This window comes from Rattus norvegicus, chromosome 8 (genome assembly GCF_036323735.1).
Source record: "Rattus norvegicus strain BN/NHsdMcwi chromosome 8, GRCr8, whole genome shotgun sequence".
Classification (NCBI taxonomy): domain Eukaryota; kingdom Metazoa; phylum Chordata; class Mammalia; order Rodentia; family Muridae; genus Rattus; species Rattus norvegicus.
The window spans coordinates 87,864,304-87,936,392 of NC_086026.1; the positions used below are offsets into that span (position 1 = coordinate 87,864,304).

A 72,089-nucleotide genomic window follows, 5' to 3' on the forward strand; every position below is an offset into this window, starting at 1 on the left:
ATGTGTGCAGCCGGAGAGTGGTAACAGCCAACGCAAATCACGTCGAACTACATATCCCACAATACAACGGGGGAAGGACGTGCCTTTCCAAGGCCTGAAACCCGACTCCAGAAGGGGACGACTCTACAAGGCACTCTGGGATCTGTAGTCGACTGTTCCACGTTCGGCCGGAACTTAACACCCACCCACCCCCAACCCGGTGCCACTTCTTACAGTCCAAACATCCGATTCCACGTCAATAGAAGACACTTGGGTTGCACATTTTAGAACTTTTTCACCTGCAGGCATATGCTAGCAAAACTTACGGGCTTCCCAGCCTCTGACATTTAGACAACATTTATTGAGTTTCTGTTAAGTGTTAGAATGTAACAACCAGGAAGCTACATTCACCCGACTAAACAGAATTTACAATTTTATTGTGCTACTTTATTCTGGAGCTCAGAAATGAAGTACGTCTTCGGCAAAGACATGGAGGTAAAAGGGAAGGGGTACAACTTGATTACAGTAAGAAATTGCAAATCCTGTGTATGTTGTTTATTTAGTTTGTAACCCACCGAGTTCAGTTAATGCTGGAATATTACCTCAACTTTTGGGCTTGATTTTGTAGAAATAATCATAATTGCAATGGTTTGATGAATACACCTGTCGCGACATGCCCAGAAGACAGCCTCTCAGAGCACTCTTTCCCACCCTTGGGCTCTTACATTCTCTCCACCCCGACTTCTTTAATGTTCCCGGAGCTAGGGACTGGGACGTGGATATAGATGTCCCATTTAGGGCTGAGCACTCAGGAACCTGTCCTCCGCTGGTTTTGTAAATAATGGACTCCACCGCTAGTGGAGACTGTGTTGTCTCCTCCCTTATAGATGAATCTAGTGTGGATAGATCAGGAACTTGGCTATGGGATCACCCTAGGAATCAGTTTATGATAATGTAATTTTCCTTCCCAGAATTTAGGGTGGCATTCCCTAGAAGCCACCATGATGTGTTCAGGCAGACCCAGGTAAATATTTTCTAGCTAGAGCCCAAGAATACTTTTACACTCCCTAACTAATGCTTTGAGCTTCTTTGTTCTCTGAAGTTACCCTTCTGGTCCTGTTCCATGCCTGCTCCTTTGCCTCTATCTTCTTCCTGGCAGTTTCCGGTTTTCCCACTCTCCAGTCCTAGAGTTTTCCTAGTTCTTGAGATTCCATTTGTGTCCAAGTTTAAATTCTTTTATTAATGAGACTTAGAACCCCAGGAGGAGGCTTGTGTTTCTTCAGAATCGTATGATGGCTCTACATAGACTCCCCGAGATTTCTTATCTGCCTTTTAATTCCTCTCCTTAAAAGACTTACGTTTATTTCTGTGTGTGTACACCTGTGTAAGTGTATGTGCCACCGTGAGTGCGAGTGTACCCAAAACGGCCAGAAGGCATTGGATCACCTGCAACCGGAGTCACAGGTGATTGTGAGCCATTTCACATAGATTCTGGGAACCTTACCTGGAACCCCTGCAAGAGCACTTAAGTGTTCTTGACAGCCAAGCCATCTCTCCAGCTCCCTGTGTCTTAATTCTTTAATCAGCCAAGAATAAGAACCCGTTCCTCCGCCCCTAGACACCATCCTTTTGACCAGTTATGACTCTACATGAACTGCTGCCCACTGTAGAGGAAGCTTCTCTGATGAAGGTTGAAAACAGCACTAATCTCCCGTATAAACAGAGACTTAGAAAGCAGTTTAACAACATCCTTAATAAAACGGCAGTCATGGGCTTCCTACATGGGGCCTATATCATATTTCCTCTATAGATAGGGTCATGGACTTTGGACAAGGTTAGAGCAGGTCTCAGAGCCAATCAGAAAGCAGTTGATTTTCCCTATAACTTTCATGCCACTTGAGTTACATGCAGTTAAACCACCAATGCACATAAAACAAAAATGAGTCGTAAACATCAGTTTTCAGATGAAGAATGATTTTACACAGTTTTAGAACTAGTCAATTTCATTGAAAGGGTTGAATGGTTAAGGACAATAGGCTGGCCAGTAAACACACGTTTTTCTATTAGTCTAACAAGTTAATGAAGTAGTAAAACTTAATAAAATAAATATTTGTGAAGATAAGATCAGTACCTACTTTATTGAAACCCTGTTTGCTTCATAGTGACAAGCCTGTTTAATTAAAGCACAGCTACAATTCACTGCTGCTTACTTGCACTCTAGATGGACTCCATCATAACCAATAGCCTTCATCACTGTTGTTTATCGTCTCAACCTGTATTTACTGGGTCATAATTTCCCAAGGGTCGGAACTAGTAATCTAAGCTACTTAGTAACCCAGTGGACTTCTGCCAAAAGTAGACAAAGACAGTCCCTCTGTTTGCAAGGCAGACTGGCTTGAACTGTTAAGTTTGACTAAAACATAATCATTTTAGTTACTTTAAAAGCTGCCTTTTTACCAGCATTGAATGACTTTTTAGGCTCCTTATCTCGTGTTCACTAGTGATGATTTGTGACTCCCATTTGTCATGTGGGCTAGCTGTCATCTAGGAAAACAAGGAGATGGGTGAGGGCTGGCAGAAGCCTAAGGGAACTTGACTATCTTGTACGTTTCTTCAACAGTGGAGCAAACAGAGAGACGGTGAGATCAGAGCTTTGGTAGATTCAGGGGCCGAGGAAAACGGCCTTCAGTCCTCAGGATTCAGAAGCAAATAGAGGAAGGGAAAACAATAGAGTGAGGAGCTGGGAATCGCTTGATCACCTTGGTAAGGCCGGCTCTCCTGAGCTGTTGGCCGAGTGTCCCTGGCTCTTCTGCTTCCGCTGTGGGGGCTGTAGGTGTGTACCACTGACTTTGCCAAGCGTGATTGTGGAGAGTTAAACTCCAAAATACCCAGTATAAAGAGTTACTGATTTATTGGCCAAAATAGTGTAATGTAGGAAGGTGTGAGTCTCCAAACCAGCAGCATCTGCCCCAGGAACTCCTGGTGTGGGGCAGTTTGTTTTTGCTAACCTTCTAGGGTACCACCCTGTGGGACCACAGAGTCCAGAGGCTTAGTGGTAATTTGGTTTTTTCAAAATGCTTCAGAGCTATTCCTTAAAAAGATTTAAGGTGAAGCCCACAATATGATTTATGTATTTATTTATTTACTTATTTAATTACTTACTTATTTTGAGGAGGTTTGAGACATGGTCTCATTACATAGTTCTGGGTATCCTAGAACTCTCTATGTAGACCAGGCTGTCCCAGACCTCATATCGATCCACCTGCCTCCGCTTCTCAAGTGCTGTGATTAAAGCCCTACTCAGGTTCTACAATATAATTTATGGTGTGAGTTTGCTCCAGTGGTTCTCTACCTTCCTAATACAGTTCCTCATGTTCTTGTAATCGCCAGCCTTAAAATTATTTTTGTTGCTACTTCGTAACTATAATTTTGCTCCTGTTATGAATCATAATGTAAATGTCTGTGTTTTCTGATGGTCTTAGGCCACGTTTAAATGCCCAGAGAGGGGTTGAGAACCTGTGCAAACAGTGTTAGATTTCCTACCACCGCATAGAAAGGAGTGTGCATGTTGCATCTCCTTGGTTTCCCACGTAGGAAGCTACCCAATCAGTCTTTCAAACCTAAAGTTGCAATAATGTTGAAATCGTTTTTCTACTGTGCTTAAATACAGACATCAAAATGTGCTCTCTTAAAGCATTGCGAATGTGCAATTCAATCGCATTGATTTACATTCAAGCAGGAAACGTTTTTTTAGCAGGGCTTCCCTTCTTTGGGTGTACTGGGGTCAACCATCCTGACAGTGGCAAGTCTGCAGCTCCGGAGTGGGCTCGGTGCAACCCAGGAGCTCAGCGCCGCCCTCTGCCGAGCATCCGGGAGATGGCCGTGGTGTAGGGCTGCGCGGGGCCAGCGAGGGGAGCTGCAGGGCAGCTTTTCCAGGGAAAGCGGCTGGTCGTCCCCACTAGGAGCCACTCCGCCTTTTGTTTGTTTTGCTGCCGGAGGCCGCGGAGCGGCGGGTTCCTGCTGGATGCCACGCGCTGCCGGGTGTGGACTTGCCGGGTTCGCCCGCTCGGATCCCACTGCCCTTGCCTGCCGGGCCCGCTCGGGTGCACGCGCCGCCCGGCTGTGATCGCCGCCAGTAAGTGGGGCTGGGGCTGGAGGGCTACAACGTGACCTGTCGCTGGGTGCTGGGCGGTACCGGCTGACCCGAGCGAACTCACGGCCAAGAAGGCTAGGGACTGCGGTTTCTCGGTGGACCCGCCGCGGTCCTGTGGGTCTTCTTTGCCGAGAGAACTCCCGAGCCTGAGGCTCTTGATGGGTGTGTTTACCTTTCAGTCTGAAGAAGCAGAGCACCCTGGCCGACTTGAAACCTCTTGTGGGTGGGTGGGTGCTGACGACTTGAGATTATCATTTGCCTAACTAGGCCCTTGTTAATCCCACCCCGGTCTGAGCAACACACTTGCTCGCAACCATTTTACCCCAGATTTCCTTTTACTCCGATTTCTTTCTTTTCACACCAACCAGATGCTGAAAGATTTTTTTTTTCAGAACAACGTTTATTTTTTTATTGTTAACCTTTTAAAAGTTTGACAGTAGCATTTATGGCTTGTACCGAAGGTAAAATTAATGCATCTTTCTGCAGAGGAATGTATTCGCTTCCACTTATTACTAAGGAATAGCTTTTACTAAGTCTGAGGAGATTCCACCCTGGATTTTGCCCACCTGATTGATCTGAGCTATCAACGCCGTTTTTTTGTTTGTTTGTTTTATAATTTTGAGCCCAGTTGTCTTTGTAATGAGAGGAGTTTGATAGCAGTTTTCATTTCACCCATTTCCTGGTGAGTCTGGGGCGTGTCTCAATAATGAATGGTGTCCTTGCTTCAGATGAAATTTTAAAGAGCTTTAAATCAGTATAGTCGACATATAAATTATTTGCAAGATGTGTGCCTTGACTGCATAACTGTTACAGTAGCTAATGTATGCATGAATATGCACATCTGAAATAGTTTCTGAACAATCTGGTAGATTCTCTAAGGCCCTCGAAGAACCTAGACTTGGAGAACACTGTAAGTCAGAGTAGAACCCAGGGCAGTGCTGGAAGTTTTTAATTTAAGATGACATCCGTGTAGCCCCTGCCTCCAAAATGCAGCCTCCCAGCAGCACGCCCCCCCCCCCCACTTTTCTGCTCTTTGCTTTCGGCTCTGCCTTATCCCTTTCTTCAGTCACACTGGTAACTGAGTGAGAAGAGGGCAGCTTCAATTCTTAATGAGACCAACCAGTTTCCCATAATGGAGGAGTGTACTGTAGGGTCCATGAAGCCCGCCTGAGTGGGCATCCACGCCAAGGGGACTGAGCATTTATACGAGTCACAAAGGAATCATTTCTCCTCCTGAAATTTCCTCCCTGTATGCCATGCATAATTGTTCTCAGGAGAAGTAAGGAGTTGGCCATCAGGAAAATGGAGTCTTACTTGCTGACCGTTCACTCGCTCTGTCAAAGCCCTTCTCACAGGCTCCCTGTTCTGTCCTGTTTTTCCCTCACAGCTTTTTTTTTAAGGTTCCTAATAAAGCTGGAGATTGTTTCAATTCTCAAGCATTTGAATTATCTTTAGTCATTTTCCCTTTGTCCTTTATATCAGTGAGTCACCAAGACCTTTGGAATGTGTTCGTATAGACTTCCTTTTGCATCTAATCTAGTTCTTGCCCTTCCCTTCCTACAGCCTGAAACATTTGGAACCACCTTGTCACCAGCCTCCTTAGTAAGCCCTCCCGGGATGTTTACCCTCTCTGTTCTCTTCGTCTGTAGCCTGTCTTAAGTTTTTCACACGGTCACTTTTTGCGGTACCTCCTGGCCATGTGGCCATGGCTCATCTATTATGTCAGTTCCACACTAATCCATCTGATTTTTCAAGGCCATTCCTAATGGACCTCATCCTTCACATCTAATTCTTTGCACTTAATGTCTTACCATGGGGGCCAGACTCCCCCAATTGTCTCGATCATCTTACTCTCTTTAGAACCTCTCTTTATCTTCCACATTCCCCTGTGCTAACAGTCCCTATCGCTGGGGGAGGAAGTCCTTTTGTGTATTTGTAAATACATACATGTGTGTATGTAGGTGCATGTGCTTGCATGTGTCCATGGGAATGGCCAGAGGTCAACACTGGTTGTCTTCCTCGGTGACTGCCTTACATTTGGAAACAGTGTCTCACTGGTTCCCTTAGGTTCCAGGTGAGACTGTGCCCGACTTTGGCTTGTGTGGGTGCTGGGGATATAACTCGGGTCCTTAGACTTGCACAGCTAATACTTTTTCAGTTCCCAAGACCTGCGAGTCTTTTTGTCATTGGCGTTACTCATCTCCCATCTTTTTCCTAAAAGTCTTGAAATATTTCTTCACCAGCCTGTTGTTATACTATTCCCTAATTGGCTTAGGTTATTTTAAGTCTCTTGAGGCCAAGAACCATATTTTATGGATGGCAATATGTCCTTGTGGTTTGAGAGTGAGGCAGAATTGTGGTTGGGCTTGACCGTTACGTTTCAGTCCCACGACTGTGTCGGATCCTTCCAGCAATTACTCTCCCCTTAAAGCCAGTTGTAGTGTGAATATGGTCTACAGTGCCTACTCAGTCATGGCCGACCACGGTATGCTTATCCCTTTACAGCTACGGGCAGAGTCCTAAGCAAGTGGCCTGCACTTGGTACGTTTGTAGTGGAGCCTGGAGGAGAACCAGGCTGACTACGCAGTGACTCTTGCCCTAACTGACAGTGCTGGAGCTCACAGTTTTCCTGGCTGCTGTTCTGCTTCTGGGATCCGTTACTGTTTTTCCTTCTGAACCTTGCCAGGAACATTTCTGCCTTAAAAAAAAAAATCAGCAACCTCTTCTACTTCATTTTGTGGGACCTTGTCAAGTTAAAGATATACCTACCCAATGCATTCAGATACTTATGAAAGATATATGACTATATATTTTTATCTATTTATATTTATTTGGTTTGGTTTTTGAGATTGGTAGTTTGAATGAAGATGCCCCTCATAGGCTCATAGGGAGTGACACTGTTAAGAAGTGTGGTCTTGTTGGAGTAGGTGTGACCTTGATGGAGGAAGTGTATCACTGGGCTTTGAGGTTTCAGAAGCTCAAGCCAGGCCCAGTGTCACTCTTTCTACTGTAGAACTCTGAGTTACCTCTCCAGCACCGTGTCTGCCTGCGTGCCACCATGATGATAACGGACTGAACCTCTGAACTGTAAGCCAGCCCCAATTAAACGTGTCCTTTAGAAGAGTTGCAGTGGTCACGGTATCTCTTCACAACAATGAAACCCTAACCAAGGGGGAGGCTTGCTCTGCAGCCCAGACTGGCTATAGGCTTGCAGTGATCTTCCTGCCTCAGCCTCCCACGTGTTGGGATTGAAACTGTGAACCATCACTCCTGGCATTGACTGTGTGCATCTATGCAAGACTACTTACCTGCCGTTGGCTTCTGGACAGAATTCGGGTATAATGACCGCTGTAGTCTCATCTCTGCTGCTGTGGTGGAGCACATTGACCAAAGGGAAGGTAGGGAAGGTTAGTTCTATCTTACATTTACTTTCCATCACAGACGGGAGCCAGGCAGAGAGTTTAAGCCAACCTTGCAGGAATGCTACTGGCTGGCTCCTAGCTCATGCTCAGTTACCTTTCTTACACATCACCTGCTCAGGGTGTGGTGTGAACCGCGGTGGACTGGGCCTTCCTACACCAACAATTCAGACAGTCTCCCACAGACCAATCTAGGCAATCCTTCAGTTGAAACTCCCTTCTAGGTGACTCTAGGCTACTGAGGGGCAGTATCTCACTAGACTGTCCACTCTTCATTAGCATTCTTTGAAGGCCATAGCACTTTTTACAATTAAGTATAGTTAGTTAGTTAGTTAGTTAGTTAATTTTTTTGAGGTATGGTCTCATTGTATAGCCCTGAAACTTGTTATGAGCCAGACTAGCCTTGAATTCACAGAGCTCTGCCTGCTGAGGACTGAGGTGAAAGGCATGCTCCCCCACACCTGGCTCTATGGCATTCTTTTTTAAAGTCGGGATCTTGGTGGTTCAGCTGCTCCAAGATAGCGTTGCCATAGCCTCTTGAGTGCGGGCATTTCAGATGTAAGATACCACACCTAGCCTAGGCATGGCATCCAGAAAGAGGCCTGTCACTAGTGTCAGACTCTGACCGTGGACTTCAGTGTTTATAGATGGTTTGATACCACGATAGTATGTGCTGGATGAATTAGACACATTCTTCTGAAATAATAGTGTGACTTGTCCTAACTTACACTAGTGCGCACCTTTGGACTACAGCTCTAACTTTCTTATCAAAATACACATGCTCTGGCCAGGTACGGTGACTCACACCTATAATATCAACACTCAGGAAGCTGAGGCATGGAGATCAGCATGTTTAGGATCAACCTAGAGTACATAAGAAGTTCCAGGCCAGCCTGGACTATAGAGTGACCAAAAACCCCCTAACAGAAACTCCCAAAAACCCATTTTGTAAAAAGACTTTGGCGAAGCAAATAATTTCTGGTGCAAAGTGCATTACCACCCTGGGGAAATGTTGTGGGAAGAAGAAAATGCAGCTGCCTTTCCTTGAAGCCCAGGAAGTAAACGAAGCAGGTCAGATTCTCAGAGATGGTAATTCTGGCACTTCTGCTTACCCTGAGAAGCCAGCCAATAAGAGGAACTCGGCCCTATTCGACAGTTCAGGGCAGTGTTCAGCCCAAGCTGAAGGCTTACATTCCTAATTTCCTTATGAAGTTACTGGAGTGTCTTCCACACTTGAAAAGATGAACTCTTCCTGGGAAGCGTAATTCGTGGACTCACTGTATCCATATTCTGGGTTGTTTTGTGAAGTTAACTGTGGGTTCAGGACTAGGGAAATACTCATAAGCCTTTACTGAGGTCTGTGGGAGCATTTGATGCACCTTCGGTAGACGAAAGGCTGTTTACATTTTCACGTTTAAAAGTGTGCCACTCTGAGGGTGATAAAGATTCGATGCTTGTTAATGGGGTCTTCTGACCTCTTGGTGTTGGATGGTCTTCAAGTTTACGTACAGAAAGAAGAATTCCCAGTTTCCTTGTGTTAATCCCAAAGATGGGAAGAGAAAGACCACCAACCCAAATTATCACAGACAAATTAATTTAATTAAAGCAAGTTTTCTTTATACATGAACTGCCTACCCCTGATGTGGGATTCGAGAGGTCGGCATTGGACACAACAAGGTACAGGTTTTTATAGCTAGCTCAACGGAGGGAGTTTTCCAAATGGAGGATGTGGCAAACAAATAGGTGGGGTTACAGAAGCAGCACATAGCAAGGTGGGCATAACAACCTCCTAAAACAAAGGCAGGGTGGCAAGGTGGGCGTAATAACTTTGAAATAAGGACCTGGTAGCTGATTCCTGGAACAGACAGCACAGGACGATTTGTAACTAAGGTTACAGTGGGGCATAGCACAATGTTGAGAAAAAGGTTTAATCATAAACAGGAAGGTGTCTAGTTTCTCTTTACTATACGATGGCTTTCGATCCCAAGATGGAGGCAGGTTGGTCCATCACTTGGAATTAAGATCCAACTGAACGTAGCATTTAAATCTATACTTGTTAGCTTCCAGGTATATATTTTCATACTTTCAGTATTTTCCTAGATTCCCAGCTTGTCACCCTCAGTTTGAAGATGGAATGGCCATGGTTGTGCCTCATACTTCATTCAGTCCTTTCCCCTGTGGTATGTGAGGAACACACCTTTAAAGTTTTTCTCTTTTATTTATTTATTTTGAGACAGCCTCATTCTTTATTCTATCCTGGTACTTGTCATGTCGCCTAGACCGAGCTCAAGCTCATAGTGATCCCCCTGCCTCTACCTCTTAAGTTCTGGGATTATCATACCCAGCGGAAACACACATTTTTTAAACGAATATTATCAAAAGTAGTTTTTATGTAACATGGGTATAGCATAAACCAGGGTAAAGTGCTGCGACTATGGTGGCCATAGAGGCCACACTAAAGTGTGACTCTCACCAGCACAAGGGATGGCTCTGCAGTCAGGAGCTCTTGTTTCTTTCAGAGGACCCAGGTTCAATTCCTAGCACCCATACAGTGGTTCAGAGTTATTCATAGCTAAAGTCCTAGGGTACCTGACGTTCTCTTCTGGCCTCCATGGGCACAGTACACACATGACACACAGGTCTATATGCAGGCAAAACACCCATACATATAAAATATGTTTTAATATGATCAAGAAATATATGATTCCTTGTGATCCACATGCAGTTGAAACAGTCATACGCATAAGGTAAATGAATCTAAAACTTAAAAAAGTACAGTAAACGTGTAATTTTCTGGAACTAAGATGAAGAGTTATACCTACTTACCATCTCTAACCGGAACAACAAAGTTTGAAATGTGAAACTTTTTAAGTTCCAACGTGACACCAACAGTCCCACAACCAGACATTCATGACTTTCACGCCTGATTCTGTAAGAGATTGTGGTTGAAATGCAGACATAATAAATATTCTCTGTGAAATTACCCTCTAACTCTGCCTGTGAGCTATTGTCTATGTTTAAAGTATATTCAAATACCACCTAGATACAGATATTCCAAAGTACCGTGCTTCTTCCTAGATTTGTAGTTCACAAAAATGATAGTTAATGCTTTTGTCCTCTTGGATTTTCTTTATATGTAAGTTTATCAGAGAATGATTTCAGATGAAACCAAAGGAAAAGAAAACAAGATCTGTGGAGATCTACCTGGGGCCAGGTCCTGGCCTCTGACTAAAGCTGTAGTGGCCGGTGGCCGGCTGTGTCATTTGTTTGTGTGATATCTGTGCCCCTTTCCTCTGCAGAGGTGAGCAATTGTTATGGAGATGTGTAACCCCTGGAGCCTTAAGTGGTTAACTGTTCCTTCTGCAGAAAACATTCAATGGTCCCTGCTCTATTTTTATTTCCATACTAAGCCACTATTTTATCCTTGGTGCATTTTAGGGAAGCATGGTAAACTGAGTTACCACCATCATAAGTTAAACCCGTTGTAATTCCAATCTGACATACCACTAGACGTGTCTGCATTTCCAGAAAAACTTACCGGGGAGACCACCCTGGATGTGGGTGGTACCATCCCAAGGCTGGGGCCCCAGACCCAGTGAACATGAAAAATGCTGAGAACTGGCACCCCTCTCTCCCTGCTTCCCACCGAGGTGCCACGTGACCAGCCTCCTTCCGTCATGACTGGCCTGCCTTGGTAATGCACCTTAAAACTGAGTCTAAAGGGACACTTCCTCCGCTAAGGATTGCTTACGTTGCTTTAGTGAGGTTTTATCAGCAATGAAAAAAATCACTGAGATCAGGGTTAAGATCATGAAACAGTTCCTGGAATGTAGAAGAAGGCCCAGCAGATAACATATTTAATGCACTCCTTTGTCGTGATACAGACAAACCAAGTTCTATGTAAAGAAGATAGCCACTGTTCCCCCATACACACTTTTTTTTAAGAATTATTTATTTCATGTATGTGAGTACACTGTAGCTGTCCTCAGACACCAGAAGAGGGCATCCAGATGATTGTGAGCCACCATGTGGTTGCTGGGAATTGAACTCAGGACCTCTGGAAGAGCAGCCAGTGCTCTTAACCTCTGAGCCATCACTGCAGCTCATAGCTGCTATTCCTAATTCAGGAACTAGTAGTCGTCTAAGAGACAAAATGCATATGAGATTTGTTTGCTAAAGTGTATACAGGGGAAGAATACCTGGAGAGGGACATATAAAAGACATTTGCTGTTTTTAGGTAGCTTATAAAGTTGCTCTCATAATGTTGTTACACATTTGAATAAGGATACAGAAAGTAATTAGAAACCTGTAATTTTCAGGAGTGGCATGAGAAGGGTGTCAGGAGGTTGTACATAAGCAGACTCCCATAAGCAAAAGGGTCTTGGAAAACCACCGAGGCCAAGAGTCAGAAGCTCTCCCTGGGCATCTGGAAAGTCTGAGTGGCTTTGTTTGGTTCAACCTCAGCAGAGAAATCCCCAGTTTGCGTGTGTGTGTGTGTGTGTACATATACATATACACATACACATACATATATATACACACACACCTACACAAACATACACATATACATACATACACCCATATACATATATGTTAATTGTGAACCATTAATGTTCCAAAATAAAGAATGGACTGCAATTCTGCTGTCCCTGGCCTGTTTTCTAGGCTGTGAATGAACAGGGTGTCTGATGGGAGAGCCTGGTCATGAGCGGATGTCCTATGAAGCTGAGGAGAGGGAACTGGGGCAGGGCACAGGAAGGTCTTCACCAGTTTCACCTCGCTATGAAAACGGTAACATTCATTTCAAACATTTGCTAGAATTCTTTGAAAGAAAGCCTTTCTCTGTTTAGATAGAGCATTGCCCAAACACAAAAGACTCCTGGAACAGCATGGAGGGGCCTAAGAGGCCTGAAGCTCCAACAGCTCTGTGGTGTCCACTCTTCCTCTGCCTCAGAACTTCAAACTGCTTCCGGAAAGCTCAAACGAGCCCCTGATCTTTGTCTTGTCCTAGAAGAGAGAGACGCACAGAGAGGTTTCTGTACCCAGGGAGGTACAGAAAATAAATAGCGAGGTCTAAACTTCACATTTGGGCCAGCCTTTGAGAACCTGCTGTGTGCAAAAAGAGTGTGCATCATGAAGGCACAAAGAACAGAGACGTGGGGGCTGCATCTCTGCAGAGAACCGTCCACTGGGTCACTCACCATGTAGCAGGGGCTGGTATAGGTGGGGACAGGCTGTGATGATATCATGAGCAGAGATCCTTAGCTGTGCCCATCCATGGGACAGGACAAAAGGTCTAAAACGGACGTGTGAGTTAACCTAGGAAAGAGGAGGCAGTTCTTAACTTGGAACCTTCCCCCACCAACTTGCTTTAGTCAGGTGCCTTGTAACAAGGCACGAGTAATCAATGTAATATCCATCTGTATTGTGTATCACAAATGTGAATGCACAAACATGGATAACCTCACAACTGTAGAAAAACATAATAGTTGGCCTTTTGACCAAATTGTAAGGAACTCAACAACTCTGCTGTTAGACTGCAGTCCCAGTGAATCATGGGTAAATGTGAGAGAGAGCGGACCAAGAATTGGAACCTGAACTCCATACAGTTAGATACTAAGTAGTTTTGTGGTTACCTTTCGTTGTTTTGAAACAGAGTCTCGTGTATTTCAGCCTAGTTTTAAACTCTTGTGGCCAAGGATGACCTTGGACTGTCAGATCCCCCTGCCTTACATTAGTAGTAACAGGATGACAGGCAAGTACCACGGCGCTCAGGTTAGGCCATCCTGAGGGCTGAACCCAGTTCAAGCTTGGAAAAGCACTCTACCAATGGAACTACATTCCTAGCCCCCATACAGGGATCTTAAAGGCCCAAGGGAAACTGCACATAAAAATACTCTGGGATGAAGAGGGGATGCCTCTGTTTTGGCCAGCTAGTGCTCCCGAGATTTCTGAGTGATACCACAGTAAATTCTGGTTAATTTTTATGGTGTATTTATACTGTATTTATAGCATGCATTCTTTCAAAATGGAGACACATGGTGGAAGCAAGCTGAGGCAAGTGCACAGTGCCCTCTTGTACATGACTGTGACTATAGCCTGCTCCGTCTTTATGGCCGTATGGCTTAGAAATAAAGCACTCATGGCTGAAGGCTTGGTTCCCAGCTGGTGGATACAACCATTGAGGGCTGGTTGGATCCTGAGGACTCTGACCTACCCAGTGGATTCCTGATTGGACAGCAGCATTGGATGGTGGCGGGAACCTCTGGGGGTTGGTCCGAGTTGGAGGGAGTAGATCACTGAGATCGTGCCCTCTACAACCTATCTTGTCCTAGGTCCACCATGTCTCTTTCTACTTCCTGTCAGCCATGAGCACTGCTTTGCTCTTAATGAGCGTGGTCACCCTTTGGCTAAAGGACACAGGCAGAGGAAAACGGCGAATACCTCCCAACACAAATCATAAACTTCAAACATTAGGAGACATTTTTACGTTTTGTTTTTTGGAACACGATCATGCATTTATTGGGTGTGAGCTTTCATAAACACTATTGTTTCACAGTGTCAGAGGTTGGACAAGCCTGATGACCCATCCTTTTGGTCACAGTGTTCTGCCTTCCCACAGGCCCCAAACAACCAAGCCAGGCAACCGTGGGTCGAAACATCTGAAACTATGAAGTAAAATATATAATTTCTCTTCTTAAGGTGTTTGTGCCAAATATTGTTCCCCAGTACCCGTGCTGATTATGAAAGGCAGTTTTTCGCCTTCCTGTCAGTATAACCTTCACCTGCTATAGCTGGACTGCTTTTAGCTCCTCTTGGTAGAATAGTGAGTTCAGTATCAAGGGCATTTACGACGTCATCCAGCCAGAAACCAAAGGCAGATACGTTCAGGGAGGATACGGCAGCCCTGCCGATGGCAAGCAGGGCTAGGCCTACATCTTTCTGTTTATCCTTAACAGATGAGACTCTCGTCTTTGCAGTTGATGTCCTCCGGATACAGAGGACTCCATGTGCTCCAGCTAGTACAGCTTTATACAACCAAGCTGAAGGCAGAAACTCAGACTACATCCCTGTCACCGGTCTTACTCCTCCTTACAGCCCTCCTCTGCCCTCACCCACTCACTTCCCTTTCGGTATCGTGTGCTGGTGCCACAGCCTCATCTCTAAATAGTTTTCAGTAGGAAGCGCTGTATCTCTGCTGGACTCTAATTTATGCCGAGGCTAGAGGGGGTGGCTTCAAGGCCTGAATCTGCTGGTCTGGAATCAGATCAGGGTCTGTAAGCAAATATTGCTGCTGCGTGGGCTCGACGGCCCCGGCAGAGTATCCTTTCTTCTTTGCATTGTCCATCACCCTGTGGTGTCCCAGAGCAATGGAGCATCCCTTCTCTGCTTTCAACTTAGGACGCGAGTCCATCATCTCTGGACCACAAAAATAATAAATAACCGAACAACACTGGTCTCAGACATACTTAACCTCTCCTTGCTTGAGTGTGCTCAGAGTTGACTTTACGTTGACTTCCTGCCTGGTGCTAACAGCTTTTGACTAACGGCTCCCTGAGCGGAGTGGTCCTAATGTCAGGAGTGACTAATCTTTTCTCTAATATCACTTTGCATACTCGGAAAAAAATCACATCCCCCCCCCCAGCCTCCTTCACCTCCAGCATTCTGTGTTCTCTTCGAGGGCCCTCACTATGTTCTTTAATGTCTCTTTAAAGTTTGGCATTTAGACATGAATAGCAGCTCGGCTTGGTTGAGGCCTCGTGTTGCCATGTTGCACAGTCCAGTGGACACCATTCCTGTTGTGTTTTCTGTGAATGACATGCCATGAAGTCTCGAAGCTCGTCCACTCGGTCTGAGCATTCTAAATCAGGCTCCGCTAACGCACTGCCTTCAGGAGGAAAGTGGGGCCTTTAGAGCTGTTTGTAACTGCCTAGTGCGCGTGTGCTGGGGGTTCAGGGATTGTTTTGTTTTAGAGATAGTCTGGTTGGTTGGCTGGCTGGCTGGCTGGTTGGTTTGCAATTCTTTAAAGATCAAGCCCAGGCCTTGAGCAAGTCGGCACATGCTGTAGCACTGAGCTACACCCTTAGATAAGACGTGTTCTGTATGGTTTTAATTCAGTACCCCAGGTAGTAAACTTGTAAAAAAAAAAAAAACATCCCCTTCCATTGCCCTTCCATTGCCCTTCCATTGTCCTTCCATTGCCCAGATAACGTAATCACGTGTTCCACATCCCAGCCTGTGTCTGCTCCCGTTTCTGATTAAGTCAGGTCAACTGCCTTTGTCTGGCCCTCCATCATTAGTCCCTTGGTCATGGCAGTGGCCCTGGCTAGTTTCTCTGCCTTTGCTTTTTCTGCTCTAACAACTATTCAATCTCCAGAGGATTCTCCCTCTTCTGTTTCTCTGCAAGACTCTGGAGGTTTCTCTCTGCAAGATTAAAACTCCTCTATGATATACAATTGGGCCCCATCTGAGGTGGTTTTTGCCTCCTCTGCCCTTGCCTTCTCTGTACCCCAGTCCTCCCTGGAGAGCTTTCAAAATGATCAAAGCTGATTCCCACTCAGCCTGTCCCTCAGGAGCGGCGGTGTATCAGGATGTTTGAGGCTCTCCGGGTAATTCTAAAGTTCAGCCAGTAGGTCCCTAGGCTTTCTTTCCTTCTAAACACAGCAAAGTATTATTCCTATCAAGCTTTCCCGTGTGTGTAGCTTTCTCTACATGCAATCCCTTTCTCCCCATCTGTGTAATAGTCCTGTCTTGTCAGCATCCTTGTACTGCCTTGTACACACATTTTCTGTATGTGTGTGTCAACTGTGGGTTATTTCAGAGGAAAGTACTTTCTTTACACTTAACGTATACCCCCAAAGCTTACATGTTTAACCTCTCAGCAAGATGACTAGAATTGACCATGGCATCGGCAGGTACAGAAGCACTAGTCCTACCTGCTGGGAAATCACTGAGAAATGACTTGACATACAGCACACAAGGCTGCTGCCGTGACACGGTGACAGTCAGATCTTGCCAAAATAGTTGGTTCTCATTTCCTGATAATAACAACAAATTGTAACAAGGGGGAATTGTTAGGGTAATTGTGTGTTAAATGATTCAGCGCGTCTTAATTTCATTAAAGTGCTTCATTCATAAGTAGTTTTCTTAATAATCCGGGAAAGCCTTGTCACAATTATCCACTTTAAGTGGAGAAGGAGACAGTGGTGTATTAGCTGCAAAGCAAAGACTTTTGTTGATAATTGCTAGGCTAAGGCCATAGCAAGAAGGGAAGCAAGCGCCCACACACACCCCACTGTAAGAGTCACTGCTAAGCTTTAGTCAACATGGTTCATCCAGGAGGGGGAAGGGTGTGAGGATCCTGACGCGAGTGCCGGAGATTATTACGGACGGAAACGGGGTCCTGGAGGAGCTGTGCAGTTAGGCTGCAGGGAGCTGAGTGGCACTCGATTATTAACTTTATGTGCATACACACTTGCATGGCATGTTTTCTTCAGAACACTAAACATGTCAAGATTAGCTTAAATAGAAATATGCAAGGTTGGCTAGACAGGAAGAAAAATACTTAATGAACTAGGAAAAAATGCAACCTGGTCATAACAGACCCCTAATATTAAAAGCAACAGCTTACCATTATTTAAGGAGAACAGATGTCAGGAGCAACACAAACAAATAAATGTATGTTTATGGTGATGGTCGATGGCTCATCAGCTCAAGGCACTTGCAGCATAAGCCTGGTGATCTGACTCTGATCCCCAGAACCTACATAAAGGTAAAAGAACTGACTCCACAAATTTGTCCTCTGACCTCCACACTCATGCCGTGACACACCTGCCCCCGACCCCGCCATCATGCCCTTCCATGTACATAACACACGCAAAGACACAAAATAAAAATAACATTTAAAAACAAATGATATAGTTCATTAGGTGATTCTTGACAAATCAGAGTTCCAGTCAGTTGTTTTGTTTGTCTGTTTGGTATCTGGAAGATAACATACAGCGGTGGCTTGGGACTCTCGATACACTACAAAAGAAATCGCATGTGCCATAGGACATATGCACACTGTAAACTCATGAGGGTAGATGTGGTGAAGAGGTCAGATGCAAGACTGCTGCCGTCTCTTGGGCAGTGGCCAGATGATCTTCGAGTCAGGTTGACACCTGGATGCAAACAGTCCATGGTAGGACGCTCATCCATGGGAGAACCCACTTGAATGACGGAGTTCTGGGACGGTCCCGTTAAGTGAATGTGTATTCGTATTTTTTAAATGAAGGCAAATTGTTCAGTGTGTTCTGTGCGCCTTTTAAAAAGATCCCCTCCTCCAACTGTTTTGAGTAGAAGCATTTAAACTTTCAAGCTGTAGTAATGTCAGATTTTCAGACAGACTGCAGGGGGAGTACCCCATCCTCTGACCAGTGCAGCAAGCTGTGGAGGGGTGGCCACCTTCTGCAGAGGATTTTTATTTCTCCCAGCTCTGGGATCAGGAAGCCTTAAGGCTGAGGTTCTAATGGATTTGGATTTCTGCAAGTGAGAGATCGCTTCCCAATCTGGAGATTGCTCACAGATGGCCTTCACATGGCAGAGGTGGGGCAAAGGGGACAAGACACTAAACTTGTCATATCAGGGCCCTACCCTTTGAATCTCATCTTTTACCCAGTCAACCTCTTTCCAGGCTTGATTTCCAAGTGCAATCACCTGGGGAGTTAGAACTTGTAGTTAGGAATGGGAGTGGGGTGAGGACACAGCTCAGAACACAGATCTGAACACAGCACACCCCTCACCCTGATTTTCCCCATCAATGTTTTATCCTATTTGCCTCAGACCCGCACATGCATGCACACACACAGAATCTTGACGATGGTCAGCTCTACAGTGGCTTAATTACAGTGTTTCAGCTTTAGGCTGCATTCCATAGGAACTATACTTTGAATTCTCAGTTTTGATCTTTTCCCAGCCTTGGGTGATGTGGGACCATACTCTCTTGATGTTGAGTAGCAGAGCAAGCCGCAGCTCCTCAGACCTGCCATCCCATCCGGGGGTGAACAGCTGAAGCCTACAGAGGCCATTGCTGTGATAACTGTATTTTGTGTTTCCACCCCATCGTGGCTACAGAAATGCACACCTGCGTGCGCAGACGCTATTTAATGCTGGGTAAAGTGCCAGCTGTGTGTTGAGCGTGGGGAAGGTGAGCTAGGCTGAGAGGTGGCATTTGGAATACCAAATACATTTTCGACTCAGAATATCTTCAACTTATAGTGGCTTTATCAGGACATAACCCCATATGCAGCTTAAATCACATTGTCCTGTCCTTATCACTAATCTTTCCGGGTGTGTGTTCCAGTAACACGAGTGCTACTCTTTTTTTTTTTTTTTCTTTTTTTCGGAGCTGGGGACCAAACTCAGGGCCTTGCGCATGCTAGGCAAGTGCTCTACCACTGAGCTAAATCCCCAACCCACGAGTGCTACTCTTGAGCTACAATATAGGCATCAACAAATTTAAGACAGATACAGTATTTATCTCATTTGCTTCCATTTATCTGATATCCATTGACTGGATGATGTCTTTTTATATAGCTCCCTTTCTTTCTTTCTTCCTTCCTTCCTTCCTTCCTTCCTTCCTTCCTTCCTTCCTTCCTTCCTTCCTTTCAGTGTAGAATCCAGTCAAAGCCTATATTTAGAAACATGGGATCTGGCAGCTGAGGAGATGTTGGCTCAGTGTAGTAGAGTGTTTGCTGTGCAAGCATGAAGACTTCAGTTTGGACCCATATAAAAAGCCTGGGTGTACATATAGCTGAATCCCAGAGCTGGGGAAGGGAGAGGTGCAGACGGATCGTGGGGACTCACTACATAGTCAGTCTAGACAAAACATTGGGCTGCAGGCTTAGTGAGAGACCCTGCCTCAAATAAGGCAGAGAGCCATAGAGGAAGAAAGCCCACGCTGACCTCTGGTCTTCACATGTGCACATGTGCATGCGTGGGTCAGTGCACTCACATGAACACACTACATATACACATACATGCACACACACAGACACAGACACACATGCACTCGCATGTACATGCACACACATGCACACATGTGCGCGCACACACACACACACACACATACACACACACACACACACCTGAGGTCCTCCAGAACAAAACTCTGTAATTATGCTTTAGGTTACCCACTTCCCTCCTCTATCCCCGATTAGACCCTCTGCTTTTATTGCTGTTCCTGTGTTGCCCCCATTCCTTTTTGTCATACAAGATGCCTGGCTTTCCTCTGTGACTCAGTTTCTTTAAAGACTTTTCCTCCTGAGCACAACTGGAATCGTCCCAACTGGAAGCCAAGCCAACTCACCCCACCCTCGTTCCCTCCAAACACCCGGTACCCTGCGCCCACTTGAAATACCACCACCCTCACTCATTCCTAACATGGCTAAGCCCTCCTTTGAAAGACGGGCCTATATCTATAAACATTTATTAATATTTATGTGCTTTATGAATATTTATCATTGCAGTAGAATACATCACTGTAGAGAAAGCACAAAGAAGCTGTGGGGAACCTGATCCTGAAGGTCAAGAAGAAACCAAATGTCGCCCCAGGGGGAAGGACGGAGCTGAGCCTGAGGGGGCTGAGCTAGGCCCTGCCGCTCTCTCTTCTGTGTGATAAAGAGCAGGGAAGTCAGGGTTGCTGCCACAGTTCTCAAGGATGGGCACAGCTTTTACAAGAACATGGCCTAGGCTTAATCTTTATTGTTGCCTTTCATTTGGAGTTTATCTCAGACACAGACGGTTTACAAGCATTAGTGTAGTACTGGAAACTGCACCTAGTCTCCATGTAAGTAACCATAGAGCTGAGATCAAGACCCGAGAATTACTGTGCGCGTGTGTAACATTGTCACCGACTAAACCACAGACTGTGGTTGCATTTCATCAAGTCTCCACTGCCATCATCCTTTTCTGAGGCTCCTGTCTTGGATCCCATGTCCAATGTAGTTGTCATAGCTCCTGAGTCGCCGCTAACCTGACGGTTTCTCTGTCTGCTCTTGTCTTTTATGATGCTCTTGGCACTTTTTACTACCCAGTTGTTCCTAGAAAATCCTGTACCCCTCACTTGGGTTCTGCGAGCCGTTTCCTCGTGGTTGCACTCCCTGCAGTTCTGCATGTTTAAGAGAACACACCGTAGTCTGCGTTTCAAGGCACTGGCTTGGTGTCGTGTCTTTCTTATTGCATCATACCTGGAATTTATAAATCACATCTCCTTGGTGAGGAGGTTGAACTCACCTTTTACAACAAAGATATTTGGAGGGTTCGTTTTGTTTTGTTTTGAGATTGGGTCTCATTGCATAGCCCTTGCTGGTCTGGAACTCCCTGTGTATACCAGGGAGTGTCCCGACAGAGCAGACGAACCAGGAATAGACTGGCCTCTAACTCACAGAGATCCATCTGGTTCTCACTCTTGACTGTGCCACTACCAGGGCATTTGGGTTTTGTTTTTTGTTGTCATTTTCCCTAGATTTCTTCCTGAATAGCTATCTCTTCCCAAGAAGTCAACCATTATACTTTGAGATTATACGAATGTCCTGTTTCACCCAGCCACCTCTTTTTCATGTCAGTGGGTCTTGCCTCCTGCAAGTCTTACTGTGGTATTCACCTAACAGCCCATTCCTTCTTTCCCTCTTTCATTTACATTTATTGACTGGAATTCATTTGGAGGGGGCAGCTGCATAGACGAAAGTTATGTGCAGGGGCTGGAGAGATGACTCAGCGGTTAAGAGCTCTTCCAGAGGTCCTGGGTTCAATTCCCAGCAACCACATGGTGGCTCACAACCATCTGTAATGGGATCCGATGCCCTCTTCTGGTGTGTCTGAAGACAGCGACAGCATACTCACACACATAAAATAAATAAATCTTAAAAAAAAAAAGAAAGTTATGTGCAGAAAAATCACATCCTTCAGTCGTTTTCTATCATTTGAACCTTTATTAGTTTAGCAGTCATAATACACCTTTATTCTTTTTGTTATGTTATGAATGTTTGCCTGAGAACATTGCAGTCACCTGAATGACAAAGCTTCTTTATTTTAGGCAGACTAAATGACTCTCAATTATTTAAATTTTTAAAATATCAAGGATTTATTAAAAAAATACATGGGTAGTTGCTACATAACATATATATACACATATATACATATATACACATATATATGTGTACACACACACACACACACACACAGGCCTTGGATGGTTCATTGTTTGTTTAGCTTCTGATCATCTAGAAAAAAAATATACTGTTGATGAACTACAAGTAGTTCATGATGCGCATGTCAGTTTTCTTTCTGCAGTGTGGTACGGCTTCCTCTGGATTGCGTATGTTTACACTAACTGTAGTTGATGTGCAGAGAACATACTTAGCACAGGTACCCCTAGTTCAGCAGCCCTCATACACCACAGTTATGCAGTTTTTCCAGACAAGCCCTGACCTGGAGATAACTCATCGCATTGCTTTCCAAGCATGCGACCTCTGGCTTCATAAAGACACTTATTTGCATTTGAAAGAGAACACGCAGGCCAGGCGTTGATGGCTTTTTCTGTGACTCTAGAGCATAAACTCTGTAGACTATACAGTACTCAGAAATACTTAGTTCTGTTGTTGTGGCTAGAGATAACCAGCAAGTGTAAACATGCTTTATCCCAATAAAACTTTATTTAAATGAGTAAGTGACAGTCTGGTGGTTACAGTTCCAAATTCGAAATGTTCATTACCATTTGTCCTAACCATCCATGCTTCCCCGCAGGCAGAAGACTGATCTTTGAAAATATGTATTTGGGAGATAATCACGTTCTGTTGAATACTTTGTGCTGGTGCTGCCATCGAAAAATCTGGTTACAGTCCGGGGAGGCCTGCTACCATTGCAGGACTGAACCGCCTCGGCCCTGAGATGAGTGTCCCGACAGAGCAGGCGCACCATGAATAGATACACAACGATCAAACAGCTTGGGGATGGGACCTATGGTTCTGTCCTGCTGGGGAGAAGCATTGAATCTGGAGAACTAATTGCCATTAAAAAGTAAGTTTATACTTGACTCTTGCCAATTCAGTCAGCTCTGCCTATCAAGGTGGTTCCAACTCTGTCCTGTCCATTCCATGTCTTTGAAACGTTTCTAAAGAAGAGGGGTTGGGGATTTAGCTCAGTGGTAGAGCGCTTGCCTAGCAAGCACAAGGCCCTGGGTTCGGTCCCCAGCTCTGAAAAAAAGAAAAAAAAAGAATTAGGCAAGATTCTAACGTTATAAAGGAGCCATAAGACTTCTGATGAGGGAGGGGTAAAGTTAATAAACTTCATTTTCCAGGAAATGTGTGGTTATTTGGTGTCTGCTGTTCTGTATCCCCTTGTGCTTGGTTCTTGTAGCCACAGTTCAGACCCGTGGCATTACTTCCCTGTGGCTATATAGCAGTTTCCTTCAGGCTTGTGAATTCGAACAACGTACCTATCTTATATCTCAATGTCTGTGGGCCAGCACACCTCAGCTGAGCTATCTGGTCCAGGGGCTCTTCTGAGGCTGCAGTCAAAGTGTGGCTCAAAACTACAGCATTATTAACAGCTGGACAGGGAAAGGGTCTACTTCTAACCATCATTGGTTAGGTTCAGAATAAAAAAGTTAATACTTTCTTTGTGTGTGTGTACCCACAGAGGCCAGAAAAGAACATTTGCATCCCCTGGAGCTGGAATTGCAGGCAGTTTGAGCTGCCTGATGGGGGTGCTGGCTATGCAGGTAGCCATACCACTGATTGAGGGTTCTCTGCAAGAGCATGCAACACTCCCTTAATGCTAAGCCACCTCTCCAGCCCTGAATAAAGACTTTTTTTTTTTTGGTTCTTTTTTTTGGAGCTGGGGACCGAACCCAGGGCCTTGCGCTTCCTAGGCAAGCGCTCTACCACTGAGCTAAATCCCCAACCCCGAATAAAGACTTTTTAAAGAAATGATGTTCTGCCTATCCCCTGGAATGACCATGCTAATTCTTTTTCTTCTCTTTCAGAATGAAAAGAAAGTTTTACTCCTGGGAAGAATGCATGAACCTTCGGGAGGTTAAGGTATTGATTAATTTATCAGAGAATGATTCTGTCTGGCTGATTAGAATAGCTGTTCGTATGGCTAGATTTACAGTTGCCGTTGGTCGTTCCATTCGCATTTTCTCACCACTGCTGTGAGAGCAGAGGAGTGATACCATACAGTTGGTGCCTGGCCGTGGAAGACTGGAAGTTACCTAGTGGACATATTGTTACTAGAATGCCTTGGTCATTAATGGATTCTTCAACCAGCATCTTTCAGTAACTGTTGATTTGCTGAAGCTTGGCCCCCACGGTGTCACTCCTGATTACTGGTGCAAAGGGCAATCTGCCTGAAGCTTGTTTTTTCCAGATATCAGTGCCTCTTGCACTTCCTTGCACCAACATGGACTCTGTTGAGTGCGATGGAATTCTTTGACCAACACTCAGCTTTGTCAGCGTTGCACGGATGTGTTTTCACTATTTTTGTTTGGTTAGTTAGGTTATTTTCCCTTTCCTTCCTTCCTTCTTCCCTCCTTCCCTCCCTCCCTTCCTCCCTCCCTCCCTTCCTTTCTTTTTTGTTTTGGGTTTTTTTTTTTTTCTTTTTGTTTCTTGTTTTTTCAGACAAGGTCTGCCTGTGTAGCACAGGTTGCCCTTGAGCTAGAAATCCTCTTTAGTCCTGCAGCTTCTCACTTGCAGTTCACAGGCTTCACCACGCCTGATAAAAAGAACCTCCCGATCTTCCCCACCCCCACCCCACTGATGGGCAAGCCCTGGATCTCACACCTACTCAGCTAGTGCTGTACCCCAGCCCTGACCTTCGCTTTTGTTCCCTTTTCTTTCTTTTCTCTTCTCTCCATACTGCCTCGCTCATCTCTTACGTCTTCCCTGGCAGACTGACCACTTGGGTTTTCCATAGGTAATTATTTTCCTGTGCACTGGAGTGCTTCATCCATTGTTGTCCCTCTCATTCAACCCTGTTTGAGAAGCCCAGGAGGATATGAAATCAGCCCATCTAGTACATGGAGTAGGGTTTGGGGTCTACAGCAGGGGCCTGTAAGCTTTGTTCATAAAGGGCAAAGCACTAACTCTTTCAGACGCCATACGCCTGAAGACTGCATACATTGTCAGTGTATGTATGTAACAAGTGAAAAATGTTATCAGGTGTGCTGGGGCATGACTGTAATCCCAGCACTTGGGAAGCCGAGACAGGGGGATCTCTGCATTCAGGGCCAACCTGGTCTACATATGGAGCTCTAGGCCAGCCAAGCCTACAGTGAGATCCTAACTCAAAAGAAGAAGAAAAAGAAAAAGAAAAGAAAAGAAAGGAAGGAAGGAAGAAAAGAAGAGGGGTTGAGCATGGTGCCACACACTTTTAATCTAGTACTCAAAAGGTAGGTGGATCTTTGTGAGTTTGAGGAAAACCTGGTCAACATAGCACATTCTAGGATGGCCAGGATTAGCTAGAGAGACCCTGTCTGAGAGAAAGAGAGAGAGAGAGAGAGAGAGAGAGAGAGAGAGAGAGAGAGAGAGAGAGAGAGAGGAGAAAAAGAAAAGAAAAATAATAATTGAATATAATTTTTTTACAAGTCTTTGAACTTGAAGAATGGCATTTGTCTGCTGGGAGTCTGTAACATTAAGCTTAATTAAAGGTATTCAGGGCTAGACAGATTGCTCAGAAGTTAAGAATACTCACTGCTTTTGTAGAGGACCCAGTTTGGTTCCTTTCCTAAGACATACAGGGATGGCTCAGAACTGCCACCAGCCCTCTCTGGCCTTCTTAGGCACTTGCAAACATGTGGTGTACATACATACAAGCAGGCCCAACACGCATACATATAAAATAAAATTAAAAAATAAATAAACAAAAGTAGCCTTCTCTGTTGTGAAAGTGACTGTGAATACTTACCTTAGTGTTGGAGACCCATCTGCATCTGTCGACCAAGTGCTGGGATTAAAGCCATGCGATGCATACCACCACGCCCAGCCACACTATATGCATTTTAAATTCATGTTCTATGCTCCCAGTTGGGCTGTTAGCCTCTGAGCAGCAGACACTGTCATACACCATGCTTATTCTTAGTACATCGTAGTTGTAATAGTGAGGAAAGCATTGGCAGTCCGTGTGTGTGTGTGTGTGTGTGTGTGTGTGTGTGTGTGTGTGTGTGTCAGAATCGGTACTAACCATTCATCCATGGAGTGTTCCCCTGTGGGAACTGTTGGCTCGTTTTGAGGTGCTACTCGTTACTGATGTTTATCTGCTCTTACAAAAAAGGCTTGTCTCTGCTCCTTCAGAGACTTTTCTCTAACCACACAAGACGCTTCTATCTGGACATACATCTGGGTAATGTGACTACACAAAATTTAACTTGCTCTGTAACCTCACCAAGATAGGAGCCTCAAAGCTGGTCCTGGGATTCATGCTTCAGACAGACCACAGCCATGGAGCTAAACCTCTGCCCTCCTTGTAGAAAAGCTCTAAATCTGACTTCCTGTTTTCCGAATGAGTTTGCTGCGAAGCTGCTCACTGAGGGATACCTGTGGCATGCTTCAAGCAAACGGGTAGGAAAGATGGCTGCGGTCAGTTCGGCCAGTCAACGGCAGCCTGCGTTGTTACTCATGGGAAAGCAGGCATCCAAGCCAAGCAAAAGAAATAATCAAACATCCTGGGTTATCCTAGAAGATTGTAGCCAAAACAGTTGGGGATCGATGCCAGCAAAATGACTTAGCAAGAATTTGTCCTCTGGGGTGAAAGTTCCAGAAGAGTCTTCCTCGGTCTTTCTCTACTGGTCGTGTTTCCTCTCTGTTCCAAGCTCCACCATTCCAAGTTCTGATCATTTAGGTCCTTCTGGCCTTGGATGTTACTTTAACATTTCCTTCTGCACACATTTTATTTGATTTATTTTGGTTTTTTGATTTGGGGGATTTTTGTTTGGTTAGTTTGTTGTTGTTGTTGTTGTTGTTGTTGTTGTTTCTAAAGGTTTTTTTTTAATTTTTTTTTTATTAACTTGAGTATTTCTTATTTACATTTCCAGTGTTATTCCTTTTCCCGGTTTCCGGGCAAACATCCCCCTAATCCCTCCCCCTCCCCTCCTTTATGGGTGTTCCCCTCCCCACCCTCCCCCCATTGCCGCCCTCCCCCCATAGTCTAGTTCACTGGGGGTTCAGTCTTAGCAGGACCCAGGGCTTCCCCTTCCACTGGTGCTCTTACTAGGATATTCATTGCTACCTATGAGGTCAGAGTCCAGGGTCAGTCCATGTTCAGTCTTTAGGTAGTGGCTTAGTCCCTGGAAGCTCTGGTTGCTTGGCATTGTTGTACATATGGGGTCTCGAGCCCCTTCAAGCTCTTCCAGTTCTTTCTCTGATTCCTTCAACGGGGGTCCTATTCTCAGTTCAGTGGTTTGCTGCTGGCATTCGCCTCTGTATTTGCTGTATTCTGGCTGTGTCTCTCAGGAGCGATCTACATCCGGCTCCTGTCCGTCTGCACTTCTTTGCTTCATCCATCTTGTCTAATTGGGTGGCTGTATATGTATGGGCCACCTGTGGGGCAGGCTCTGAATGGGTGTTCCTTCAGTCTCTGTTTTAATCTTTGCCTCTCCCTTCCCTGCCAAGGGTATTCTTTTTCCTCATTTAAAGAAGGAGTGAAGCATTCACATTTTGATCATCTGTCTTGAGTTTCATTTGTTCTAGGCATCTAGGGTAATTCAAGCATTTGGGCTAATAGCCACTTATCAATGAGTGCATACCATGTGTGTCTTTCTGTGATTGGGTTACCTCACTCAGGATGATATTTTCCAGTTCCAACCATTTGCCTACAAATTTCATAAAGTCATTGTTTTTGATAGCTGAGCAATATTCCATTGTGTAGATGTACCACATTTTCTGTATCCATTCCTCTGTTGAAGGGCATCTGGGTTCTTTCCAGCTTCTGGTTTGAGACAGGGTTTCTCTGTGTGGCCTTGGCTGTCCTGGAACTCACTCTGCCCAGGCTGGCGTCGAATTCAGAAATCCACCTGCCCCTGCCTCCCAAGTGCTGGAATTAAAGGTGTATGCCATTACCACCTAACAAAAGGGTGTTCTTTTTAATGAAATTCGAAGATAGGGAAGCTTCTATGATTATCGGTATTGATCTCATGGCCCCATTGGGGGAAAAGACTTCTTAAGGTAATAGATTCAAACTCTGATCATCCAGATAGGACTCCCAGTGTTTGAGTATCTTTGGATATTGAACTTGAATACAGTTGCTGCTCACTAATAGGTCAGCAATTTTGTTCACCATTGACAGATGGTTTGTACAGCAAGTCGTACATACAGAGCCACATTCAAATGAACTTTAAAAACTATGTATGCAGGATAGAAAATCAGAAACTCCTGTATCATCTTCTGAACCACGGCTGTGTCCCTCAGCTACTGCCTGGCTTTCTCACCTTTATCACTCTTCAGTTTCCCTCAGAATTTCATCCACAATGTCTTCATCCCTCCCTGGAGATTAAATGATCATTTTGTCTTAGGTACACAGTCTGATGAAGGTCTAGAATCAGGCTGTGCACCCCAGTCAGACTGTGCTCCCCAATCAGGCTGTGTACCCCAGTCAGGCTGTGCTCCCCAATCAGACTGTGTACCCAACTCAGGCTGTGCTCCTCAGTCAGACTGTGTACCTCAGTCAGGCTGTGCTCCCCAGTCAGGCTGTGCTCCCCAGTCAGACTGTGTACCCCAGTCAGGCTGTGCTCCCCAGTCAGGCCATGCTCCTCAGTCAGTCAGGCCATGCTCCCCAGTCAGGCTGTACTTCTCAGTCAGACTGTGTACCCCAGTCAGGCCGTGTGTCCCAGTCAGGCTGTATACCCCAGTCAGGCCGTGCTCCTCAGTCAGGCCGCGCTCCTCAGTCAGGCTGTGCTCCCCAGTCCTTTTGGCAATCTCCTGTTAAACATGTCTGCAGGCTACTACCTGGTGATCTCAGCCTTAACCAGCTGTACTCTCTAGTGCTAGAAGATTTAAAACCTTGACTTTCTTTATTGGTTCCCCTCTAGATACTTGCACTACCCAAATTCCATGGTCGGGAGCTGTGAGCCTAAAATAGTCTGGGCCTATTGCCACAAAAATAGTCCTGACCTGTTGCTCTGGGCTGAGAACAGCCAGAAATACCAGCTGACCTTCAAATGCTAGCCTTCTAGTCAGCTGACCAAAGTCATCTTTCTAGAATAGTTATAGTGACCTCAGAAAAATACCATTTATTAAATTACCAATAAAATGTAGTTCATGGTGTCCTCTCAGTTCTGAGACTAGATACTGCTTTCTATGTGAGCTTAAGGATTACTTCCCTTTTAGGCAGATTTATTTTTCTAACTTTGTTTTGTTTCTCACCATGTTTCAGTCTTTAAAGAAGCTCAACCATGCCAATATAGTGAAGTTAAAAGAGGTTATCAGGGAGAACGACCATCTCTATTTCATCTTCGAGTACATGAAGGAAAACCTTTACCAGCTCATTAAAGAAAGGTACGGTTCGGCCACAACCTTATTCCTTTAACAGAGTGGCTTTGAGATCTATTTTTATTATTTTAAATTGTCCATGTAGGGAGTACGTGTGTGTACAGGTGCTCACAAAGGTCAGAGGTGCCAGCTCTGAGCCATTGCTGGAGTTCTGATAAGCCACCCCAACATGGGTGCTGGGAACTGAATTCTCAAGGGTCCGCCACCGAGAGCAGAATGTGTTCTTAACCGCTGAGCCATCTCCCCAGCCTCACCACATTTTTATGAGTTAACATTGCAAAGTAGACGTGCTTTTTGTTTTGTTTCAGTTTTCTGGTTCTGGCCATGCCTCTGAACTCTAATGATGAAATCTGCAGGCTAGGTGAAGGACCCAACCGCATTCCTGTGCCTGGAGCCCTGGGATAACCCCTGAGAAGCAGCTTGCTTGCTTCCCTTCCTTTTGTAGTTTTTTGAGAAGTGATCTCATTACTAGGCTGGCCTCAAAGTTGCTGTGTAGTTGAGAATGGCCTGGAACTCAACATCTATGTCAGCAGTTTTTAATCTATGGGTCTTGACCCCTTTTATAGGGGGTCACATATCATATCCTGCATATCAGATATTATTATTTATAACAGTAGTAAAATCACAGTTATGAGGTAGCAATGAAATAAGTTTATAGTTGGGGGCGGCGGGGGACTCACAACATAAGGAACTATATTAATGGCCGCAGCATTAGGAAGGTTGAGAACCAGTGCTGTATATGAACCTTCTGAGTCCTGAGATTACAGATAGGCTACTATGCCCAGATTATTTTTAGATATAGTGTTAAAGGTTTCTTATTTATTATTATTATAAAAAGTTTACTCTTCTTTGTAATAGAACTGAATATACTTAGTGTTTATTATTTAGTTTCATTATACCATCAAGTGATTATTTTTCTCTGGTATTTATTATCAAAAGATCTGGTAAAATTTTCTTCATTTTGTACTATATAACCAGAATGACACAAACACAGAGATTCTCTTTAATACAGAAACTTGGGTTTTTAACTGTTTTCTTCTGGTCCATACAGAAATAAGTTGTTTCCAGAGTCTGCAATAAGGAATATAATGTATCAGATATTGCAAGGACTGGCGTTCATTCACAAACATGGTAGGTGTTTTACAATATTGTGCTTCTGAACAGCCGTGAAATGCCATTAGGTAGGTGACATAGAAGTAGTATGTGCTCTGTGGTCACTTCTAGAAGAGACTAGAGCTGACAGGCTGATGGTGGTCTTCAGAATACGTTACCTTTAGACTTTGATTCTGGAATTTTCCTGTGTGTGTGTGTGTGTGTGTGTGTGTGTGTGTGTGTCTGTCTGTCTGTCTGCCTGTCTGTCTGTCTGTGTCTCTGTGTATGTTCTTTGGTTTTTGTGTTAAGCTTGTTAGTCTTAGATGAATCTAAGAATTATTTACTACTACTTACTGATGTATCAACTAGAAACACAGATTGGAATTCTGAGATCTTTGTGCTGCATCTAACTCATGCTAGCATCTCTCTAACCCATGCTAGCATCTCTCTAACCCATGCTAGCATCTTTCTAACCCATGCTAGCATCTCTCTAACCCATGCTAGCATCTCTCTAACCCATGCTAGCATCTCTCTAACCCATGCTAGCATCTTTCTAACCCATGCTAGCATCTCTCTAACCCATGCTAGCATCTCTCTAACCCATGCTAGCATCCCTCTAACCCATGTTAGCATCTCTCTAACCCTTGTTAGCATCTCTCTAACGCTTGTTAGCATCTCTCTAACCCATGCTAGCATCCCTCTAACCCATGTTAGCATCTCTCTAACTCTTGTGAGCATCCCAGTACTCTGCTGCCCATTTTCTGACATCATTTGTATTCCAGTTTGTTTCAAAGGAGGTCAAAGTGGTTAAACTAAGCAAATGGGGAAACAAAATAAGTTAAAATTTGGCAAACTGATAAAGAGACAAAAGCATGGTAGGGATGCAGTGGGAGTAAGAGTCACTCCTCTGTCCCTCCCTCCTGCCCTAAGGGAGCTAGCCAGGTGTGCTCACATAGTCCTTCAGTCTCAGCACTGGGGAGGCAGAGGCAGGCAGATCTCCATGAGTTTGAGGCCAGCCTGATCTACATTACAAGTTCAAGATGAGCCAGGGCTACATAGTAAGATCTTGTCTGAAGAAGAAAAAGAAGGAGAAGGAGAAAAAAAAGAGAGGAGGGAGGAGGGAAGAAGAAAAGAAAGTTCAATATGGTGGGAATGCAGCAGGACTGTAATTAGTCACATTATGCCCCATTTTTTAAAAAATATTATTCTGAAATGTTTTCATTTAATATATTCTGATTATATTCTTTCCTCTCTCCCAAGAACTCCTAAATTTTTATCACCTCCCTACCCAAATTCATGGGTTTTTTTTTTCTCTCAAAAAGGGTGGTGTCAGAAAATACTATATCACAATCATAAAACAGCAAAAAGTGTGGCATCTGTTTTGTGTACCTACATCTGAGCATGAGGCCGGAGTCGGGGTATGGTTGATGTATCTCATGTCGCTCCATGTCGCTTGGTGGTGTCTGAAGAATGATATTTCCTTAGAGTTAATCATCCCTCTCTGGCTCTTATAACCTTTCTGCCTCCTCTTCTGCATAGATCCCTGAGCCTTGTGGAAAGGGGTTTGATAAAGACATCCCACTCAGGGCTGAGTGTTCCAAGGCTTCTCATTGTCTATATAATGTTCAGTTGTGGGTCTCTGTATCGTCTACTGATGAGGGGTGAGCTGTGCGCTGACCTGTGAGTATACAGAAATAAGCTGTTACAGTCGTTTTGTTGCTATAGTAGCAGGTTCTTCCCTAGGGCCACTAGTCCTAGTCTCTTGGCCTCAATGATGGTGTGAAGTATGGATTCCATATCATGGAGTGGGCCTTAACTCCGGTTGTTTTAGAGTGGTTGGTTACTCCCATAACATGGTGCCACTACTGTACAGTGTATTTTGAAGGCAGGTCGCTGTTGTAGGTTGCAGAGTGTATAAAGATGAAGCTTCTAGTTGGGCACTGGCTTGATTTTTTTTTCCATGTTTGATAGCATAAATAAATGGTGTCTTCAGCAACAGGGTCTTATACTCTGGTTGTGTGTGTCAGGGCTGGGGCTAGGGGGTAAACAGTAGCATTCCGATAGCCTAATATTTGGAGGACATGTCCAGCATGCCAGCAAATTTTATTTCAGTAGAAGAAACAGGCAACAGATTTGGTTCTGAGTTTGTTGTACAAAGGAAAATGTTAAACACGATCAGTTAGAACATGTGTAGTTTCCTTGACGTAAAAATAGACTAGTTAGCTGGGCATAGTGGTGCACAACTTTAATCCCAGCACTTGGAAGGCTGAGGCAGGTGGATATCTGTAAATTCGAGGCCAGCCTGCCCTACAGAGGAAGTTCTAGGATAGCCAGAGTAGAGTGGTTACACAGAGAAACTCTGTCTCAAAAAAAAAAAAAAACAAAAAAAACAAAAAACAAAAAAAACAAAAACAAAACAAAAAACAGACTAATTACCAAAAGAAGAACTATTATTTTTAAATTAATACATTCATTTTACATTTATTTATCTAGCGCATGTGTGTGTCTGTGTGTGTCTGTGTCCGTGTCCGTGTCCGTGTCCGTGTGTGTGTGTGTGTGTGTGTGTGTATGACAGCCTGGGTGCAGAGGTCAAAGGACAACTTGCAGGGGTCTTGCAATGAGTCCTCTTCCTTCCATCCTTAACATGGGTTTTGAACTTATGTCGTTAGACTTAGAAGCAAGATTTTCACCTGCTGAACCATCTTACTGGGCATAGAACTATTCTGGGCACCATGACCAGGAAGACACTTTCTCATGGGCCCTTTGGAGGGGACATTGTGTCACATGATTTTATAGTAAACACAGCATCTGGCTGCATAGGCTGGCTTTCTGTGATATCCTTTACTGTGTAGGCCAGTCACATCATCTGATCAGAGAAAGCAATTATGCTGTGACTCACTTCAGGGATGGTGTGGGTAGTCCGCTGAGAGATTTCGAATGTCCAAAGGGAAGCATAGCTATATGCCCTTCAGGAAATTCTCCCTTTGTGTTTTGCCTCTAACCAGAGTTTGTGAAGGGTTGGGCAGCAGTGACTATGAGGCAGAATCCTCTGGAACATTACTGGTCCCAACCACTGCAGAGGAGACAAGGTTGCATTGGTAACTTTCCCTGAATATGTAGCCAACACCTGGACATCTGTGGGGGGGAAACCAGATGTCCTCTGAGGTCATTCGAGATCATATTAGCATGTAGACAGTGACTGATTTTGTATGGGCATAAGTCTATGGACTCAGTTTATGGATGTTGTCACTGTAAACATTTCATTAAAAAAATGTATTCATTACTCAGTGAGGAGTCTGGGTTGAAACCTTTTGGCAATTACCAGAGTGGGTAGGAAAATGTTATGTTGTGCAACATGACACATTGTATCCATGCTGAGTACCAATTTGCTCTTTACCTTTAAGTAAAGAGCTTAGAGCACAGCTACAGAGCTTCACAGCTACAGAGTAAACGAAGCACACAGACAGGCCATCCCTTATCTTCCTCCAGCACAGGCTTTGTAACCAATGAGTGATACACAAGGCTGAGCTGACTTGTTAATCCAGCTTGGTGAACCACTTCCAGTACAGGCGAGTTCTGACCCAACTGACCCAAGAGACTGGCTCTTTAGAAGGGACTCCCAAGAATTCACAGTGGGTGGTTTGTAATGGTCAAACACAGTATTTTAGGGACAAGGAGGAGAGGGCACATAAGGGCTCAGAGGAGAAAAGTAGGGAACCAAGGGAGTTCTTTCTCTGCCAGCTTATTTTCAAATGGGAAACAGTCACAGAATTTTAGTCATTTGTTCCGTAACCCGGAAGCTGAGCAAGAGGCTTCCTTTCTACGCCTTTGCATGAGGCTCAGATATCTATGGCTAGGAAGAACTCGCAGCCTTTCTCCTGAGACTCACCTAAGGAAGTGTGTATGAACTCACAGACACAGACCACCTATGTATGCACTTCCATACATGTTCATCCACATGTACCTATCTCTGTACGTACACACGCCCACATGCCTTTCCCCTGTACAGACCCTCTTGTTCCTCACACGTAAACAGGGGTGTGGGCATGTGTGCAGACACAAATGTCCTCAGCTAATAGGTTAGCACTCATCAGCAGCCCTTTGTGACTCTGCACTGCCATTCCTTCTCCAGCCTTAGACACTGGGAGTGTGTGCAGCGGAAGGGAAGGTTCAGCTGTGGAGGTTCAGGCCTGCGCTTTCATTACCTCACCACCTGAGATGGTCGCCGTTGACATTGTTCCCAACAGTGATATGCGTGGTTCTGGTTGGAGCCAACTCCATCTGTTACTCTTTTCATTCCTTGCCAACATCACAGATAGAAAGAATAGCGTAGCTATGCCTTTCAAAGGAGAGGAGACCGGGGCTCTGAGAGGCTCACACAGCTCTTTGTTGTTGTTGTTGTTGTTGTTGATGATGATGATGATGATAGTGATGATGGTGATGATGATGAGTAACTTTTTAAAAGACAGAGTATAGGGGACAAAAAAGAGGGGTGGCTTAGTGGGTAAGAGCACTTATCATCGAACCTGTCAGACTGAGTTCATTCTCAGTAGAGTGAACCAGTTCCTGCAAATTGTCCTCTGACCTCCACACACACGCCTCGGTAAAATTTACACACACACACACACACACACACACACACACACACACACACACACACACAGCTAATACATGTGGTGTTTTGTATTCTTTTGTTTGTTTGTTTTTTAACTTAGAGGGTTGGTGTGGTTGTGACTTGACTTTGGTTAAGTGCGCATGTGCCAGGATATACGTTGGTTCCTGTGGCAGTAAAGCTGTCTGACACACTTCTTGCTCCAGTGAGTTTCAGCCCTTCCTGGTAGCTCGTTCTCACAGTGAGAAGGTGCAGCTTCCCCCGGGGAGTACTGTCCTCTGAGAGGGAAGAACAGTACAGCAGGTGGTTGCCATAGCCCTGTCTCCTGTCACTGAGTATCTTACTCCCCATGGGGAATGAGCACGTGGCTGTGCTTGGTACTGACAGAGCCATGTCAGAGCACATATCCCTCCCAGGAATATAATCCAGATTGTATTCCCGCTGACCCACCTTACGGCTGTCAGAGTACACATGGAAATGGTTTTTGGTGGTGTTTTGCCCTAGAGGTGATGCTGTGTCTTTGAGACTCACCATTGTCTTAAGTGTGTGACCTTGAGGTGACCCTTTGGGTGCCTGTGCTGCTGCTCCCGTGGCCTACATTTTTTTTTTCTTGATACAAACATGATAGTTTTAGATTCGGGGAAGGAAGGAAATTGAGGAGGGAGGAAGGGAAAGAGGCTGAGACTTATCTGAAATGACTTTTACAGCAGGAAAATAGATGTGCCACATAAATTCCTAAGGTTTAAATACTCTTCAGTCATCTTCCCCCTTTTTTATTAATTTTTTTTATTAACTTAAGTATTTCTTATTTACATTTTGAGTGTTATTCCCTTTCCCGGTTTCTGGGCCAACATCCCCTAACCCCTCCCCCTCCCCTTCTTTATGGGTGTTCCCCTCCCCATCCTCCCCACATTGCCGCCCTCCCCCCAACAATCACGTTCACTGGGGGTTCAGTCTTGGCAGGACCAAGGGCTTCCCCTTCCACTGGTGCCCTTACTAGGCCATTCATTGCTGCCTATGAGGTTGGAGCCCAGGGTCAGTCCATGTATAGTCTTTAGGTAGTGACTTAGTCCCTGGAAGTCTGGTTGCTTGGCATTGTTGTACATATGGGGTCTCGAGCCCCTTCAAGCTCTTCCAGTTTTTTCTCTGATTCCTTCAAAGTCATCTTCCCTTTTTTAATCAGAGTCATCAATAACAGAATATGGACAGGAAAGGCCTTCCTTGAGGCTGCGTTTTCCTTTCTTCCTTGAAGTTATTTATGAAAATCTCTGTCAGAATGAAAAGGGAAGCCTTGTGTTACTCAGCAGGCAGGCAATGCCCTGAACTTAAATTAGGGCTCTGTTTCTGTGTTCTGGAAGCCGTTTTGAACTGGGAGGTTCTTACTGAGGCAGCGCTCTACTGCTGCGTGATCTCTAAATGGCACAGCTAGAAGGATTTCCATTGTCAAGTCAGGAGCCAGGAGGAAGAAGGGGGCTCATTGTTATGGGCCACACTGCACACGTCAGCAGAGCACAGACCCAGGCAGGAATCAGAGCAGAGCTCTCCTGCCAGCTTCCCACAGATGGCACGCGTCACTAGCCTCACAGGCCTTAATTCTTATCTGCAAAACAGGACACCATCCCCAGCTCCGAAAAAAAGAACCAAAAAAAAAAAAAAAAAAAACAGGACACCATATATGCAAGCCCACCTCAGCAGGTTGGGGGAAGTTACCAGAGAGAACTGTCTAGGAGTTGTCCTCAAAATGACCGGCTCTCACAAGGTGCTAATGTGCCAGCGCTGCCCTCTAAAAGCTCTTATAGATACAATGTGTTTTATCCTGCAACGCAAACCTGTGAGGTAGACGCTAGTCTCTATTTTACTAACAAGGAAAGTCAGGCACTAAAGGGTTAAATGACCATAGGCATCCTTGCTGAGCTGTCTCATTAAATGGTAGCATTTCACTAAAACAGATGAGGTGTGGAGAAAGAAGCTGCTTAGACGGGTAAGCAGGACATGCATGCCCTCTGTGGAACAAGGATCAAGAGCGAAAGGATACAATGTGACTGCTGGGAAGGGTGCTCAGTGCTTAGAAGAGCTTAGCTCACAGCGGACTCAGGTGCTTGCTTGAGGACCAGGCGATGTGGCGGGATGGCCTGAGTTAGAGATGAGAGTTGTTGATGTGGGTGTTCTAGATGATGCCAGAGGGGGTTTCTTGGGGGAGGAGGTTCAAAGACAGATGAGTCACTCTAAGAGAAATGCCATGTAAGTTTCTAAATAATAATTACCCAATTTGAGGAGGGAGGGGACGTTTACTAGGAGAGTCAGCATTGACATGGACTTGAAAGACTCAAAGCACAAATCAAGATATAGGTGTCTGAGCCAAGAGGGAGAGAGTCGTGCTGGGCACTCTCAGGCTCTGACAGGTGTTTTTGGTGGGGTCGTGAGTGACTTGTTGCCCCCTTCCCATAACTCAGTTTTCCCACAGTTTTATCAGTTGGTAAGAAAACGCTGCCTGCCGGTTCTTCTTTCACTGGAGGGCTTTTAGAGCACTTGAATTTTTAGGTAGAGAACTGATCATCTCGCAGTTTTCAAGGGTCCTGGAAACTAGACTAGGTACATTGGCAGCAGACAACTCTAATAGTTGCATAATTCTTCATTTGCTTCCCAGATGGGTACATGTAGTCAGCCTCCTGGGAACTGGCAGGTGTTCACAAGAGTAAAGGTCCCAAACACAGTGACTCAATTATACCACGATTTAGAACAGGCGTCACTCATCTGGTGGGCAGATAATATATTTTTATTGGGCTCATAATAGCCATCTGGATTGGTCTATATCAGATTTTTTCTTTTATTGGAAAGGCCATTCTTGACTAATAGTGAATCACTCTTGAGTTTCTTCAGCTGACAGCCTCAAGTTTGGTTCTTATAATTATTTATATCTGGTTAACTACAAACCTGGTTAGGATTCTTGAAGAACTCTGTCTACGGGAGGCCATTAGGTCTCTGCCAGGACAGTGGCAGAATAAAGATGAAGCACTGAAATATAGTGTATGTTCTCAGTGTACACGTGCACACACATGGACTCGTGTTGACAAATACACATATGCTGTAAAGTAGACAACTTGCTGTGATGATCTTTTGTCACACCTGACTGATCCCACTTCCTTGGGCTGTCAAAGCAGGTGGCCCTGTGTCGTGAGGGAAATACTTCTTCCTCTTACGCGTGTCCCCCTTGAATGCCTGTGATTATTTCTGTGCCTTCATCCTCATGTAGGCATGATGTTCTAGGCTCTGATGTATTCACTTGGTCCAGCTAAGCCACTCACTGAGTCTTCAAGCTATGCATTTAGAATTTGACCAGATGCTAAACCCAGTTGTCTCCAGGACGGTGAACACAGAGGAATGTCCTTTTCTTAAAACATTGCCACTTCCCATCATGCATTGCCACGTAGTGCCTTTTCACACATCAACACATCACACTCACTTTCTGCTACAACAGAGACAAAAGGAGTCTGGGCTCTTGCTTTCTGTAGTGCTACAGGATCGCCCGCTGTGGTGTGCATACCTAACCATGAACCCTCATCCTCACCCTGCTTCTGGGCCTGTGCACCTGTCAAGCAGTTCTCAGTTGCTGTCTTTTAGGATGTCCTCTCTCCTGTCCTCCCTCAAGCTCTGACCTACTCTCTGGATCCTACATATTTTGTCCGCATAGATTCATCACTGCAAAGGTCCTTCCTTCTTCCTACATGCCTATGTAGTTCCCTCAGGTCGATCAACAATCACACGCTACCTTGCTCTTTCTTGCATTAAGGTATTCAGAAATGTAAAGAGGTGTTTTCAAGAGAGTATTAGAGCAGCAGAGAGCAGTGCAGAAGGAAGTGTGCAATTGGATCCCTTCTCTCTCCCCACAGGTTTCTTCCACCGGGACTTAAAGCCTGAGAACCTCCTCTGCATGGGACCAGAACTTGTGAAAATCGCGGACTTCGGATTGGCCCGAGAAATCCGATCAAGACCTCCATACACAGACTATGTGTCTACTAGATGGTAAATGCTTTTTCTCTCTGAATTATCTAATTGTTCCCCCCACCAAAGATACAGTTATAATGTAGCTTATGTGTAATGACATCAAGTATACTGACACACCCCTCTAACCCCAGCACCCAATGAGTTCATGGCCAGCCTGGCCGACATCATGAGTTCCAGCTTGACCAGGGCTGTATAGTAAGACCCTGTCTCAAAAACAACAACAAAAATCAAAACAACATAAACAATAAGACATTATGCTAGGGACAGTATTAATCATAAAGATAAGGATTAATTCTCACTAAAAGGAAAAAGTAGTTCAAACCTTGCAGATACCTTGTTACTGAATGAAGCTTAAGCTTGCTAAAAACAATTTTAAAAGAAAAACCATTGTGGTCTCTGTAGTCTAAGTAAATTTTAAAGTGTTTAGATTTATTATTTTATGTATGAGTATATGAGTGTTCTGTGTGTGTGTGTGTGTGTGTGTGTGTGTGTGTGTGCGTGCGCGTGCGCACACGTGTGCATGCGCGGTGCCTGTAGAGGTCGAATCCTCTGGGACTGGATTTGCAGATCGTTGTGCGCTCGCATGTGGGTGCTGGGAATTGAGCCTGGTTCCTCTTCAAGAGCAGAATGTGCTCTTCATGGCTGAGCCATTTCTCCAACCCTCATACAAATATCTTTTGTGAAAGCTTTTCTGAGGATAGAGTCCCCATATCCTCCTTCCCTGCTCCCTCTCCTTTTTCCTACTCAGTTCCTCCCTGTGTTTCTGAAGATACTACAGAGAAGATTCCTGTGTGGTGGGGAGATGGCTGGGCCTTGAGAGTACCTCTTGTTCTCCAGGAGCACCCAAGTTGGGTCCCCCACTCTTTTCAGGCAGCTTGTAACCATTTATCACTCCAGCACCAGAGGGACCCAGCACCTCTGGCCTCATGTGCACATACCCACACACCGAATTCTTTAAAGGCTTCAGAGGAGGTTGAAGTGGAGGAGGAGCAGGGGGTGGGGTAGAGACTTCAGTAAATGACTCTGGGGAGTAGAGGCTGGTGTTTAAAATTGTGGGCCGCAGTCCCGTATGGGGCCAAGTAACTGAATGTGGGGTTGTGAAATATTGGGCAAAGGTGGAATGTTTCTGAATGTACAACTAAACTTAATTCAAAATCAACTATGTAACGGATTGGAGTATTTCTGCCTGTGATCCCATGTTACATGTGGGACTTCACTGCAGCTTTGGTACAGAACACATGACATGCATGTTTTCATGTCATGTGTATGCTGTTCCCACGCACAGTGCCAGTGATCCTGCAGTGTTTTTACCGTCTGGATGATGTGTTTGCTCTTGTAGAATAACATAATGGTTTAAGTGTAGAAAACAAAGACTTTTAATATTTTCCTACCATCATTCCTCGGCAAATTAGTATTAAATTAGGAACTCTTTGGATTGGATTGTGTTAGAATGTTTGATTTTTATAATTGGTGTTTGGTTTGCTGGCTGAGTTTCGTTTAAAGAAGATCATTAGATGAGGCAGAAACTATGTCTCAGTGAGTGGAGTACCCACCCACCGAGCATAGAGCCCTGGGCTCAACCCCAGCACCTCATCAAACCACGGTCTATCCTGTAATCTCCACACTGATGCAGGAGAATCAGAAATCTAAGGTCATTCTTGGCTATATCGTGACATTGAGGCCATTGTGGGCTACATAAGATCCTTTTCACCACGTTTGATGGCACATGCCTTTCGTCTCAGCACTCCGAGACAGAGGCAGACAGATCTCTTGAGTTGAAAGCTACCCTGGTCTATATAGCAAGTTCCAGGACAGCCAGGACTACACAGAGAAACACTGTCTCAAGAAAAAAAACATCGTTAGGTGTATGTATGAGTACACTGTCACTGTCTCCAGACCCACAAGAAAAGGTCCCATTACAGATGGTCGTGAGCCACCATGTGGTTGCTGGGAATTGAACTCAGGACCTCTGGAAGAGCAGTCAGTGCTCTTAATCACTGAACCATCTTTCCAGTCCCATAGGTGAATTTTTGCTTCCACCTTTAATAAACTGTAAGATTATATGTACACTAAAGAATGGATTAAATAAATGTGTGGTTTATTACCAGTAATCTTTAATTTTTTTTTTTTTTGGTTCTTTTTTTCGGAGCTGGGGACCGAACCCAGGGCCTTGCGCTTCCTAGGTAAGCGCTCTACCACTGAGCTAAATCCCCAGCCCCTAAATTTTTAAAATATAAAAATTTCTGAGGTAAAAGAGTTATAAATAGAAAAGGTTGAAGAAGCCTTGAGTAGATCCTTATTTCTTTCTGCCTTCCTCCCCTCTCTTTTTCTTTCATGTGTGTAGAGTGTATATATGTGGGGTGTATGTGTGTATATACTTCATGCACATGATTGTATGGTGCTCACATGGGGTATGGGGGTCAGAGGAGGATACTGAGTGTCCTCTTTTCTTCTGCTCCCCAATGCTGGAGTTACAGGCACAGGAAGCCATGCCTGGCTTTGTACTTGGGTGCTGGGGATTTGAACTCAGTTTCTCCAGTTTGCACAGCAAGTGCTCTTACCCTGTGAGCTACCTCTGCAACCCTAAGACTATTCATTTTCATTACTGGCTGTGACAGTTGCCGAGTCCTCATAAGCCCCTGTAGCACATTGCATTTAGGGAAATAGATATTTTTACAGAGAGTTTCTTGTTATTGAGTCTAATCCCTGATCAACAGCTAGCTGTTAACTTTGTCTTTCCAGGTATAGGGCTCCAGAAGTACTCCTGAGATCTACCAACTACAGCTCCCCCATTGATGTCTGGGCCGTGGGCTGCATCATGGCAGAGGTGTACACCCTCCGGCCTCTTTTCCCTGGGGCCAGTGAAATTGACACGATTTTCAAAATTTGCCAAGTGTTGGGAACACCGAAGAAGGTAATGACTAGAACAAAGGCTCGTGAGCAAAAGCCAGCAGCTTCCTGCTCTGCCTCTCCCCAGTCCCGTACAGCGCCGACACACCTGAGATTGTTCTAGAGCTTGACCATCTTCTTAGCTCAGGTTCTCCAGCAAGGCCGGCATCTCCGTTCTCTATGCTTACAGCTATGGTGTTTGTCATGGCTCTCTACTTTCTCTCTATACTGTCTCACCCTTTACAGAGTCCTCCATTGTATGCCCAGCTTTGTCTACTAAGCCTTTCAAAGGCACTCTCTGTCCCCGCTGTGACAGAGCTTGTATGTGCTTGGGCCAGGGAGTGGCACTATTAGGAGGTGTAGCCTTGCTGGAGTAGGTGTGTCGATGTGGGCGTGGCTTAAGACCCTCATCCTAGCTGCCTGGAAGTCAGTCTTCCACTAGCAGCCTTCAGGTGAAGATGTAGAACTCTCAGCTCCTCCTGCACCATGCCTGCCTGGATGCTGGGATGCTCCCACCTTGATGATAATGGACTGAACCTCTACCTGTAAGCCAGCCCCAATTAAATGCTGTCTTTTATAAGACTTGCCTTGGTCATGGTATCTGTTCACAGCAGTCCAACCCTAAGACACCCACTTCTCTCCTTTGTAACTGTTTGGGCCCTTCCCTCCTCACTCAGTCACCTCCGGCTGAGTTCACCCGAAGCACAGAGCTCACCATTTAACACACTTCCTTCCTTCTTCCGTCCCCTATTTCTGTCTGTGATCATCATGGTCCCTAGAGGGCCAGTCTTGAGGCCAAGGGGCTTACGGCTCCTAGGCTTTTTGGGTTGGTTTGGGTTGGGTTTGGGCTTTGGTTTTGGCTTTGAGACAGGGTCTCATCATGTAGCCCAGGCTGGCCTGGAATTCACAAAGATCCACCTGCCACTGCCTCCTTTGCAGCACTGGGAGTACAGATGTGCAGCCACCATTCTCAGCTGAGGCCGCTTCTTGCAGATTCACTGTGGAGTTGAAGCTGGGCCCATGGATCTCTCGGCTTGTTTCCCACCCTCCACCCCACCTCTGTCCCTGTCCCTACTCCCTGCCTTCCAGGCTCTCTCACCAGCTTATCTTTCAGTCTGTGGCTAGCCTCACCTTCCTAAAAAACAGTTCTGGTTACAATCTGACCTTCACTTAAAAGTGTTGATGCTGTCGACCCTTCAGCTCATTGCTCCATCCTGCGCACCGGTGGCTCTGTACCCTGGAACACCCCATTCTGTATGTTGTTTGAATGAGTGTCTCCTTAGTGACCACTGATAGCCCTTTCTTCCTCCATAGGACTCCTACTGATGCTTCTCCAGTCTACGCTGTATCTGAGTTCCATGCTGGTCACAGATTTGTCTTGTGTCTATTTTCCCAGTTCCCAGTACCACTGCTGTTATGAATTCTGTCTTTATATCCTTTCCTCCTCCTTCTCTCTTCTTCCTCCTCCTTTTCCTCCTTCTCCTCCCCTCCCCCCACTTTTTCCTTTGTGTGTATGTGTAACTGTGTGTGGAACTAGGTATCAAACTTAGGGCCTTATACATAGTAGGCAAAGTTCCTTTTGTTTTTTGTTTTAAAGAATTATTTATTTTATGTATAGGAGCACACTGTAACTAACTTCAGACACACCAGAAGAGGGCATCAGGTCCCATTACAGATGGTTGTGAGCCACCATGTGGTTGCTGGGAATTGAACTCAGGACCTCTGGAAGAGCAGTCAGTGCTCTCAACCTCTGAGCCGTCTCTCTGCCCCTTGTTTTTTGTTTGTCTGTTTGTTTTTTAATTGTTTGAATGAATCATTACTCCCACCATGCTAATGATAATGTTGTCAAAGTCCTCTGCTAGCCTTCTTCCTCTTTGTATCTATATCTACTACTTTGTCATTTTTTATTATTACATTTTGAAAGAAATGTCCTATTTTGTCTTTTAAAGGTGGTGACATTTTTTTTAATTTAGAGAATACTTTATTAGTTTTTGTAATCAAACCCACGTATATAAGACCTTACATATTTAATACAGTGTGTTACCCCTGTACAAATGGAAAAAACTTAAGTTCAACATTTCTAGACCAATATGGCTGTTAATTTCTGTACAGTGCCAACTCAACACAGTAAACGGGGATACTTTTTTCGAAAGTTGACAGCACAGGTAAAGTTTCAAAAAATTCAAATTATATATCTGTATATATATATTTATATTTATATAAAAAGACCAGTAATAGCAGTGTGTTATGCATCAACAGCAGCAACAGCTTTTCCAGGTTCTGCAGTCATCTGAACAAAACTGCAGAGACATCCAGCACACTCCATTAAAAAAAAAAAAAGCAAAAAAACAAAACCCGAGAAAACAGCACAGTTCTGTTACTCTTGTGGTACCTGGCACCATTTTTTTTTTAAATTAGCTTCTCAATCATCATCTGGAAAGAAAGCATTCTGAGCAACATCATTAAAAACAGCTCTGATAAAGCACGGTCACTACTACGTATCATAAAGCAGGTACAAGCTATTTTACATCCACAGAGGTATGATACAGTACTGTCCTACATCTATAATACTAGAGGATACAATTTAAAAGGCATTATTTGAGACTTGATTCTACTTTTCCAGCAGAGGGCCCAAAGGATGGTGTGACACAGCTTTGTAAAGAAACATACTCTAGACAGGATTTCCTTTCACTAGTGGCACAGTTCTAAGGATTCATTCTCTCCATGAATGTCAGCTAAAAGCGTTATTAAAAAAATGAAATATCCCTAGAACAAAACCGTATAACCACCAGATTCACATGAAGATGACCTAGTGGAGACAAGCTGGACCTCACCTTACCAACAAGCTATCAATTCTGTTATGTTTAAACAGTGAGACCTCCAAGGAAGGAGATGCCAAGTAGTGCTTCAAAGCTTCGGACCACAATCAAACACAGCATCCTTTTCAACAGAAGCAGAAGCTCATCTGAATATGCTCAAGGATGCTGACATCAACATTTAATCATCTCCTCACTCATCCAGGAAGAGGGGGAGATCAGTTACTACTGTACTTTATTGTGTTCAACCAAATCACCATGTTACAAAAATAGCAAGCTGCCATAATAAAAAATAAGGCTCCTCTATCCAGCACCAGATAGCATCATTTTACTTTCAAGCCTAGAAATTGCACACTTGTATATAAACCAATCGAAGATGAGGATTGAGAGTTCATCTTGGTGGATTTTTCCTTTGATGAATATGAAGTGTCCTTTAAAGGTGGTGACATTTTTAAGGGAAGGATTTATATTGAATTATTTCTGGATACTCAACAACACTAAGCATCCTCTCAGGAACTGTCTGATTGGATGGTATTCATAGTAACTGTTAGCTCCAGGAAGAGGTCAACATTCTATTGCAGGATGCTGTATGGGACAGCAGTGTTGAAACGAGAGAACCGCATGCCTAGCTTCTCAGATTCCCCATGGTTCTTTCCAGCCTTCAGTGCCCAGACATGGGTGTGTGAAAGCATGGAGAGTGGGCGAACAGCTTTGTCTCTGGCTTCTCAGGATAAATACTTAGCCTCGTCAGGCTGGTGATAACACATCGAGTTTCACAAATATATTGGACTAGGAATCTGGCTTTTGCTTTATCTTGTCTTATCTTGTTTTCCCCTCAAAAATGTATGAGCAGTTTCCAAAACCCATGTGTCAGGGAACACAGCAGAGAAAATGCCTTGGGTTTCAATCCTCAGTCCTCCAGAAATGGACAGTCTTCCTTCCGTAAAGGTTGTAAAACAAACTAAGCTGGTGGGGATCACTGTCTTGTCTGCTGGTTCTCAGATTGCATGCAGGCTCCTCTGTGTTAGGGTAGCCCTGGGCCCCATTATATACTCCTATCTAGTGACATCAATGGAGGCACAGTTGCCTTTCTGTTATGGGTGCACGTGGAAGACCCCTGACTGCAGTCACAGTGACGGTGTGAGCACCATTTCCTGTCTTTTCCTGCAGACTGACTGGCCTGAAGGCTACCAGCTGTCAAGTGCTATGAATTTCATCTGGCCCCAGTGCATACCCAATAACTTAAAGACACTAATTCCAAATGCTAGCAGCGAAGCAATTCAGCTCCTGAGAGACTTGCTTCAGTGGGATCCCAAGAAACGACCAACTGCTAGTCAGGTTTGCCCGTTTGTTTGTTTGTTTTGTTTTGTCTTTCTGTTCAAAGCATTTCTTAGGAAATCTATACCTAACTCTGAATATTTCTATAAGTCATAAGTTTTTCATTTGCTAACATGTTTGAAAAAATAGTATCAACTCCTATGAACTGGAGGAATTTAAGGTGACCTGAACCTTGATGCGCACAATTAAAATAGTTAAGATTAAACTATGTTTGCTTTGAACATTAGCATATAGTTTCCATTATATATCACAATAAATGATATATATGTGATCTGCAGTGAAAATGAACATAAAATTGTCAAGGAATAAAGAGTAGTTCGGAACAGAACAGAACTGTGTGCCTGTCTGCCTTTGGAGGTGTTTTAAATGTGTCCTGCATGATAGCATCATTCTGTAGTTGATGGATAAGCCTGCCTGGATTGCCGCAAAGTAACCAGACCTTGCAAACCCAGCTCCTCGTGGGCAGATAGCCCAGACAGAACAGCAGATGGACAGAGCCAGGCAGGTCACTGCAGCTAACATTTTCATGACTTTGCCTGTGCCATGGTTTGTTTTATGTGATTTCAACTTAATGAGGACTCCACGCAGTAAATATTTTTGTTTTCACTCCTGTGGGTAAGAAAGCCACATCTTAGATAGTTTGAGTGATTTTTTCCTAGTCACTTCTTCAGGAATTGGGATAGATAGCACAGCTGCCTATAATCTAGGAGGCAGGGCTTCTGAGGGGGGCTGCTCCCCCATCTGCCTGCCCACCCTCCTCTGGGCTACCCAAAAGAGCTGAGGGAGCACTGGTCACTCACCCACCTCCTGCGAGCCTGGTTTTACATTAGTGCTTACACATAATAATTGTAGATGTCTATAACTCACGTTCCAGACTCACTAAGAAAATGCTATTTTCAGTGACGTCCATTAACCAATTCTGGGGAATACATGCAGAATTTCATACAGTTGTAAGCTTCTACACATTAAGGCTTATTCCTTGATTAACCAGAAACTCGATTATCCATAGCAACTTGCTTCTAAAGCTTGCCTTAGTGGGATGGCTTAAGTGTGTTGTGTTGTAGTCTTGATTTGGCCTGAGTATTGGCAGAGATAACCACTGCCTGCTTAGCTCTTGCCGTTTGGTTGGTCAGTTGGTTTTGAGACCTCACCTGAACTTCCTGTTTAACCAAGTCTGGCCTTTGACTTCTGGTCTCCCTACCTCCAAATTCCTGAGTGCTAGGATTATAGACATGTTCCACCACTCCCAGATTCATACCGTTTGCTTTATCCAAATAATTTTAAATATTGCAACTGATATGCAAATGTTTTGTTAGCTCAGATATGGAGAAACAGAAGGGGAATCACCAATGTAAGAATTTGGTTTCTATAGTAGGTTTGGCTAAGAGCCTGTAGTGACCACGTGAGCTCTTGTCCATTGATCACGATGGTGCCTACTGTCCCTTCTTTGCTTTTCTCCTGATGCCTCATTTGTCATTCCAGGCACTTCGATACCCTTACTTCCAGATCGGACACCCACTGGGCATCAGCACACAGGACTCGGGAAAGCCACAGAAAGATGTCCAAGACAAGACAGGCCCACCTCCTTACGTCAAGCCAGCCCCTCCTGCCCAGGCCCCAACCAAGGCGCATACACTGATTTCTTCACGACCAAACCAAGCCAGTCAACCCCATCAGCATTTTGTATATCCCTACAAGGGCGAAGCCTCTAGGACAGAGCAGCTGAGCCACGTGCAGGAGGGCCAGCCAAACCCACCATTCTTCCCGTCCCTCCACAACAAGAATCTCCCGCCAGTAAGTGTTGAGTGTCTGCACGCACGCTTGTTTCTTCACTCGGTTATTTTCTTCTGGCTACAGATAGTGTGTGAAATGTTTTCCCTTTCAGGTGAGGGTCACAAACATTTATCCTCACAGTACCATGGCACTGTGAGAAGGAAGGCTCGTGATCCGAGGTCTGCATTCAGCTTCTGTCTTTCAGTACCATTGTGTATTAGCCCTCCTGCTGTTCTGATAAAACACCATGACTGAGGCAACTTAGAGAAGAAGGAGTTTATTTGGGCTTGTGGCTCCAGCAGGTTAGAGCCCGCAGATCCATGGCAACAGGAGCGGGAAGCTAAGGGCTCACATCTTGAGCTACAGACACCAGGCAGAAAGAGCACATGGCGAATGGGACCTGGGTTTGGCAGGGCTCAACCCCAGTGACATATTTCCTAGGCCACACCTCCTAACTCTACCCAGACTGCGCTACCAACTGGAGAGCAAGTGTAAACGTCCCTATGGTGGACATCCTCATTCAAGCCACCACACGCTCCTGCAGTGTTGGCAAGTAGACTCTTCAGCAGCTGGGTAACCAAAAGCAAGTTATCTGGCTTCTCTGTTCCATAGTGTCTCACCTCTTATACAGAAACGATGGTAATGTCTACCTCATATAACTGTTTGGAGGACTGAATTAGTTAATACTCGAGAAGAATAGTACCTAGTGTATCCATCCTATCATCAAAACATGCATAGTGCATGCGTGTTTGTGTCACTTGGTTTGGCCTGAGTATTGGCAAACACTGCCTGCTCGCCGTTTGGTTGGTCGGTTGGCTTCGAGATCTCACCTGAACTTCCTGTTTAACCAAGTCTGGCCTGTGACTTCTGGTCTCCCTACCTCCACATTCCTGAGTGCTAGGACTATAGACATGTTTCACCACTAGAATGCTAGACTTGTTTGAGAAGAGGGGAGCACCCCATTAGACTGGCCTGTGAGAAAGCCTATAGTGGATTTTCTATCAGTGCGTGATGTGGGAGGCTCAGACATCAGCTTACTGTAGGTGCTACAGCCCCTGGGCAGGTGACCCTGGGGTGTGTAAGAAGACAAGCCTAGCAAGATTTGGGAAGCAATGTACCGGAGGGGTAAAGTGAGACAGGCCCCTCCCCCTTTATTTACTCTTGGTCACGGTGTCGTCTCACGGCAATGGGAACCCTGACTTCATAAAACTCAGGACGGCTGGGTATGATTATTGTCCACCCCCACAGAGTCAGTTTCTTCGTCTATGGATGAAGATCTTAATTTCCACTCCTCCCCCACCGCCCTGAACAGTTTGTCCTTGATCATGAGAGATCCTAAGGCCCAGGAAGTCATCCTCCTGTCTGCACACTGCTTCTCATATTGTTGTGGGGAGCTGATGTCAATGCCGGGCTGTTAACTGCGTGTAAATCTTTTTTCAGCTAATTTTTAAATAAACAGTGTATGATGCCAGAAGTGCTAAGTTCTCGGGAGCATTACGGTGAGCTGTCTAATGTAGTGCTGGGAGTGAACTCTGGTCCTCTGTGAGGCCAGTGTGTACTCAGAACCACAGAGCTTCTCTCTCCAGCCCAAGGGTTCCTTAATTGGGTTGACTGAGGTGGAAAGAGCCCCACCCCCACCCCCTCAATGTGTGCAGCATTTCCTGGGCCCCACTGGACTTCCTGAGTGGAGAATGCAAACCGAGCAGCGGTGTGCACTAACTCATCGCTGTCCGCTCTTGACTGTGGGTGCTGTGACTGTTGCCTTGGGTTCTGGACTGGAACCTGAAATTTCAGGGTGAATCAGCGCTTTCTCTGCTATGGCACTTTTGGTTTGGTTTGGTTTGGTCTGATTTTTTTTTCTAGAGACAAGGTTTCTCTGTGTTGCCTTGGCTGTCCCTGGAACTAGACCAGGCTGACCTTGAATTCCTAGATCCACCTGCCTCTGCCTCCCAGGTGCTGGCATTGAAGGTGTGTGCCACCACCTCCTGGCCTGCTTAGGCACTTTTGTCAGGGTGTTCTATCACAGTAGCAAGAGAATAAGTCAGGATACTTTCTCGGATCTTCTTTTCTTACATTTTTGTTTCATGTAACTTTGTGAAGTTTAACAAAAAATGTAAGTGGTGCAGGGTGAGTTAGAGACAGAGTTTATGGGTTTGCATTTTCAGACAAGTGGGGCATGTAGGATAGTACCGTACTTCAATCCTTCTTACTGTAACAACAGAAATTCAGAATAGAAATTATTTATTAATGGATGTACAAGGCTGTGGATTCCATTCCCCAGCATGCGTGCGCACGTGCACACACACACCCTTACATACACACACAGATGCACACATGCCCCTACATATACACAGACTCAGACACACACACACACACACCCCTAAATATACACAGACTCAGACACACACATACACACACACACATACACACACACATACACACACACACAAACACACACATACATACACAAATACACACACACATACACACACAAACACACACATACATACACAAATACATACACAAATACACACACACACACACCCCTAAATATACACAGACTCAGACACACACATACACACACACATACACACACAAACATACACATACATACACAAATACACACACACATACACACACACAAACACACACATACATACACAAATACATACACAAATACACACACACATACACACACACCCCTACATACACACAGATGCACACATGCCCCTACATATACACAGACTCGGACACACACACACACACTCACACACACTCACACACACACTCACACACTCACACACACACACACACACACACACACACACACACACAGATCACTGATAGATTAAACCCTACTGATGCTGCTTTTCTTTTCCTTCTTCTCTGTTTGCATATACAGAAAATCCTAGCTGGCCTGGAACAGAAAAGCGGTGACATGAAACCAAAGAGCAGGAGAAGATGGGGTCTCATTTCCAGGTCAACCAAGGGTTCTGATGATTGGGCCGACTTGGCTGACTTAGATTTCAGTTCCTCTCTCACCAGAATAGATGTCAAAAACAAGAAGAGACAGAGTGACGACCCCCTCTGCAGGCAAGTGCACGTCTGTCCCCATGAGGAGGCTGACTTGGATCTGCAGGTCACCAGTATCTCCCTGATGATGTGCCACCCCCTTCCCTCCTGACTTAAACTACCGTCTCTTGATTCAGGTTTGAAAGTGTTTTGGACCTGAAGCCATCTGAGCCGGTGGGTACAGGAACTAGTGTCTCCACCCAGGCTTCCTCCCAGAGGAGAGACACGCCGACCCTGCAGTCCACAGCAAAGCAGCACTACTTGAAGCACTCTCGCTACCTGCCTGGTAACAGAAAGGGCGCGCCTGGCCTCCAATGACCAATAACCAATCTCGTCTAGACATGATCTGTAACTATGTTCTGTTCTGAAGGACGAGTGCTTCCGTGTTCACCCTTGCACCCTCCCTTAACCCACAGTATAGACCTCATTGTGTGACTTGTCCCTTTGAAACCCTGTCAGAACCATCATCTATTGCTCTTGAAAAGAAATCCAAATTTCTTACAAGCCCCAGACATACCTCATACTGCATGCAGCGTTGCCACTGGTTAGTGTGCTCAGCACGTCCTGGCCTCTGAGGTGGTGAGGACATCATAGAACATTTGGGCATTGCATTTTTATTTTACATAGGCATCCTGAGATGAGAGACTTAGTGAGGAAACCTGAGCTGAGCCTCTGAAGACTGTGCAAGAACCAGACATCATACCTGAAGTCTGTCTTTCTCTCTGCCACTCAGGAGACCAGGGGAGTTCAGTTGCACATTCTGGGCAGTATTATAGACACTAAATTTTGTATTTTGTAAGTACCATAGACACTAAATTTTGTATTTTGATAAGTGCCCAAGCCTCTCTCCAGACTTTAGATCCCAACCTCACACCATCATCTGATCATCCACTCACAGATTAACTCGGCAGTCTGTGTATATCAAGCACTTGCTATGTGCTGAGCGCTAGAACCTTATGATGAAATACAAACACAGACACACCCAAGCATGCACACATGCACACACACACACACACACACACACACACACATACACACACACACACACGCATGCACACACTCACCCTTCCTTCACATTCACAGCACACGGTGGCGTCATGGAACTACCCTGCAGTTGAAGGTGAGCAGAGCTCAGTTGAGACTTCATCATCATAGATAGTGACACACTGGTAAGGAAAGATTTCTCTAAGCAACTGGCTGGGCACCAAAAAGTGAGAAAGAACCAAGTGCAGAAACCAAGAGAAGAGCATACCAGGCCACAGAGAGAGCAAGCACAGGGCCCAGAGGCAGGAAAGGCTAAGCCATGAGAGGAACAGAGGCCAGTGTATGCAGAGCAGAGGGAGGAAGGCACGTGTGTGTGGTATGAGCTCTCTGTGGAGACCGTGTCAAATACCTGGATTCCTTTTTGGTTGTTGTTGGTTTTTGTTTTGTCATGGATTTTTTGTTGTTTTACAAACTGAGACTCACCATGTAGCCTTGGCTGTACTGGAACTCACCCTGTAGACCAGGCTGGCCTTGAACTTACAGAGACCCTTACAGAGAGCTTCCTGAGTATTATGATTAAAGTCATGTACTATGCTGGATTTCATTTTTAAGATAGGGGAAATCCTTGAAGGTTCTTAATTGGAGGATATGAGTCTACACTTTGGGGCCAGCAAGCTACGGCTGTCATCTGGATAAGACAAGGGCGAGCCCAGTCTGGGAGTACATTCTAGAGTAGATTCCAGATGCATTAAATCCTTCATTTGAAGTTGGAAGGATGATGGGTCCGGGCCAGCTAACAGGGTTTTGACATTGTCCTAGAAGTCTGCATTGACAATTCATGTGGTGACAAATGTGGAGGGATCCAGGTCTGAGGAAACTACAGAGTCCTTTCAGTCATTGGTGTGTGAGAGGAGAAGGAGTAGACTGTGTAAGCTTCAGGTCTACAGCTGCAGGGCCTGGTCTTGGCGGGAGCTTGGAGCGTGGTAGGCATTTGTTTTGACTGCTTCACAACTTCTGTGTTCTGTCCTGGGTGGTCTTGCACGTGAAGGAGCAGCATTAATGAGGTTTGTCCACACAGTAATGTCATCAGTAGCTAATGGTGAGGTGATCCAGGCCATTGAGAAGGAAGCTCAGAGAACAGACACAGAAAGAAGCCAAGGGCTGCAGAGCCGTAGTATTGGGTATGGGTGAGGAACGGAGAGAACCTAAGTTACAGGAAGGAAGTCACTGGGAGGAGGGAAGATTAAAATGTTTTGGAACCCTGAAGGAGTCCTCCTGAGGGGAGGACACCAGAAAGGCAAGATATGGACAGATCTGCTAGCTGAAGCATAAGGAAACCTCCCCGACTGCCCACAGATGAGACAGTGTGTTCAATTCAAAGATGGCCTCTTCCCTTTGTGTCTGTCAGAGGATGTCACCAGTTTCTATATTTTTGGATTTTGCTGAGTTTATTTTTAACCACAGAAATTTTTTGTGTTCTGTGTTACTTTTATTTTTGTAATTTGGTATAGATTTATTTTACATTTCAAATAAGCTGATTAAGGTATCTAGCACAATGTCACATGCGATACAAAAATAGTAAGAAATGTACCAGGGTGACGGTAAGCCTGTGTCTTAGTCACTGTTCCATTGCTAGGAAGAGACACCGTGACCACAGCAACTCTTATAAGGGAAGCATTTAATTGGCTTACAGGTTCAGAGGTTTAGTCCACTATCAGCATGGAGGAAGCACACAGGCAGACATGGTCCTGGAGAAGCAGCAGGAGAAGAAACACTAGGCCTGGCTTGAGCTTTTAAAACCTTAAAGCCCACTCCCAGTAATGCAACAAAGCCACACCCCCTGATCCCTCTCAAGTAGCACCACTCCCTAATGACCAAGCATTCAAATACACGAGCCTGTGGGGGCCATGCTGTCCAAGCCGGCACAGCCAGGGTGCAATGAAACCACCAAACTGGACCACTCCGTGGGTGAAAGGAACAGTTTGTTGGGGAAATTCAGAACTGTCGTGGCTATCTCTTAGAGGTCAGAGAGAATAGCAAAAGGTGCAAAAGCTTTACCAGTTTTAAAGGGTTGGGAAGGCGTGCAAGTGAACAACTTGGGAGCCAGTCTGGGGACTTCACTACTGCAACGCTTCTGTTTACCCTGTCAGAGTCCAGTCTGAGCTGAGCCAGAATGTCCTCTACAACCTTGTCGGTGGCACTGCTGCTGGGGGTGGGGGAGGGTGGGGATGCTTTGGACCTAACGGTGACAAAGTGTCCACTATCTCACGGAGTCACCATTATTTGTTTTTATGGCAAGAACAGCAAAACCTACTAATTCAGAAGAGATGTCCCTTGTAGCGTAGTTGTGTTGCCTGTGGTCCTTAGGCGATGAGACTGTTGGTCTCTGTGCAGACTCAAAGATTGCAGTCCGTTCTCTGACCCGCCTCACGTCTTCTCCACTTTGTCCCTGCACCCCTGGTAACAACCGTTGCCTTGGGTTTTGGGGGGTTTGTTGATTTGTTTTGTTTTTAATTATCTCTCTGTATTTGTTTTATAATCTCTGTATATTTGAATATGGTTTTTGTTTGTTTATTTGTTTGTTTTTTAGATTCCATGTATAGGGTTGGAGAGATGACTCAGTCATTAAAAGCTAGGCTCACAACCAGAGATAAGATTTCACATATAAGTGAGATCACGTAATCGTTTTCTCTGTGTGTCCGTCCGTTTCCCTTGGTCTAAAGTCCACATCAGGCAGATGGCGAGATGCAGTTCTCTTTATGACTTGTTAATGTTCCTTTGCATAGATGTGCTGTTACTTCTGTCCGTCTGGTTTATTTTGCATCATTTCTTCTCCTCTAGGAATAAATATAAGAAATGGCGTGCTCCCAAATCCAGGCAAGGACTTTCTTCCATCAAGTTCATGGTCCAGTTCTGGTTTGTCTGGAAAATCTTCAGGAACGGTATCAGTAGTGAGCAAAATAACTTCAGGCAAGTAACAGTTATTAACCCCTGAGTGACCAGAGGCAAATTCTCCTGATGTGAGGCTGGAGGAAGTTCCTAGAGAACTATGGGATGGGGCCCTTCTGTCAGACACAGGCTTCTCTTCAGTTTCCCTGCCCTTCTCTCCCTTTCACAGCAGCCCTAGGGGTTCAGCCAGCTCCCACAAGGTTCTGTCCTCGGGGGTGGGGAGATGGGGGGTGAAGCATCCTTCCTGACCTGTAAGCTTGGTAAGCTTACAGACTTACCAAGTCTAACCTCTGATGCTAGTGTGCTTTGCACACCTGAGTCAGCATTAGTCTGGTCTTCTCTGCTCCAGCCGGACTTCCTGATGGGTGAACCTGTCCTGCCCAGAGCATCAGAATCCCCATGGATGGAGAATGGATAGATTGTCAGGCCCTCCCTGCAAAAATAAAATCCTCCAGAACGGTTATTGGGGTAGACCGTTTCCCTGTGCTGTTTGCCTGGCCGAGTGCTCTGCCATAGCACCCCGTACACACCTGACCCTCTCCGCTCCCATCCCCTTCCTCCATTAGGGTTCATGTAGGAATGCCATGCCCGGGTACCCATCATGCCCCTTGACCCCCCCCCCCCCACACACACACACATCAGGCCTGATTGGATGCCAACTTTTCCTGTGTGTTTAAAAAGATATGTATGAAAGTCACTGTTTTGCATATTTTAAAGTGAACACGAATGCTTCCTTTTAAAGAATAAAGTGTGTAGCAAATATATGTATCTACCCTAGATTGTAGACTATACTGTGTATGGCTATATAGTACCACGACGGGTCACTATACTGGGTCACTATACTGGGTCACTCTACAGGCTCACTATACAGACTCACTATACAGACTCACTATACAGGCTCACTATACTGGGTCACTATACAGACTCACTATACTGGGTCACTATACAGACTCACTATACTGGGTCACTATACAGACTCACTATACTGGGTCACTATACTGGGTCACTATACAGGCTCACTATACAGACTCACTATACAGACTCACTATACAGGCTCACTATACTGGGTCACTATACAGGCTCACTATACTGGGTCACTATACAGACTCACTATACTGGGTCACTATACAGACTCACTATACTGGGTCACTATACAGACTCACTATACTGGGCCACTATACTGGATGATCCATTTCTATATTGGATCACTATTCATTCCTTGCCTTCTGACCACATGAATGACTGTTTGTAGCTTGTTCGTCAGAAGTGGCCAAGGAGACACTACGGTATCTATGTTTCTGTGCACACAGGCGCCAGGTCCTCTGCTGGGTCAGCATTAGGTTAAAGGTGTGCCTATCTTGGGCTTTATAGATATTGTCACATTACACCCAAGCTGGAGGTGGTGCCTCATCCTTGAGACACCCGGTACCCAAGGCTAAAGTGAATCTTGACCTGGCATCAAATGCTTTCCTGTGTCTAGCCTTGTAATCCTAAGAACGAGGTTTGTCCCTTGTGTTTATTGATTATTTTTTGCTTGGGGAGTAGAGACTTGTTCAAATTCTCTCATTTTTCTTCCTGTCTCCTTAGTAACCAGTACTGCACAGTGACTCTATGCATTCTGGGACATTTTCCCACTGTTCCCTAAGCAGTTAGCAAATGCCTTTTTTGCTGTCAAGACAATGCAGCTGTACATTAACGCTTCCTCACAGGTGGAACTAATACCATTCTCCATTGTCCTTGTGTGCCTTTAAGTTGTAATGGTCAGTATTAGATTTGTCCGTGTGTCTGTTAACTAGTTGCCTGCTCTATGCAAGTTATGCCCTTAACCTCCTAGACTACAAAGGCAAAAGGGCAGTTTGCAGTCTGCCCTTAGCACACTTCCAAATGGAGGTGTTTAAACAAGCTTTGCCTAATGGCACACATCTATAATCCCAGCATTCAGGAGGCTAGCACAGTACCTATTGGGGGCCAGCCTGGGTTCTGTAGTGTGGCACTGCCTTAGAAAAAAAAAAGAAAGAGAGAGAAATAAAAAAAGGAAGATGGCAGTTAGCCATAAAACAGTGGCCTTTTAGTACATTTTTGTTGGGCCCAGTGAGATGCCTCATCAAGTAAAGGTCCTTACCGAGTAAGTGTGGAGACTTGAGTTCAGTTCCCGGAACCACGTAAAGGTGGCAGGAAAAAAACTGACCCCCAGGTGTCTCCTGACACCACATGTGTGCCGTGACACTCCCACACGTCATACAAACACCATAGTAATAAATAACTTCAAAGCATTCATGGTTAGTTTTTCTAGTTATCAACAGGATGACTTATAACATGTAAATAAATAATTAGGATTACCCCTGCATATGATCAGTGAGAGTCCGTTAAGTGGATTACGGTCTGCTGTATGTCAGAATTTCTGTACACTGACATAGAGAATAGTCCATAAGATGGAGTAGAAAAAAAAGTTTCAGAACAAGCTAAACCAATTCTCGGGGGTGGGGGCCGGGCACAGCTGCCCGCTCAGTCGCTGCCCATGGGAAGGCATTTCCTTTGCCTGTAGTGGCCTTTCTGACTGTGGTATGGTGTGGCATGGCTTCTCAGAACTCTCCTCAGCCTCCCTTGTCCCTCAGAAGTACAAGCACTTTCCTGAACTCTTGGTGTCGCGGGCACGTCTTTGTGGTAATGAGCTTTTCTTTCCTCACCTCAGTTGGCTCCGGCTCCACGAGCTCTGGTGGACTGACTGGAAGCTACATCCCTTCCTTTCTGAAGAAGGAAGTCGGCTCTGTCATGCAGAGGGTCCAGCTGGCGCCTCTCGCAGCCCCTTCCCCCGGTGAGTTGCAGTTCCTGCCATCTGTAAGTTAGTCCAGTAGTTCCTGAAGCTGCTCTGGCAGGACCAGTGCTGGCAGGCCGAGTCAGGCGGCCCTCTGCAGGAGATGTGAGTGAACAGAGCGTGGACATATACTAAGTCTGCTGTGCATAACTGCCAAGGAGAAAAACAACCAAAGCAGAGAAAGTGGGGACGTGGGCACTGGAGCCCAAGGAGTCAAAGTTCACTGAAAAGGAGGCGCTTGGTAAAAATGGGGAGGTTAGTGAGCAAGCCCTCAGGCACTGTGAATGGCCTAGCAAATTCAGGGAGCAGTGAAGAGGCCAAAATACAGGGTGCAGAAGGGCAAGACAGAGACGGGGGAGGGAGGTCGCTGAAGAAAGTCAGGGATGATAGAGTCTAGAGATAGAGTCCCTACATCAGGCATTGCCTGCTGTCCTTGCCTGACCTTGTGATCCACTGGAGGGTTTTGTGTGGGGTAGTGGTCTGACTGCCATCGGTCAGCACAGGTGTCCTCAGGCTGGCCACTGTCACTGGACTGAATGGGAGCACTGTTAAGAAGCAGTGGGGACACTGTTAGAAGCAGCGGGAGCACTGTTAGAAGCAGTGGGGACACTGTTAGAAGCAGTGGGGACACTGTTAGAAGCAAGAGCTTCAGCTTGGGCCAGTGTTGTTAATGTGATAAAAATTCACCAGATTTTGCCTCTATGTGGGATGGAGAGCCAAAAGGATTTGCTGACAGGTTGTAGCTGGGAGAAGAAAAGGGGCCAAGGGTAGCGCTGGTATTTTGACTAGACAAGACTTCCTACAGATGTCTCCCTGCCTGCAGGAGGAAGACAGAGGAGAAGGCAATCTGCCCCCGCCCCAAGTCCGTTTTCAGACAGTTGTCCATGCGCTAGCCTTCCTGCACTTGGCTTGGGTCCCACAGGGGCAAACTCAGCTTTTCTCTTCCATTGCAGGCTACTCTTCCCTCAAGGCCGTGAGACCTCACCCAGGGAGGCCATTCTTTCACACCCAGCCTAGGAGCACGCCTGGCTTGATTCCACGACCTCCAGCTGTGCAGCCTGTGCACGGCAGGATAGACTGGTCTTCCAAGTACCCATCTCGGCGGTGACTGTCCCAGCTGACTCCGTTGTACCCCCACAACCACGTGGCGGTGTAAAAGCACCCACACTTACAGCAGTTCTGAACTAACACATTTCAATATTTCTTTTAAATGTTTTTTTAAACATTGATTTGAATGCAATACCCTCTTTTTGTATAAAATTATTTTATTCTAAAACTGGGTCTCATTATTTTCTTAAACAACAGCATTTTGTATATATGGATTATGTTTTAGCATTTTATACAGTCAACTTTGTAATGAACTTTTTAAAGATTAAGTGGTTTTTGTTCATTGTTCCATGTAGTATTTTATACAGATTTTGAAATATGTAATAAATTGAGGCAGTATTGTGACAGGGTGCAGTTTAAGGCAGTGGGATACGGGATTATTTACTTGATACATTTGAATTTTCCGGAGTGACCACACTTAAATGTGGCCTGTTAAGTCTTTTAGGCTTTCTTAGACTGGCATTAATTAGTAAAGTGGCCCCTCACTGCTTTTCTTAGTAGCTTGTATCGGTTGTCCTGGGGGCGGAAGTCGTTTTGTTGTTGTTTTAGACAGGGCCTTATGTAGCCCAGACTGGCCTCCCACTCTCTATGTAGCTGAGGATAGCTTTGAACTCAGATCTTCCTGTGTCTACCTTCTGAGTGCTGGGATTACAGGTGTGTAGACCATGCTTGGCTTTAACCCTGGGCTTTGTACAACCCCACCAGCCCTAAGTCTGCCTTTTATACGATTGTCTTTCATACAACTGTTCTGTCCCAAACTGTCACCGTACTTAGAATCATTTCACTTTATTTTGCACCCAAAACAAAGGACTCTTCATAACTAGTTTGTGAAATTTATTACACTCATAAATACAGCTGCGAAAGCCAGATAAACTCAAGAATAATCATACAAAATATCACATTTCTTTCTTCTTTTTTTTTTCTTTTTTCTCGGAGCTGGGGACCGAACCCAGGGCCTTGTGCTTGCTAGGCAAGCGCTCTACCACTGAGCCAAATCCCCAACCCCACTCTTTCTCTCTCTCTCTCTCTCTCTCTCCCTCTCTCCCTCTCTCCCTCTCTCCCTCTCTCCCTCTCTCCCTCTCTCCCTCTCTCTCTCTCTCTCTCTCTCTCTCTCTCTCTCTCTCTCTCTCTCTCTCTCTCTCTCTTTCTTTCTTTCTCTTTCTTCTCTTTCTTTCTTTTGGACTGCCCAGGTGGCTTGGTACTGGTTGAAATGCCTACCGGCCTCCAGCTTCACCAGCGCACACCCATGGGTGGGGCTGAGGGGGCGGAGCCAACTCTCTGCTGGGCAGATGGGGAGATGGCAGAAGCTGTGGTCACCTGTCCTTCAGGTGAGCTGTTTTTGTTCCCTGGGGCCTACCAGCCAGGACCTGCCTACCCCACAGCACTGCCACCGGCTAGCTTCCCTCAGGCCCAGCCTCCCCGCAGGAGACTAGAACTTAGCCAAACTCAGCTGAGCCCCAGAGGCAGGGTGGGGAGCTTGCAGTTGCACCCCTATAGCCAGAGAGGAGGCTCCCTCCCACTCCTGCGAACCATACTTTTCCCCATTTTAAAAAAAAACCCCGGCTGGAGTGATGACTCAGCCACTCCAGTTCCAAGGGATCCGACGCCCTCTTCTGGCCTCTGTGGGCACCTGCACGTGTGTACATAATGGCCCACCGACACGAATACATACATGTAAAACCTTTATAAAAACCTAATTGTTAAAAATCCCTTAAAGGGGAAGCTTTCTTATGTCAAAAGTACCGTTTTAATTATCTTTGTTATGATTTTTCATTGTTTTAATATGAAATTTTCTTAACGTGTTAATACAATCAATTAAGCTTGTATCCCTGCCGAGATGAATGGCCAAAAGAGCCAAGTATCTTTCTATGTAGCCATGGCTATCCTAGAACTCACCCTGTAGACCAGGCTGGCCTCAAACTTAGAGATCCGCCTGCCTCTGCCTACCAAGTGCTGGGATTTAAGGCATGCGCCACCATGCCCAGTGACTTTTTTTGTTTGTTTGTTTGTTTTTTGAATGAATGTTGCATTCAGCTGAGTTTTCCACACCTGACTAGGAGCAGCCTATAAACTGTCCAGGCCAACTTTCTCGTGACGATTTTAGGAATGGGAAAGATTTCAGGGGGATTTAAACTTACCTAAGAAATCACAATTGCCAGGATGTTATGTCCAGACTGTGCCACATCTCAACCCCCATCCTGTGTGGTGTCTTTGGAGGTTGAGACCTCTGTTGGGCAGAGGCTGTTTCATTGAGAGGAATGTTTACAGCAATTCTGCAAAGCCGATTTGGAGACAGACACACGCAGAAGATCCACTTTCTTCCAGTCTGTGTTACACGTCTGCCTCCACTCCTGCTTACCTTACAGGCTGAAGGAAGGCTCACCGCCGTGATTACAATAGCAAGCCTCACCGACAGATCCACTCACATGCTCCCAGGGCCCAAAGGAGGTTTTTGTTAGTTTCCAACTCCAGCAAAGCAAACCGTATGAAATGCTCATTTTTGTAGATTAAGAATGGTATGGTAAGGTGAATTCCTAATAAGTTTGTAAATGATTGCTTTGATGTATTAACAATGACGTCCAAAGGGCTCTGTCTGCCCTAAAATCAGAAAGCAGTTCGTGCTTTGGAGAATCTGACTCAAAAAGGACACTTGATGGAGGAGCATCCCTTTTCCGAGGAGCATGGAGAAAGCACATCACAGGCATGGGTTTGATAGGGAATGTTTCCCTGTTAACAAGCTAGCAGCAAAACCTTAGAAAATGTATATGCAAGCACAACTTGAAAGCGTTCGTTTCTGTATTATATTCTGAACCAACAAAAAGCGTGTTTGAAGATGAGTCCTGTACTGTGAGGTTAATATTTATTTTCTCTTTTCTGTATTATGTACCAAGAGTAGACCTCAAATCCTGCTTGGCTGGCTGGAAGGAAAGCTTCCTTTAAGTTGTAGGTAGCATTAAGATATAGAAATAAATCTTTGACACCTGTGGGTTCTCTGTAATCCATCTAGTGTTAACTAAGGTCATTATGTTCTTTTTCAATTGACAAAATCCCAGCTACCTGGTTGTTTGACGCTATGAAATTGTTTTCCTTAGTGCTCTGTGTCCCCTACCTTCACTTTCCTTGACTAGCAAACAACTTCCCTGAGGAAGTCAACCATACTTGTTTACATGAAAGAAGCAGCCGGGCAGCTGAGCAAACTAAATCACTGAAAAAAATAAAAACAAAACCAAGTTCTAAAGAACTAGCAAAAACCTCAGAAGTACTTTTCCCTCATCAATGGGTAAAGGGGAAATTGTATGCAAGCTATGTACTATTGACCGAAGATAGCCCTTTCTAGACAGTGATGGTCGAATTTGCCTGTTGCATATATTTTAGCTACTGTAGAATTATGACATGAAAAGCAAAATGCTGACAAGAATGATGGGTTAGATGGCATCTAGCCATGGCTGGATCTCATTCACAACCAGAAAGCTATGGGGGTGCTGGAGAGTGGTCCAGAGGTTAAGAGCACCAGCTGTTCTTCCAGGGGACCCAGGTTCAGTTCCCAGCGCCAAGGAGGCAGCTCACACCCATTTGTAACTCTAGTTCCAAGGAGTCTCCCTCTTCTGAGGGCATCAGGCATGCATGTGGTGCACAGATATGATTGCAGACAAAACACCATAGAGATAAAACTTAGATTATAATGTGGCAAATTAAATAAAAGAGATTTATTATTAAAAACAACACCAAAACAGCTTTCTGGCAAGCCAGGAAATGGTACGGAGCAGCTCAATCTGGGCCTGTTTTGGTTGCACGGATATGCCAAGGTGCCAGGGTTTGCCTTACAAAGACAAGGGAAACTACGTTTGCATAAAAGCTGCTGCTAATAGGATTGGTTTCTTTACAGGAAGTCCTATTAGTTACCGAGTGTAGAAAACTGATCCTAAAACAATGTTTCAGACACAGTGCTTGCCTAAGGACCACCCACAATTAAAACAGCGACACTGTCACGTTCCGGAATTATTAAGACCTGAATACACGAAGGCTAACGTGTCAAACGAAGACACATTTCTCTTTTAGTTCCAAATATAAATAACATTGGAGCTAATGGGCACCATATTTTCCTACGACGTCACATTTCCATGACATCAAGTCATTGCCTTGTGCCATCGGGGGTGGGAATGGTGGGGCAGGTGACACGGGCGCTTTCAATTACTGTATGACCAGGAGCAATATGTTTCTAAGAAAACATTTGACATACTCATTGTTTCATGTTCTAAGCAGGTGTTTGTTTAATAAACTGGGTAGGTATTTTTTTTTACAATTGTTTTTACGATTTCTCAAGTAATGTACTGTATAATTTCTCAAGTAATGTACTGTTTGTATAATTTATTTGTGATGACCTGTTGTAAATTATCAAGACAAAAGAGGGACTCATATCATCTTAGTTGGTGTTGGGTTTTCCCCAAACACAGATAATGTGACTTGAACACTACCTGGACAAAGACTTCTGAGCTCTGACTTCTCAGTACAGAATGCAGTTGAGTGCCACTGAGTTGGTTCCAAAGCAGCCTGGCCGTCCTTAGAAGGCAGAGCACAGAGGGTAAAGAGGGACCCTTCTGAAATACAATGGTACTTTTCGAATGATTTATCTTGAGATGTTTGAGGATGTTAATACTATAGATGGAAACTTCTGCTCCAAATAAAGTTACAATTCAAGAAACAGTGACTAGATTTTTTTTTCTTTGCTACCTTTCACTAGATGGACCTTTAGGACTGAGAGGAAAGTGCTGTTACTATAGGGAGCACTGTCCTGACTCTCTGGCCAGTCTTCTTTTGTTAATTAGTTTCTTTGTTACTGTATTTACAATGCCTCCTTAGTGACTTTGTGTTCACTGCAGTAGAATTGGTAACATACACTTAGAGCAACAGAACAGAATTTTTTTCCAGAATTAAGCAAACTACATGATCAGAGATACTTTTAAAAGAGGAGCTTTCTCTTAAACTATTTTCTTTTTTTTTTTTAAAGATTTATTTATTTCATGTATGTGAGTACACTGTCGCTGTCTTCAGACACACCAGTAGAGGGCATCAGATGCCCATTACAGATGGTTGTGAGCCACCATGTGGTTGCTGGGAATTGAACTCAAGACCTTTAGAAAAAAGTCAGTGTTCCTAACCGATGAGCCATCTCTCCAGCCCCATTGTTCCTGTTTTCAATGTGTTCAATCATAAACAGAAATAGAAGCTTACAACAGAGAATGTATACATGCTTATCCATTAGAAGTAGTTATCTGGCTAAACATCCATCACCTGTCACAGCTCCACAGGTTCACTGGAGATTTATAAACCATACATAAGTTATTAGTGAAGTTTTGAATCCAGTCAATATTTTATCTTCTGTCCTAGCACCTATAATAAATCATTACTTCCCTTTTTATGACCTTTGGATAATTGTTTTATAACCTCTTGGAATGTGCTGTGAATAGGAGAAAATCTGGTTACCATCTAAGAGGCAGTTAACTGGTGACACTTGGGAGACTGGCAGAGTTCTCATTGCAGTTTTGATTATCAGAAGAGGACCTAATAGCAATACCACTATAAAAGAGCTTAATAATCACTGATATAATTTTAGGAATTCTTACAGGATCATCATTAAGACTTAAGAGGTCATCTACTAGTCTAGATAGCATCACTACAAGACAGTACATCTTTGTAGATCTGCAGAGATCTGCTTCAAAGGGGTGGTTGTTATATATGTTTAATAATAACAGTAAAAACATATTAATAACAGGAATCTTTTCTAAAATGAATTCCCTTACAGCCTTGCTTAATAAGGGCGAACCTGTCACAGATTATATAATAATCCGAAGCAGGCCATTTCAGGGAGATCACCTGCTAGTTATTAGCTTATCCCATTATGGCTCCAGACAGTGGTGCATATACATAAAAATAAAATTTTTTTTCCTTTTTTTTTTTTTTTTCCGGAGCTGGCGACCGAACCCAGGGCCTTGTGCTTGCTAGGCAAGCGCTCTACCACTGAGCTAAATCCCCAACCCCAAAATAAAATTTTTTAAATGCAATAAAAAAAAGTCCCCAGCTCCGAAAACAAAACAAAACAAAAAAAAAAACAAAACAAAAAAACAAACAAACAAGAAAGTCAAATATGGCCACTGGAGCCTCTTGACAGCCTTGTCCTTGCCAGAGTCCAGAGATGTCAGAAGCATTAATGAGGGTGCTGATTCCTGATTTGGCTCCTAAATGATTTTTCGTTAGGGTTACCTTTTGAGAGGGATGGATATTAGTGTGTAGCAATAAACGTGCATTAAGGTAAAATTCCTAGGGGCTTGAGACCCCATATGAACAACAATGCCAACCAACCAGAGCGTCCAGGGACTAAGCCACTACCCAAAGACTATACATGGACTGACCCTGGACTCCAACTGCATAGGTAGCAATGAATAGCCTAGTAAGGGCACCAGTGGAAGGGGAAGCCCCCAGTGAACGTGATTGTTGGGGGGAGGGCGGCAATGGGGGGGAGGATTGGGAAGGGAACACCCACATAGAAGGGGAGGGGGAGGGGCTAGGGGGATGTTGGCCTGGAAACCGGGAAAGGGAATAACATTTGAAATGTAAATAAGAAATGCCCAATTTAATAAAGATGGAAGAAGAAAAAAAAAAAAGAATAGAGGCTGAGCAAGGCAGGGGAGGCCAGCCAGTAAGCAGCACTCCCCATGGTCTCTGCATCAGCTCCTTGCTCCAGGTTCCTGCCCTGTTTGAGTTTCTACGTTGAATTCCCCCAGTTATGGGCTACAATGGAAAATGTAAGTAAAAAAAAAAACCCTTTCAAAAAAAAAAAAAAGGTAAAATTCCTACTGGTCAAGAGAATAAAACCTAACATTCTAGTTGGGCCAGGTGAATCACTCAGGAAAAGGATGGCTTTAGGGAGTTTACTGTAAGCCATGCTAATGTGGCAGAAAAATTAGCCTTCCAATGAGATATTACTGTCTTTTCATTCTCAGAATGTCAATCTATAGGGCCACCAATCTGCCTGCTTTTCTAAATTATACAGAAAAGTGTGGTTCTTCTCTCTCTTTTCTATCTCTTTTCTATTCTAAGCATGCTTTCCATAGTGCTTTGGCTTCCCCAGCATTTTGGGTCTTCTACCTCTCTAAAGTTCCCTCTCCCACCATGACGCTGCTTGTTCATGCTGGACTAAATGGGACGGCCTTCCTCAATACCGCCTCCATTTTCCTCTTCCAGCAGCTTACCTGTCCTGGGTGTTTGCCTTTTCAAGTGCAATAGCATTGTCCTAATAACATTAAATAAAAAAGTAAGTAAATAAATAAATACATAAATAAATAAATTTAAGCGGGGATGGGTAGTGGCTCATACCCTTATTTCCAGCATTTGGGAGACAGAGGCAGGCAGAACAAGGCTAACCTGACCTACAGTGAGAAAGTCCCAGAACAGCCAGGGCCACACAGAGAAACCCTATCTAAACAAACAACTAAATAAATTAAAAAGAAAAAAGTGGGGAACCTTCCCCTACACTCATATTCACACACATTTTTAAACATTCATTTCTACTTGTATTTATATTATATTAAATTATATTTATATTATAAACGTATTTTTATATATTTGCATATCTATTTGAACACAATTTTAACTTTTTTTAATTTGGAAAAAAGCAGCTAAAAGTAGAAATAAAACGGGAATTAATTAGCGGCTAAAAAGTAGAAATAAAACGAGAATTCAGAATTCATGGAATTACATACAAAAGAAAGGCAGACTGCCACATGCAGCGCCTCATTTGGATGTGTCTGGAGTCTTGGAAGCTTGACTACCCTACGTTCTCCTACAATGGACCTTGAGAGCTTGTTTGGAGGTTCTAGCAGGGGAGCGCAGCTACTCGTATACCCTTGACCGAAGACCGGTCCTCCTCTATTCGGGGAAGGTCGTCCTCTTCGACCGAGCGCGCAGCTTCGGGAGGGACGCACATGGAGCGGTGAGGGAGGAAGGGGACACCCGCCTAGCCAGCCAGATCAGCCGAATCAACCCTGGCGATCAATGGGGTGACAGATGTCGCAGCCAGATCGCCCTCACATCCGAGGTAGGAGAGGCAGCCGCTAAGTATATAAGGCCATGGAGACTAGTAATTTTCCACATGTGGTGACTTTCCGTGCCGAACTTTCCGTGCTGCCCATGTATTTTATGATTAAAAAAGAATCCTAAATCTTTTCTCGATGTTAAATCACCCATTTTATGCTCCTTTGTGCTAATTTTAAGTTAAAAATACTTAAATTTAGGCTTTTTCCTGTTAACCAGAATGCTCTGGAACTATGCAAAATAAAACAGTCTGGATTGGTTGAACCCTCCGAAGCCCGGCCCCCTCTAGCTACGTCCGTTCCACCGCCTGATTCCGCTCCGGCCCTAGGCACCCGCGTTCAACGCGTTCCGGTTGGAGGTGGGTTCTTCGCCTTCGGTGTGTGTTGCCACCTCTGCCAAGGCGAGCCGGACGGCGGAGGGTAGACACAGAGCATCTGCGGCCTCACGAGCCTCTCGTGGCCTTCTGTGGGGCCGTAGTTGTCTGTGTCACGTCTCCATCCCGTGGCCGAAGTGACACACAGAAGCAAGTAAAAAGCTAATACTTTAGAAGAATGTGATGCGCCCGGTCCCGCGGCCCTCGGTTGGCTTCCGGCGCCCCTTCTAGCTAAATTTGGAAACTCCTGAGTTTCTCAAGGCCCAAGAACAACACAAGGTGCACTGCTAGGAAAATACCTTTACAATGAATGGCCCCAGCTTCCCTGGATCCGGAATATAAAACACACCATGAAAACCAAGGCTAAGGGATTTATACTTTCTTTTACGTGTTAAAATGGTGGCATGTTGGGCGAGGGAAAACTCAACAAAAAAAAAAAAAAAAAAAAAAAAAAAAAAGAAAGAAAAGAAAAGAAAACACTCCTCCCAAATCCTCAGCATTCAGTTGTGTCCAGAAAACTGGGATGAGGGTAGAGCCTAGCCTCGCCGTTCTGTACTGCGTTCTTTTGTGGTTGCTTGTTTGTTTGTTTGAATTTTGGTTTGGCTTGGTAAAATTTGTTTTCCAGAAAGGCTGAAATCCACCTGACATCGAGGCACAAGCTCCACTGTCCTAACGGTAGAGGTCGCATGGAGTCCGTGAGATGGGCATTAACTACCGCTGGAGTTGAAGTATCCAATCTACTGTATCTTCACAGATTTGCCAGACAATGGGTCTTCTACCCACGTCACAGCAGGTCCCATTCAGCCAGAAGATCCTTCCTGTCAGGGACTTTTCTTTGTAACTAGGATGTTATTAATGGAATTCTTTCCCCTTTTAAGTTACCCTTGGTTTCTGTGTAATTCCATGGCAGAGGAATTACAGTTAATAAGGACCAAGAGAAATAATGTACATTTTGCCAGTTTTATTAATTAAATACCCTTTAGGTGAGTTTTCTGTTCCTGTGTCGCCCAGCTGGAAGCCCTGTTTCCTGGCCTGCGTGTGCATTTTTTTTTTTGTTTTGCTTTTCTATTCTTTTAGCTTCGTATGGGGATTTTCAGATACAAGCAAACAAAACATTGCATAAGTCTGTGTGTGCAGCTCTTACCCTGATGTGTGCAGCTTTATGGTGATCCTACGTGTTTTGTCTCCTGCCTCCTCTTCTTGCTTTGTTTCATTTGGGAGTACCACACTTTGGTATTTATTTCCAACTGGTAAGAATTATCACATCTACCAAAATCTGCAAGGCTTTATCCTCAAAGTAGTCTGTCTCCCGAAGAGATTTTAATAATGTGTCTAGGTGCTGCTCTAAACAAGGTCTGTAAACGTTACATTTAGAATAACTTTAGATTTGTAAAAATGTCGCGAAGTTGAACCACAGAGCCCTCAACCCTCCCTGGTGCTAACATCTTACATAACCATGCTAAACTGAGAAGAAAAGAGTTCCTGGTCCATGAGTTAATGGGCAGCAGACTTTATTATGATTTCAGTGTCTCCACTAAGGTCCTCTTACCTCTTACAGGGTCCGGGATCCTGTAGTGTATCTTGTCATGTTTCCTCAATTTCCCCAAGGCTGTGACAGTTTCTCAGCCTTTCCCTTGCTCCAACCCCTTGACATTATTGAGGCTATCAATGAAGATTCTCTGGGAATACTTCCTGCCTCCCCACCTTGTCCCTGGCTCTTGAGTCCAGGCCATTATCCCACAGAGGATCCCACATCTTGGTTATGCCCTATTTCTACCTTGTGATTGGGGAAACTTTGTGTTGGGTTTTTCATCTGTTGGTTGTTCTTGTTTAACAGGTGTTACTTTGCCTTTCTCAGTGTCACAGCAGGAAGAACAGGACATCCAATTGTGCTCCTTGGAAGACAAAGGCTAAGGATTAGGTAGCTGTACATTGTGCTTTTCCATTATAAATATATAGTTCCTCTTCATAATAATTAGCTAGTCCGTGGAGATATCCCAACACTTCTTCAGCATTTCAGCACCCATTATGATCCTTATCAAAATGAGTTATTAGAACTGGCAGTTCTGTAATTTTATTTTTCAGTAGCACTGACTTTTCATCGCTTGGCTCTAATGCTTCTGCAACCAGCTTTTATTTCCCCCTTTGTCCTCATCATTATTATTTGTATCTAATATTGGGGTTTTGTTTTTGCTCAGATCATCCCAAATTTGGCTAGGGAACCTCATCAAAGGATGGCCTTTACCATCCTTCCTCCCTTGAGCACTTCCTCTCTGCTCATCACAGAGCATGAAGTCGGCCTTTGCTCGCAGGAGCCCTGCTTCTTTTTCCTGGGCTGTATTATTTGGAAACCAAGATGTGGGTGCTACTGGGTTCTTTCTCTCTTGCTTCTCCAGGCAGCTTAACTTTGTATTTCCAATCTCTCATCTGTAATGACATTTACCTTCTTGGAGAATTACACACACACACACACACACACACACACACACACACACACTAAGTTATTTAATTTCATGGAGAATTTCTGGAGTCAAAAGAGCAGTTGCACAAGGGTGAATGTGACAGGGAAACAAATGTGCCCAGGGCTGGTTGTTTTTTAAAAACTGATATTTATGTGGTAGGGCAAACACTGAATATTTGAAAAACCATGTCCTAAAGCCCTACAAGCAAGAAGGAATGCAGAGTTAAAATGGCCAGAAAGTTGCTCAGAATCCTAAAGTGTGATACAACCAAACTGAGAGGACTGTGGATTCCCACTCTTTGTCCATTCCCTTTTTCATACTGTTTGATCTGTCCTAAATTTATCTTTCTTTTTTCATGAGCTATAAGGAATTTTTGTAGTTTCATTTCAAAACAAGAGGAGCCAGATGGTGGTGACTCGTGACTTTAATCCCAAAACTCTGGAGGGAGAAGGAGAGGCAGGTGGATCTCTGAGTTCTTTGAATTCAAGGCTAGTTTGGTCTACATAATGAATTCCAGGACAGCCAGAGCTACACAGAGAAACCCTGCCTTGAAAACAAAAATAAGTATAAAATAAATAACAAGAGGATATGGAAAGGCCTTTTTAGCAAACACCCTCTAACCATGGTATAAAAGCTAAGAGAAAAAGCCAAGCACTAGTCCCTGGACAGCCAGGACTAGCTACACAGAGAAACAAACAAACTTTTGTTTTGAAAAACCTTTCTCAAACAAAGTTAAGAACTGGAATGGGGCCTGCTTGTTTCCCTGTCTTTTGATGTCATTGGTGCCATGGCATCTTTTCTATAAGGACTTTGTGAAGTGGGGAAAGAAACATCAAACACTCTTGTGTCCCAGTGACTCAGACTGGGTCTCGACTCCCAGGAGTGCACTGATAAAATAAGCATCGTTACCCTTTGACATAAGCATAAGCACAAATCAAATGAGCTGACCAAGGTACATGGCTAGAAGCCTGCACCTTCCGGACTCGTGTTCTGGACTCCCTGGTTCCCAGAGCTGTACACGGTTCTCAGTTATGTTCAGAGTCCATGTCAGACAGATGCATATACGTGTGTGTACACGTGTGCTTGAGAGCACTCAGGAGTTCATTGTGGAGGGCATCCCCCTTACCTGTTGTCTCTCTCTGATAAAAAAACAAGCTATTACAAACCCCTGCACGTACATGCTGCCTGACTTAGTCAGGTCTGGGTTATTGCCATCAGTCCCAGTGTTCACAGAAACACAACTGGGAAATGGGTGGACCAGTGGGGACACCTGAAACTTGGACTTCTTACATCACTCCTGCCCCTCCCAAGACATCTGACACTCACTGGGTCTAATTCAGTCTAGGAGATATGTTTCTAGATGCATCCTTTGAGGACAGTGAATGCAAGCCAGAAATAATTTTTTTCTTCTTAATTTCATAGTCTCATCCTGACCTACAGCAGATATATTAAGGGTGATTCCATTTCTGTATTCCCTTGTGCCAGTCCTCCCTCTCCCTGCTCTAGAGTCAGGAGTACTCTCTTAATTAATGATGTGTATGAAAGAGTGAAAGGACAAGACCAGAGTTTCAACCACCTTCTCAGATTCTGCATGGACTCAGGCTCGAGATCAGTTTGTGTATGCTCACCAGTTTACACTGTGCAGGTTTGAAGGGACCACGGACAGAGCTTTCTTGGTCATAATCAGCTGAGTCTTGCAGGTGTGACCCAGATCCAGACCATTTTGTCTTTAGAAGAGAAACTTGTAGACACCCTGCCATCCTTCCCTTCCCTTCAGGTAAGCAAATGCTGTCTGAGAAGACTGGACCAGAATTCTTGGACTTCAATATTTATAGATGTTTGGCTTTTGATGTGTTTGTTTGTATTTTATTTTATTTATTTTGAAAGATTCTCGTTAATAAAAGGAAATGAAGAAACAGACTTGGAATTCTTTTTCTGGCCCTCGGATCAGATTCTTAGATCATTGCCAAATGAAGAGTTTTCCTCTTAGTTTTGTTCTGTGACTATGCTCACTGGGACAAAGTCTATGCACAGTTTGCCAGTGGGGACATGCCCCAGTAATACCTTCAAGGCTGAGGTGCTTCTCATCCAACTCTCAGAATAGACTAATAGCAGGGAGGGAAGGCCAGCAGCCAGGACAGTCATCATCGGGGTGTGACTGCCATTTTCAGAAACAACATCCTTCTTATGTTGAATATTTCCAGGCCTAGGGGCTGCCACGATGGTTCAACCATTAAGAGCACGGGCTGCTTTTCCAGAGCTCCAGAGTTCAATTCTCAACACCCACATGGCAACTTCACAACCATCTATGATTGTAGTACTATGGGATCTGACGCCCTCTTCTGGTAGGCAGAAACAAAACATCCATATACATAAAATGAATAAAAGAAAATTCCCAGGCCAAGTTCTGACAGCAGGAATGGAGCACCCAGTGACGCCGCCTTTCAAGAAAAATCCATGGAAATTTCTGTGTAGTTTGGTAAACTCTGGAAAGACTGATCATAGAATTTTATATTACTATATTATATTGTTGGTCTCATGATGTTTAGCTCTGTCTGGTTATCCTGGAACTCACTATGTAGACGAGGCTGGTTTGAACGCACAGAAATGTTTCTGCCTTCTAAATGCTAGGATTA

General features: G+C 44.7%; 2 protein-coding genes across 2 annotated transcripts in view; one reads left to right on the forward strand and one right to left on the reverse strand.

The window, feature by feature from the left end:
- The window catches only part of Fbxo9 (f-box protein 9), a 25,576-nt gene extending 25,517 nt beyond the window's left edge, over positions 1 to 59 (reverse strand). Inside the window, exon 1 of the mRNA XM_039081149.2 lies at positions 1 to 59. This exon is cut by the window's left edge and continues 4 nt beyond it. Within this exon, the coding sequence (XP_038937077.1) occupies positions 1 to 2 (2 nt within the window). The 5' untranslated portion in view covers positions 3 to 59.
- Positions 60 to 3,990: 3,931 nt separating this feature from the next.
- Cilk1 (ciliogenesis associated kinase 1) lies at positions 3,991 to 58,692 on the forward strand. Its single transcript, NM_138886.1, is given in 14 exon segments — positions 3,991 to 4,114; positions 22,339 to 22,611; positions 23,579 to 23,633; positions 28,960 to 29,081; positions 30,127 to 30,206; positions 38,670 to 38,802; positions 41,527 to 41,698; positions 45,660 to 45,827; positions 47,310 to 47,621; positions 50,503 to 50,693; positions 50,810 to 50,958; positions 54,498 to 54,626; positions 57,298 to 57,420; positions 58,374 to 58,692. Coding segments are annotated over 13 exon segments (1,890 nt in total). The 5' UTR covers positions 3,991 to 4,114; positions 22,339 to 22,510; the 3' UTR covers positions 58,529 to 58,692.
- The last annotated feature ends 13,397 nt before the right edge of the window (positions 58,693 to 72,089 follow it).